We start from the raw sequence: 72,089 nt of genomic DNA, 5'->3' as shown, positions 1-72,089 counted from the left end.
GACAATCGCGTGCCCAAATGTCATTCCTCAACAATATGGAAGGGTTTACAATGCTCACTGCATTTCCAGCTCTTCAGTTCCTGTCGTTAGTTACACTTATTAAAAAAGGTTTCCTTTCCTTTCCACGGATGAAGATTCAGTACAGATTGTCTTAACGATGAACAATGAGCCAAAACTGAGGGAAGTGTTCAGAAGGGATTATCAGAAATCTAATCTGGAAAGGGATATATTAACAAAACAATGAGCAAATTGTTTTATCCTGAATTAAATTAAATTATAAATGTAATTAAAAGTATATTGAAAGAAAAGAGTGATCATGGAAATATTCAGTCCTTGCTCATCATTTTAATGCTGTTACTTCCTTATCTATCTTAATCAAAGACTCTTTGGATAAAATATACCGATCAGCCAAAACATTATGACCTGATGAGCCAAAATATTATGACCACCTGCCTAATATGCTGTTGGTCCTCCGTGTGCAGCCCCATACGCAACAGGGTGTGATGCACTGTGTATTGTGACACATTCCTCCTGTGACCACCATTAAAATTTTCTGTGACTTGTGCCACAGTAGACCTTCGGACCAGATGGGATAGCATTCGTTGCCCTCGCACATCGATGAGCCTTGGGCGCCCAGCACCCTGTCGCCGGTTTGTGGTTTGTCCCTCCTCAGACCACTGTCGGTAGGTACTCACCACTGCTGACTGGGAGCACCCCACAAGCCTTGCCGCTTCAGAGATGCTCTGACCCAGTCTGACCATAACAATTTGGCCCTTGTCAAAGTCGCTCAAGTCTTTACTCCTGCTGATTTCACTTGCATCCAACACATCAACTTCAAGAACTGACTGTTCATTTGCTGCCTAATATATCCCACCCCTTGACAGGTGCCGTTGTAACAAGATAATCAATGTTATTCACTTTGCCTGTCAGGGGTCATAATGTTTTTGCTGATCGGTATATGTTCCCACTGCTTTTGATATTGCAGAAAAAAGACATTCAAATGTTTCTTCTATACTTATAAATATATTATCATTTTTCAAAAATAATTTCAATGTTGAAATGTTCAGTGAAATGCAATGCTTCATTATTGCATTCATCAAGATTGCTACCTATTCATTTAATCTCCTTTGAAAATTTTTTTTTTTCAAAAGAATTAAACTCAACTCCAAGGTATCCACTTGACTTTACACAACAACCAAACAAGCCCAATAGCTTGTAATTCAAGAACTAGCATGGAAGGTTGAATATTATTCCTTGGACCATTTGTTACAGCCCCACACATTTATTCTTTAATAATCAATCGCGATATTAACCTATTTACAGAACTGCAAAACCACAAAAACGGAAGAAATTCAGGGAATATATTAAGAATACTTACACTGATATATCATTGCTTTACTCCAGACCTTTGAACTCTGCATAGTTCATATTAAATGCTTGTGACCTCGTAACTTGCAAGAAAGGAAAGCATTTTAGTGAGCATTTTTACATTATAATTTGTGCTGTAGAGTAATTCCTCCATAGGGAGCATATTAAATTAATGTTTGCATCATAAAAGAGGCTTACAGTCTGGAACAGGCATGTATTTTGATTCCCCGGCCATGGGCGCATTCTAAAATGGAGCCAGATGCATCACCGCGGTTACTGGCGATGTCGGGCCTTGTTTGAGGGGGTAATGGAGTGACATGTTTTGAGGGTGATAATGAAGTATAGGGATCTCAGGTTTTTAGCCTGGCCAGTACTGAATTAGGTCAACCTCTGCAGAGCCTGGATGCTGCAATTAGTTCAGTGCAAGTTGAAAATGCAACCTTTTCATACCTCGTTTACATAAGGTCACAAGTAAAGAATAGACAGCCGAGCTTGGCTTGGAGGTTGGCTGTCATTCTAAAGCCAGACCATGCACCTCAAAGAAAAAAAAAGAGACTGATGTCCAGAACTCATAATACAAAATCTGCAATTGCATTGTGCGTGTAATTTAGTGTTGGACTAGAGCGCGGACTGAATGTCTGAGGCAGATCGCAGGTGGACCTTTCAGCAAGCCAAACATATAGCCACACTTCAAGAGATAAAACTGCAGTTAATTCCTTCCATTGAACAAAGAGCATTCTGCAACAAATGTGTCACTTTAATCCCAAGATCATTTTATTTGTAAGAGCCTTATCCACACAAAGCCACCCACCAGAATGATAATGAAGGGGAATGGACAGCTTTTATCTGCAATAAAATTCAAGAAGGCATTTCATAGTCTGCCAAAAATTATTAATTATTCCCTTTTTAAAATTATTGGATTGTGATTGTATTGGAGGTTATTAATGCTAGGGCTCACCAATTCCCATTTAGACATACTATATCATCATTAGGTACTCCTGTTTAACTACCGCCATAGAAGGTACAGCACTGAAACAGGCCATTCAGCCCAACTCTGCTGTGTCAAGTTTTATACTTCAAGTAATACTTCACAATACTTCACATTATGTTACTTCATCATAGTTTAGTTTAATTTAGTTTAGTTTAGTTTAGTTAAGTTTAGAGTTACAGCGTACAAACAGGCCCTTCGGCCCACCGAGTCCAGGCTGACCCATCTACTAGTTCTATCCTAAACACTCGGGGCGAGTTACAGAAGCCGATTAATCTACAAATCTGCACGTCTTTGGAGTGTGGGAGGAAACTGGAGCTCCCGGAGAAAAACCACACAGTCACAGGGAGAACGTATAAACTCCATACAGACAGCTCCTGAAGTCAGGATCGAACCCGAGTCTCTGGCGCTGTAAGGCAGCAGCTCTACTGCTGTGCCACTGTGCCGCCCTTATAAATATCCTTTTATTCTTTTGTGCACTTTCCCATCTTTCTCCAAAAGACGTCTATGTTAATCACTTCACATGATTTGGGTACAGGATGATGCAGCTCCAGATGGTGTTTAATTTTTCTGACACAGATGTATTAGATGCAGTTATTTCAATAGACGTGCTCTGGTGCAGCAGATTTTGTGAAATATCAACATTGCATTTGTTTTCCTATGGAATATTTACAGGTCAGGTGCAACATGAATTATGCACATGTTCACAGAGAAATACTCTGGAGTTAACACACAGAAACAGGTCATTCAACCAAACCAGCCTAGGACAGAGTTCATTCTTCATATAAGGAGTAGTACATTTTGAAATTAAAGATACGGAAACTAAATCTAGCCGGACATTTTCTTGTGGCTGGGTTCAAGAACATAAATGCAAAGATGTAATTGGCCTTAGACGAAATCATAACTAGGCTACAGTTCAGGTACTGTACATATTAGGAAGGATCTGAAAACAATGAAATAAATGTAACATAAATTCACTTCAACATCATTCGAGGTGAATGTTGCCAGGGTATAAGGTGATTTGAGTAGTTAAGGCATGTTTTGTAGACAGAAAAAGTAAATTGTGAATGTATTGAGGCCAGGGAGTCACCTTCAATCTCGCTCTGATAATCCACTATCTAATCTTCCAACAGTTTGGCCTCTGGCTTATTGGGTGTTGCTTCCCACATCCCTTGACACTCACTGAGTTTTTGCTTCCAGCACTCCCTTCAAACTCACCATGCTCCCATGCTCCTTGAAGTTCACCAGGGCCCCATTTCCCACATTACTATTACATTCCCTGGGTCCCATTTCCTACGTCCCCTTGATACTGACTGTGTCCCATTTCTTGCATTCCCTTTAAGCTCACAGGTGCCCAGATTCCTGCGCTCCCTTGAAACTCACTAGCTTTTATTTCCCATGTTACCTTTCAACTAACCGGTGCCCTGTTTCAATTGCTCCTTTTGAACACATCAGGGTCTAATTTCCTGCTCTGCCTTGAAATTCACCAGCACCCTGTTTCCCACATTCCCTTGAAACTTACTGTGCCTTTTGTTTCTCATGGTCCTCTCAGCTCACAGAGGCATTGTTACCCACCATTGCCTTTAAATTTACACTCCTTTGAAACTCAGCAGGCCCCTGTTTCCAAAACTCTCTTCATCTCAATGTGGTCTTCCTTCCCACGATCACTTGAAATTCACTAGTCCCCTGTTTAAAGTCATAGATGCTTAGAGTTGTCTAGCATGAAAATGGGCCCTTCAAACTGGCACATCATATTGACCATCACGCCTATCTATAATAATTCCCCTTACCTGCATTAATTCCATATCCCTCTAAACTGAAGATTCTGACCCGAAATGTTACCTATCCGTGCCCTCCTGAGATGTTGCCTCACCCGTTGAGGTACTCCAGCACTCTGTGTTTTTCATTATAAACCAGCATCTGCAGTTTCTTGTTTCCGTACCTCCTCTGAACCCACGTTTTGATTTGTACTCTATCAGCATTCCTCTTGCTTTTCATCATCATCTCCTTTGTCATTTAAACTCTCCTGTCTTCCCTGACCAAACTTGTTCTTCCCTCCCTCATCTATCCCTGCCATTGTACTTCCTTAAAATTGACCAGTTTCATAAATTATTTTCAAGTTTTGGTCAAAGTTATCAGTTAGGTTTCCTGATGCAGGCTGGAGCACCTGAGTTTGTCCAGCACTCTTTGTTTTCACATAAGGGTAGGGGTATGGTGAACAAATGGAACAAGCTGACTGAGTAAATGTAAAGGGAATGAAGAGAGTGAAATAATATTTATTCAGAATGATTATAAATGGAGTGAAAGGAGAATGTGAATTGGCAATAAAGAGATCGAATAAAGCAAGAAAGAAAATCAATTGCAGTCTAATGCATTGATAATTTGGTTCTACTGACAGAATATTTGCACCATTTTCCTCTTCAAGTTGGATATCCAGCAGAAAAGATTACATATCCTCTCCTTCAAATCAACTCTGAGCCATTTACCTGGGCTAAGGGGAATTCAAAAGCACAAGCAACAATCTGGCACCATTCATGGCATTCCCAAAGAGACTGACAGTGAAAAGGTAGAAAACTGCAGCAGTTCTGCCATAAAAATACTGCAGCAGGACCACATATAATAAGCTTCATGCAAGACAAAGGCATCACCAGGAGAGTTTTGTTATAGTAGTGGAGGGTGAGGGAGCATATAGATTTCCTCCTTCATTATAAAGACTCTTGCAAATTCCCCATGGGCTTACTGCCTCCACCACAGAGCAGCACAGCAGGGAGTGGATTGGAGGGAAATAAGGCAGATCAGGTTCAGAGTTTAGAGTTTAGAGATGCAGCGTGGAAACAGGCCCAATAGCACAACGCCCAGCGATCCCCGTACATTAGCACTATCCTACACACCAGGGACTATTTACAATCTTTACCAAAGCAAATTAACCTATTAACCTGTATCTTTTTGAAGTGTGGGAGGAAACCGGAGCACCCGGAGAAAACCCACGCGGTCACGGGGAGAACGAACAAATTCCGCACAGACAAGCACCCGCGGTCAGGATTGAACCAGTGTTGCGCCAGTGTTGCACCACCGTGCCACCCCAGGTCTCCTCCTATCACTGGCATTGGATGGAAAGCGGACAGTGGTGGGTCCTGGTGTGGGTAAGAGGACAACACGAAGCAATATAATCCTCATAACCTCAAATTTCCATTCATTCTGTTCAATTGTGGAAGAAATTCCCGTCATTCAGGTTTCAATTTCTTTTGTTGGGGATTATAAGATGCTTCTAAAATCTTAAATATCCCGGTGAAGTGTCTTGTGCATATGTCTATCTTTCAATATTCAAAGAAAATATAGATTTCTCAATAATATTTCTTGCAGAATTTGAGTAGTGAAGTCTGTTGTATCTTCACTACTGTAGTGATGATGTGCCATCTTCAGGGGGTACACTGAATCACACCCAATGGCTACATGTTAGAAAATATAAATTGTGTTTCAAATCGACAATTTACAAGGACTTGAATGGTGCAAAGACTTAAATCCCAAGATTTAACTTTTTGAACCAGAATTTGATCTCAGATAGTCCCAAGAAGAGCATTTCTTCTCTGTTTGTGGCAAGCTAAATGTAACTGTAATAGTGTTACGGATTCATACCACCAATCTGCTGGCAATTCCATTCAGAAGTCCAAGAAGATTCCTGATAAAAAATAAAAACATCAGATAACTGCAGCTCAGGATGCAGCTGCTGAATGATACCCAGCCTTAGATCGAGCGAATACTTGTGTCCTTGTGGAGGGATCTTTACTCTGAAGGATCCCAGACCTGAAACATTAACTGTCTTTCCACAGATTTTCGAACATCTTCTGTTTGTTTTACCCCATATCTAATCTTACAACTGTGTTTGAAGGAATAGTGGTAAGGAGATACCATCTACTTTTTGGCATAGTGCACAACCCTATACATGACTTTGATGTACGATATTGCCTGACCTGTTAAGTTACTCCAACACTTTTGTCTAACTTCGGAAAAAACAATGATACACATCCACCACCGATTTCCCAGTGGTCTAGCACTTCCTTTAATCCAGACACTATTGCGAGAACACACTTGAAATCCCCTCCGGAAGTTCCCATGAAAATGTAGGGCCTAGGCCTGGTGTGACAGCTAATTCCGACCTCATCGGAACTTCCATGGCCGATCAGTGGGTCAAAGTTGTCCCCCGTGGCCAGGGCTCTGGAACTCCGGCCCAGCCGGAACTGGCAGATCCGTTCCCATAGCCAACTTCAGAGGATGACTTTGCAGCCCAGTATCTCGGCCCCTTGATGGCCTCGGCGGGCCGTTGCGATACCATTCGATTCTTCTCGGAGACCGTGATCTCTGTTGGTCCGTCAACACAGATCATCCAGAAAGGCTCTGGAACCAAGGGTGCTGGAAAATTGGTGGTGGACCTGTAACGCAATAGATATGCTTTACCTAGATTTTCAAATAACCTTCAAAAAAAGTACACCATAATAGACAATAAGGTTGGCAAATCTGAAATCAGGAGTCAAACAGCAGCTTGGGGGCAGCATTCATTTGCTGGTGTTCATGGTGGACCTAAAGCACAGATTGAGTAGAAAGGGTCGCAAGTCTTATTCCACAGGAATCATCAACACCATTTTTAAATTTGCTGTTGTGAACAAATTAAGTGAGAGTAAATAACCTGAGGACATTAATCAATTTATTAGAACAGGCAAATCACCTGGCTAATGAAGTATGACACAGATAAATATGAGGTAATATATTTTAAAGGAAGCCTGCTAAAGATATTTACTATTTGTAAGGATTTGTCGAGGCCATATAGAAAAGAAAACAAAACTCTGGAGTCTATTTCTAAAATAGAATCTGAAAGCAAGAAAGGTGTGCTAAACTTCGACTAAACCTTGATTAGACTTCACTTATTTTACTGCAAACATTTCTAGTTCTGTATTATGGGAAGAATATCAAGGCAGTGGAGAAGGTGGTAAAAAGATTTATGAGGATGATACTGGAAATGCAAGAGTATATATCTGTAAAGGATAAACAGGGTTAATCTCTGTCCCTTCAAGAAAAGCGAACAGAGGAGTAATCTAATAGAGGTTCTGAAAAGCTATGAAAGCCATTAAAGTGAATGCAGAAAGAATGTTCCCACTTGTGTGAAAAAGCAAAACTCGAGGCTTCAATATAGTACATTAAGCTTAAGCTATTGGTACAAGATAGAGTAGTTTACAGATAGTGTGGAGACATATTGCTGAAAAACTCAACAGCATTCAATGGCAATAATGTTTCAGATTTAGCTGCAAAAATGCAATATTGGAGTCAGAGAGTAATAGATAAATAGAGCTATACAGCAAGGGGAACACGCCCTGTGGCACTTTCTGTCTATGCCGATCAAGTTGGCCGTTTGGGCTAGTCTTATTTGCCTGCATTTGGCCCATTGCCCTCTAAACCCTTCCTATCCATATATCTGTCCAAATGTCTTTCAAAAGTCGTAATTGTATCAACTTCTCTCGCTTCCACTGGCAGCCCATTCCAGATACTCACTACTCTCTGAGTGAACAAGCTGCTCCTCTTAAATCTCTCCTCTCTCGCATTCAAGCCTATGCCCTCTACTTTTAGAATATTCTACCCTGGAAAAATAAAACGGTGTATTCTCTTTATCCAAGCCCCTCTTGATCTTGTGCACCTCAACAAGGTCAACCCTCAGTCTCCTACACTAAAGAAAAAAGTTCCAGCCTATCCAAACTTTCCCTATAATTCAAGCCCGCAAGCCCAGGCAACATCCTGGTGAACCTCTTCTGCACCCTTTTCAACTTAATGGCCTTCCTGTGGCTGGTTGACCAGAACTTCACACAATACTCCTAGTGTGATCTTACCAATGACTTGTACAACTGCATCATGATGCCCCAGCATTTGTAATCAATAAACTTCTCAATGAGGGCAAGCATGCCAAATGTTTCCTTCGCCACACTGTCCACCTGCCTTGTCAATTTTCTGGGAATTGCGCTTCTGTTCTCCCCGATCTCTTTGTTTGGCAATGCTCTCCAAGGCTCTACTATTCACCTATTTGATAATAAATTGTAAGGATATGATAGTCATTGGCATGTATGCAAATACCACCTTCACAATATTAGCAGAGTAGAAGACACAGTGGCACAGCAGTAGAGTTGACTTAAGACTCTGGAGACACAGATTCAATCCTGACTATTGGTGCCGTCTGTACAGAGTTTGTATGTTCTCCCTGTGGGTTTTCGCTGGGTACTCCGGTTTCCTCCCACATTCCAAAGATGTTCAAAGACGCATATGGGGTGATCACTGGTCAGCATGGCCTTTGTGGACCAAAGGGCCTGTTTCCATGCTCTATCTCTAAAGTCTAAATACCATGAGGATACAACTTTCCCTATTAAAGGAGAGATGAATATATGAGGGGATAAAGGGAATTGAGGGCTACATGAAAATATTTAACTGAGGAAAGATGGTGAAGCCTAAACAGCAACATGGGCTGGTTGGGTTCATTAACCTTTTATGCTTTATCCTGTGGATTAAATCAGTCAGTATCTGATATGGTTTTGACCCCAAAATAAACATTTGGAGTTCAATACATCACCCATATCCCCTTCCTAACTTAACACAAATGAACACCCATTCAACTCAGGGAGCTCGAACCTCCGGGGTGCTATTTAATAGCCTTATCAATTACTTTCCCATTAGTTGCCTATTTTTTTTACGCATTCACAGTTCTTTTAAGATGTTCTAAGTCTACAAGGAATAGTGTGAATCTTCCTGAAGGATATTATCTGGTTGCAAGCTTTGCATTAAACCAGTCATCCCAAGAGTCACGGGGTAACAGGGACTTATTCCCCAGGAGTACAGCATAAGTAGGTGGAGGCTGCATCCAGCCAGTTTGTTAAGGAAACAGTGTGACATCTATACTTCAGTAAAGACATCCTCATTGAAATCTATCACCAGCTCCAGCCACGACTCCACTCTCAGAGTAGGGTGGGCTGAAGGGCCTGTTTCTATGCTGTATCTCTAAACTAAACTAAACGAAAACAAAACACTGCTGCCTAATTAAATTGTCATTCTTGCCTCTATTTATGTGCAACTTTATTTTTCGTGAAAGAGGGATGTGTTCCAGTGAATGTTGTGCATTTGGATAATATGCCTGCCATGGTTGAATAGCTGAGAGTGTGTGCAGCCAGATTTGCAGCACAACATGGGGATGACATGAAACTATGAAGGCTACAAATCAATGCAACTGATAAAGATGGGTGTGGGAGGCAGCAATGCTACATTACGTGGTGTTCAAGTCACTTCTGCTGTCAGTAGCGCGTGGCAATTGAAGATCGATTACTGGATCAAGACCAAAATTTGTGACATCTCTGTAACTTTGTGAAAGGCTGGACTCAGGCCCTTGTCAAGTCAGTTTGTTGCTTTGACCACAAAAATGTTTCTGCTCTCTCCGACGTCAGAAAGTTTCTCAGACTCCTGCCCACGTCTCCTGCTTTACACCTTCTACACGGCATTAAGTTAATCTCTTAGCCTCTCCCTCCCATGAACATGAACATGCTGATGGCCAGGTTCTGCGAGGATATTTGGTAAAATGCCAACATTACCGAGGTAACTTCAGCTGCTTTGGGATTTTGCACATGTACACGTGAACACAGAAGTCCCAAAGATGCTGTCAGCGCTTTGCCATTGTTCAGCTGTTTCCTCATCGAGCGGGAAATTGGACTAATGCCTAGAAATTGCATCACATATAATACCTGCATTGTATCTGAAATAAACAGACTAAATCCAGCGTACATTTACCCTCGCAACATTCTGCGCAAAATAATGGACATTAGAAAATTGAACTAGACACTCTCATAAATTATTCACATTAGCATGTATGATATTTTTCCGGTATTGAAAGACCTCATTAATCATACAATGCTTATTGCTGTTCTAATTGCCAAAATTTGCAGCGTTGGGGTGCAATATAGGTCTGTCACTGAATAGTGGCAGGACAACTAGGAGCTGCTTCTACTGCAATTTAAACGACATGCTGCTGATATCAGGAGACTTGACTGGGCAGTTTCAGCACTGACTGCAGGCTGCTCAGACCCTTCCATAGTCCTCAGAATGTGCTGCAACTGTGAGGAATGTTTCATAATTTATCTGCAGTGATCACACAAAACAATCCGTTGCTGGACTTAGACACAAAATGCTGGAATATTTCAGCATCTCTGGAGAAAAGGAATAGGTAACGTTTCGGGTCGGGTCTCTGCTTGAGATGGGTCTCGACACGAAATGTCACCTATTCCTTTTCTTCAGAGATGCTGCCTGACCAGCTGAGCTACTCCAGTATTTGTGTCTATCTTCAGTGTAAACCAGCGTCTGTAGTACCTTTGTGTAGGAAGGAACTGCAGATGCTGGTTTAAACCGAAGATAGACACAAAAAACTCAGCGGGACAGGCAGCATCTCTTGAGGGAAGGAATGAGTGACAGAAGGGTCTCGACCCGAAACGTCACCCATTACTTCTCTGCAGAGATGCTGCCTGTCCCGCTGAATTATTCCAGCATTTTGTGTCTATCTGTAGTTCCTTTGTCCGTTTTTGTCTGTTCCTTCTTGCCGTGCTCATTAGCCACCATGGGTTCGGATCAATGACTTGAGGGCAGGAAACAAAGGTATGTGCATCTGCAAATAGTCTACTCCCACAGAGTGCAGGGCCACAACATTTGCCCTGGGCCTGATAATAAGCATATTTGCAGAGCTTGATTATCCAGGCCTGTTTTCACAGCCAAGTGCAGATTGCTGTGGGAAGGCCTTCAAACATGTTCTAGGGCCAGGACTGATCTCTTTATGAAGGTCAATATTTATTTTATTTCCCAACTGGATCTTTCAAAGCACCAATAGTAATTTAGTAGGAGTAAAAGCAGGAGCACACCTCTTAATTTGCTGTTAATCATAATTTCAGAGAGGTTACTCACGCAGTGCACTGAGGCAAAGATGAGCGCATTTACTTTGTTTTCAGTAAGAAATAGTGGCATCTTGGGAAGTATTTCCATATTTCCTAATGACGTAGAAAGAAGCCATTTAACCCATCGAGTCATGGAGTCATACATTGTGGAAACAGGCCCTTCGGCCCAACATTCCCGCACCGACCAGCGTGTCCCATCTACACTAGATCCACTTGCCTGCATTTGGAACATAGCCCTCTAAACCTGTCCTATCCATGTACCGGTCTAACTGTTTCTTAAACGTTGCGATAGTCCCTGCCTCAGCTACCTCCTCCAGCAGCTCGATCCATACACACACCACCCTTTGCGTGAAAAAGTTACCCCTCAAATTCCTTGTAAATCTTGTCTGCACCCTTTGCAACTTAACAACATATTTCCTGTAACATGGTGCCCAGAACAGAACGCAATAGGTTAAACACAGTCTCACCAACGTCTTATACAACGGCAACATGACCTCCCACCTTCATACTCAATACAATGAGGTCAATGTGCCCAAAGCCTTTTTGACCACCCCATCTATCCGTGATGTCACCTTCAAGAAATTCTGTACCTGCACTCCTAGATCCCTCTGCTCTACAACACTTCCCAGAGCCCTGCCATTCACTGTGTAGGTCCCTCCCATGTTAGACTTCCCAAAATGTAACAACTCACATTTCTCTGTATCAACCATTCTTCAGTCCACCTGGCCAACCCATCAAGATCATGCTGCAATTTTTGACAAGCACCCTGCCATCTCACAGAACAATCCCATTCCCCCTCTAATTTTCCTTGCAATCTATTGTGTCCACATTCCCCACAACACATAACTCACCTGCTGGTTTGTGGCAGGTCATAATAGCCAATTAACCAACCAACCCACAAATCTTTAAGATCTAAGAGGTAATTAGAGCTTTAGTTTACATATACAACATGGAAATAGGCCATATGGCCCACTGAGTCCATGCTGACCATTGGTCATCTGCTCACACTAGCTCCATGTTATCCCACTTTCTCATCAACTGCCTAACACATTAGAGTATTCAAAGTGTTCAGTAGTTTTCAGGAGTATTCAGAGTTTGCCTTTGTGATCACGAGGAAAATGTGCAAACTCCAAACTGTTATCTCTGGAGGTTATGATTGAACTAGAGTACCTGGCATAGTGAGGGACTAGTTAGACTTTAGACTTTAGAGATACAGCTCAGAAACAAGCCCTTCGGCCCACTGAGTCTGCACTGACCAGCAATCACTCCGTACACTACCACTATCCTACACACTAGGGACAATTTGCAATTTTACCAAAGCCAATTAACCTACAAACCTGTACGTCTGTAGGGTGTGGGAGAAAACCGGAGCTCCCGGTGAAAACCCGCACGGTCACAGGGAGAATGTACAAACTCCGTACAGACAGCACCTGTAGTCAGGATCGAACCTGGGTCTCTGGCGCTGTAAGGCAGCACTGCTGTGCCATGGTGCCACCTTATCCTATTAACTGCATCGCTTTGTCATTATTGCTGGCTTTCCACATGCAAACTATACTCACAGGCTTTGCCCTGTACAGACAGGGTTTCCACACCATCAATGGGCACCACCAAGAAATGTCCTCATGGTGAAGCACAAGAAGTATTTATCTACCAGAAGACTAGGCTGCCAAGCATTTTCCATGGCCGGTGCGGCCTGGAGGCAGTGATCCTGAATTGCAAGCGCTATTCCACATCCCTGCATCCTGTCCCCACCTCCCAATCTATGGTTACTGAATGCTTTTACAACAGGAACCACAAGTGATTCCAGTGCCTAGGAAAACCCAGAGCCTGAAGGATGTGAAGCTCAGTTGATGAAGAGCTGAATAATGAGGAGCAGGAAGATGATAGAAGCTGAGGGAACAGCCAAGGAAGGAGGCACTCCTTGATCGAGAGTTACTTTTTATAAGGAGTTGGCTGTATTATTGTCCACAGGCCAGACAAAGTTACCACCTCCATCCTCCAATCCTTAATATCAACATTGCTCACCAGTTGAGAGAGTACAAGTAACATTTAATAATCCTTCACATTCTTCTTTGCAGGTCCACCTACACTGATCATAATACATTAGTGAATTAATTTCTAATTCAATTGTTGAAATGGCTCAGATAACTGTTTACTGCTCACCCTGACAGTTCTTGCATTATTGCATCCATACTCAAATGAATAGGGATTATCACACCTGTCAGCGGCAGCTGGAGGCACCTTCTGCCAGGATCGTATTATTGGCACTAACTGGTCTCCTGACCCATTCCAGCACACAGGAACTCCCACCTGACATTTAACACACAGATGAGAATGCCAGACCTCTTCCATTAACTCGAAGGAGCCTTCCCTGCAACATCGTGTGTTGGAAAGAACTGCAGATGCTGGTTTAAATCAAAGGTAACATAAAATGCTGGAGTAACTCAGCGGGACAGGCAGCACCTCTGGAGACAAGGAATGGGTGACGTTTCGGGGCGAGACCCTTCTTCAGACTGAAGAAGGGTCTTGACCCGAAACGTCATCCATTCCTTCTCTCCAGAGATGCTGCCTGTCCCGCTGAGTTACTCCAGCATTTTATGTCTACCTTCTCTGCAACATCTCTCCCTTCCATGACAGCTACAGTGTTGCTGATGTCTACTGCACGAGGACCATGGCTGTAAGAGCAAGCACCCTTATCCCTAACCAATCTGGAGAAGGGTCTCCACCCGAAACGTCACCCATTCCTTCGCTTGAGAGACGCTGCCTGTCCCGCTGAGTTACTCCAGCTTTTTGTGTCTTTCTGCAGTTCCTTCCTTTACATCCTTCTTTGCTCGGTGCCTGTCAAATTATCCTAAACTCCATTCAATTGGATGTGGTCCCATTGGGAATTGAGCATGCCTTTTCTCAGCCCATGTTGTTGGATCTAAACCAATCTAAAGCTGTAAGATGGGGTTAGACCCAATTATACTTTCAAACATTCAATCCCTTGTTCATGATTTGTTTCAGAAAAAAAATTAACCAGTGTTGGCATTGTAACCAGTGTAAGTTTAGAACACAAAAAGATAGTGAAATCCAATTTATCGGGTTCTGTATTTATATTTCATGCTCACAAGCAAGATATATTTCTGCAACAAGCAAGAGGATGTGTAATTAACCTTTCTCCCCAATTTTAATGGCACCGGTTTACAAATTGTCTGATGCCACGTTCAACAGAGAATATTCCCATTTGAAAACTCATCACTCCTTTTACAGCACATTTTTGAGATAAACCAAGCACATCGGGCAAATATTTGACTGGTTCTTAATTGAAAAATATTATTAAAAACTTTATTTAAATATTTTTCAAAATCAATGAAAGATTTTCCATTTAGAGTATTTTAAAACCATTTAAAAATGTTTAAAAAGTGTAGGAAGAAACTACAGATGCTGGTGTACACTGAAGATAGACACAAAATGCCGGAGTAACTCAGCGGATCAGGCAGCATCTCTGTTGAAAAGGAGTAGGTGATGTTTCGTAAGAAAGGTCTCGACATGAAACGTCACAAATTCCTTTTCTCCAGAGATCAGCTTGACCCGCTGAATTACTCTGCATTTTCTGCCTATTAAAGATGTTAAAAACTGTTTACTGTGTTTTACAGACTTTTAGCCAATTTTAAAGTTTTTTCAAATCTTTTACAATATGAAATGCTTTCCAATGTCTCAAAAGCATTCTAAGCATTTTAAGGGTTTTTTTTTTTACAGTCGTTAACAGCTCCAGCCAGGCCAAAGAGCATGGTATAGCTTCACACACAATGCTGCATTTGCTTTTTTTGGCTGCCAAAGCTTGTTTCAACACTTTTACATGGTTTCTCTACAGGTTGGGTCTGCACTGACATGTAAGGTCCCGCCACCAGGAATTTCTCACACAAATTCTTGGAGTAACTGCTGCCAGGTTTGAATACTGCTCAGAGGTCACTGGCTGGTGGTGTACATGCCCCATTGTTGACCGCATATGCTGCCCCAATAAACATGCAGCCATTTAATGCTTGAGCATAGAAAAACATACCGATGTGCTCAAATGTCCGATACATTAAAAGCTGATGATGGACCAAAATATGGAGTTGGCTGTACATGGGGACATATAAATCACCCTTGAAAGTCAGATTTCCAGCCAAACGAAACAAAATTTGTCTCGCAAATCCATGGGAACAATACAAATAAATATTCAAATATATGCATTTGTTTCAACAGTGGCAATTAAAAATAATGACCATCAAGTATCGTGACTCTGGCAATAAATATGCCACTATTTCACATCTTTCCAACCGTATAAACCCATAAATAGCTTATTTAGAATGTAGGAAATGATTTTTTTAATATAATTTAATAGGGTCATTATTTGTTTAAACTAGTCAAAATTACAAGCAATGGTGTTAAAAAAAAAGACAAATCACTCTCTCCCTTGCTCACATTCATCCCCAGCTTCCAAGCATTCAGTGCCCACACAAACCTATCCAATATTTCAATTTTGTAATAATTAATATGCTTTACCATTTAATAATAATAATAATAATGCATTACATTTATATATCACATGCACTGACATACAGTCAAACACTTTGCATGCTATCTTGTCAGATCATACGGTGCATGAATACAATCACACCATTCACTAGTATAACAGGTAATGCAGTGATACAAATACCAGAGTGCAGAATATAAGTGTTTACAGTATTACAATGTTAGAGTTTTCAGAGAAAGTTCAGTTACAAAAATGTGCAAGGGACACAATGAGGTAGAAACAAGGAACTGCTTTGCTGGTTTACACAAAAGGACACCAAATGCTGGAATAACTCGCTGGGTCAGGCAGAATCTCTGGAGAACATAGATAGGTGATGTGTAGGAAGAAACTGCAGATACTGGTTTAAACTGAAGATAGACATAAAATGCTGGAGTAACTTAGCAGGACAGGCAGCATCTCTGGAGAGAAGGAATGGGTGACACTTCAGGTCGGGACTCGTCCTTATACAGATCCCAACCTGACACATCACTTATCCATGTTCCCCAGAGATCCTGCCTGACCCTCTGAGTTGCTTCAGTACTTTGTGTCGACAATGAGGTAGGTTGGGAGATGGGGACTGCAGACTTATCTTATAAGAGGACTGTTCAGTAAGCAGTAAAGAATAAGTTGTTCCTGAATTTGGTTGTACATGCTTTCAATCTTTTCTATCTTCTGCCCAACGGGAAAGGGCAGAAGAGGGAATGGCCGGAGTGTAAATGGTTCTTGGTTTTATATATAGTTAAATATGGTTGAGATCTTTGAGTTTCTCACTCTAACACATTCACCAAGAATCTCTTTGGGACAGACTTCAGCTCAACTATACATTGGAATGTCAAATCACTTAGTCACTCAACCAACTCAGCACAGCAACATTTTTGTCTCGTTTAACCAGGTGAAGCTAAGATCTTCAAATTGGCTGAAACTGGATATGAGCACTGGATCTTATTCACTTTAAAACATCCTTGCAAAGCAGCAACCAGCATATCTTATTCAGGAATTGTTTTCTAGTGAAGTAGTGAGAATTTAATCCAATATGTAGTTCCAATATTTGCACTCCAGACCCTGAAGATCTTGTTTGCATTAGAGAGGGATTATTGTGCAATGGAATTCACTTTCATCTTTCCCCCAACAGCACAATGTCTGAGTTATAGCTTCTCAGCTTTACGAAGCTGGCATTTCACACCTTGCTCTTTGGAACTGGATCAATTTATCTAGGACATGAAATCAGGTTTAAATATCTTTAGTTAATTTATTCAATAAACTACAAAGGATCTGAGCGGCAGTTCACTTTACAATGTTTGAAGCATTGTCGAAAATCCTCCTGCAAATCATTATTTTAAATAACACTGATGATTCATGAACAAACATAATTATTCTGCACAACCAATTGCTCACAAAGAGCAATGAGGTAAATAACAAGTTAATATGTTGAAATGTCACTGGCTGTCAGAGGTATTTTGACCAGAGAAGGACTCTGCTTTGGTTATTTTATTGAACATCAGTGTGAACAGATAGATGGAATGTCAGTTTAACCAGCTATCTGAAAAGCAGTACTGCCTCGGTACAGAATCTTCTTATTACTACGACAAATTTCATTTTAGATTACATATTAGTCTTAGCTCAAGGTCACATTAGGTTTTCTGACCCAAAGGCAAGACATCTACCAACTGTGTCAAGCTAACGTGCAGTTTAATAAACTGGAAGGCATTCATGCATTAAAGGTTAGTTCAATGTCACTTTGGACCTTGGCAAGCCGAAATAACAGTTCTGATTGTAACTCAGTGGTTCCACAGTGTTTACCAGAACATGAAGTTACGTCTGTTTATTTTCTCTTTATGAGAAATATTATTACTTTTCAGAAGACAGCACAGATATCCCCAAAGAATAGACTATACGGCAGATGAACCATTACAATTACTTAACTACAACGCATGGAATCTGAAAACATTCATTAACCTCTATGTGCAATAAATTAAGATCTTATTTTGATTTATTTGCTTCTTTCCCCTGTGTTTCTTTGTGCTCATTGTTTTTGAAGTATTGTGTGGCAACAATAACAACATTTAAGAGTCATAGAGTTATATAGTGAAACTGGCCCTTCAACCCAACTGGTCCATGTCAAACAACATACCCTGTCTGATCTAATCCTATTTCCCCATGTGTGGCCCATATCTAAACTTTTCTTATTAATGTACCAGTCAAAGTTTCTGTTAAATATTGTTATTGTATCTGCCTCAATAACTTCCTCTGCCAACTTGTTCCAGATACCCACCACTCTCTGTGTGAAAATGTTGCCCCTCAGGGTGCTATTAAATCTTTCCTCTGTCACCTTGCCCTCTATCTAGTTCTTGAATTCCTTACTCTCAAAATTAAACTCTGTGCATCATTCAATCTATTCTCCTCATGATTTTATACACCTCTATAAGATTCCCACTCTTTCTCCTGCGCTCCAGGAAATAAAGTGCTCCACCTGGCCCTACACCTCAGGCCCTCGAGTCTTGGCAACATCCCCGTAAATCTCTTCTGCACTCATTTCACCTTAACGTCTTCTTTCTTATAGAAGGGTGACCAAAACTGAACAGAATACCCCAATGCAGCTTCACCAACATCTTGTGCAACTGTAACATAACGTCCCAACTTTTATACACAGCTCTCTGACTGATGAAGACCAGCATGCCAAAAATCTTCTTCACCATGCTATCTATCTGCGATGCAACTATCAGGGCGTTATGTACTCGTACTCCAAGGTCCATCTGCCCTGCAACACTACCCAGGCCCTTACCGTTCTCTGTGAAAGTCCTGCCTTGGTTTGACTTCCCAAAATGCAACAACTCACACTTATTGCATTATATCCCATTAGCCATTCTGCAGATCACAACCAGCTAATCACTATTCTGCTGCAATTCCTGACCACCATACTCACAACCACCTATTTTAGTGCAAATTTACAGATCATGCCTTATGCATTCTAATCCGGATCATTCATACAGATGACAAACATTAATGCACCCAGCACCAATCCAGGAGGCATGCCCCGAATCACAAGCGTCCAGTCCAAGAAACTACCACCAATCTCTGCTTCCTGCTGTGAAGTTAATTCTGCATTCAATTGGCTAGGTATTTCTGGAGATCGACACAAAAAGCTGGAGTGACTCAACGGGACAGGTAGCATCTCTGGAGAGAAGGAATGGGTGACATTTCGGGTCGAGACCCTTCTTCAGACTCATGGGTATTTCTGGATCCCACGTGATCTAACCTTCCAGAGCATCCTACCATCCAGAACCTTACCAAAGGCCTAGCTGAAGTATATGCACTATAGCTATAATGCCCAGAAGCACACTTCTATCCATGTCATCTGTCTTACCCATCGGATCCCCAGCATTGAAATAAATGCAATGTAATCCAAACATTTTTCCATGCTCCCTGCTGAGCTCCTGCCTATCTTGTTTACTGTATTTTTAATGGATCCTGATCGTCAGTCTCAGTCAGACAAGTGATAGCTTCAAGTTAGCAAGTTCACTGAGCGTTACTACTGTAATTATTCCAATCCCTTAACAGAAATCCCAGTTATCCAAAGGCAAGAGCTTCCACAGGGAAAATTCAAACCCCAATGACATGGACAGAATGATACAAATTGTAGATTAACTGTATTATTCACAAAGTACCTTCAATGTGTGACTGGGAGGCAAAAATCTTTATCGGGAATCTTTAGTAAAATGATGTGGATAATGCATTTGCTGTTTTTTTTACCTCCCAAACTGTTCCCCTTACTCCTTTTACCTAAAGGTGTCAGTTCATATGGGAAGGGTGGCGCCACAAGTGTCTGTGGCCTTTTAGCACTTTGTCCAAGTCCCTATTCTTTATATCTGAACCAAGACAATGAGAATGAAATGACCTGCTCCTTTCAGCACTCTTCTATCTAGACACAAGCATGGCAGGTATGCACTTAGTGAGATAGAGATAGGTGATGGATGAGCAAAAGGACATCAGGTATGTGTCATCAGCACTAAAAAAAGATTAACTGGAATTGTTTTGCATGTTTTGCATGATGAGAGAAGTGTTTAATTTCTTTATTTCCTATCAGCCAAAATGGTAATACTCATTGATAACTAGATTACCTATATTTAATAGTTCAGGAAATCAAATATTGGAAACAGTCACTGTCAAATATTCAGTGTATAAATCAGTCTGCCAAAGAGAGTATAAATGTCAATTGATTATCAGTATTAACTGGATTAGAACTTGATTTTCTGGCCTGCACCAATTGCTGTTAAATAGTTATTCACAAAATGCTGGAGTAACTCAGCAGGTCAGGCAGCATCTCAGGAGAGAAGGAATGGGCGACGTTTCGGGTCGAGACCCTTCTTCAGACTGATCTAGTGATTCAGACTGGTCGTAGTACAGTGGATGAACAAGTGTGACCTTCCAATAGATAAGACAGCGGGAGGCTTTGTGTTAACTTCAACTGCTTGGTGGAGCATGTGGGAAGTGGGTTCGTACAAATAAGAGGAAGAAGATACTCAAGGAACTGAAGATAGAAACATAGAAACATAGAATAGGTGCAGGAGTAGGCCATTCAGCACCCCGTTCCTGCTTTTTCCCCATATCCCTTGATTCTGTTAGCCCCAAAAGCTAAATCTAACTCTCTTTTGAAAACATCCAGTGAATTGGCCTCCACTGCCTTCTGTGGCAGAGAATTCCACAGATTCGCAACTCTCTGGGTGAAAACGTTTTTAAAACATGAGATGCTGTTCCACCAATTTGCGTTTAGCCTCACTCTGACAATGTAGGAGACCAAGGACAGAAAGGTCTGTGCAGGAATGGGAAGGAGAATTAAAGCGTGCAGCAACCGGGAGATCAGGTTGGTTCACATGGGCTGAGCGAAGGTGTTCTACGAAATGATCGCCCAGTCTGCGTTTGGTCTCGCCGATGTATAAGAGTCCACATCTTGAACAACGGATACAGTAGACGAGGTTGGAGGAGATGTAAGTGAACCTCTGCCTAACCTGAAAGGACTGTTGAGGTCCCTGGACAGGGTCGAGGGAGGAGGTATAGTGACAGTGTTGGATCTTCTACGGTTGCAGGGAAAGGTACCCGGGGAGGGGGTGGTTTGGGTAGGAAGGGATGAGTTAACCAGGGAGTTGCTGAGGGAACAGTCTCTGCAGAAGGCAGAAAGGGGTGGAGATGGGAAAGTGTGGCTAGTGGTGGGATCCTGTTGGAGGTGACGGAAACATTGGAGGATTATGTGTTGTATGTGATGGCTGATGTGGTGGAAGGTAAGGACTAGGGGGACTCTATCTCTGTTGTGACTAGGGGGAGGGAGAGCAAGGGCGGAGCTGCGGGGTACCGAGGAGACACGAGTGAGGGCCTCATTTATGATGGGAGAGGGGAACCCCTGTTCCCTAAAGAATGAGGACATCTCAGATGTTCTATTACGGAACACCACATCTTGGGCGCAGATGCGGTGTTGACGGAGGAATTGGGAGTAGGGGATGGAGTCTTTGCAGGAAGCAGGGTGGGAAGAAGTTTTGTCGAGATAGTTGAGGGAGTCAGTGTTTAGCTTGACTCCTGGCGATCATCCCGCACACTAGCACTATCCTACACACTAGGGACAATTTACAATCTTTACCAAACCCAATCAACCTACAAACCTGTACGTCTTTGGAGAATGGGCGGAAACAGGGAGAACATTCAAGCTCCACACAAACAGCACCCGTGGTCAGGATTGAACCTGGAACTCGTGGCACTGTAAGGCAGCAACTCTACCGCTGCACCGCCGTGCTGTCCTTGCCATGCCATGCCGTGTCATGCCGCATTCTTCACTATTTACCAAGGCGTCAGGTCGAGTTGAGTTTACTGTCAGATGCGCAAGTGCAGCGAGCTGCAGGTACAATTAACAACCTGCTTGCAGGAGCATCACAGGCACATAGACTCAGGCAAGCACACAAAAGCCACAAGTGAAAGTTAACTACTTCTTTATTTGCAATACCTTGTCAGACGAGGACAACAGCCAAGCAAGAGACTGTTCTACAGACTCAAAGCATGAAGCATTTTGATATCATTGTTGCTAGCATAAATGTAAGGTCAATCACGTGCACATGCTTGCAGGGTTATGATAATTCAGCACTCTGTAATTTTCCCCTCAAAAACAAGACATGCAGTTGTTCAAGTTGTTAACTTTGTGGGCCACTTGAACCAGACATGTTTAGCCCTGTGCAGAAGTGGGCAGCCTGATTGGATTAAATGTTCGATTCCCACAGAATGAAGTGCTGCCCGTGTTCATGACAAAATGGATGAACAGCACAGTTCTTCGCACAATTCCCACACTCGCTCAGACAACAGTGAGTGCCAAACAGCAGCATTTCCAGTGATCCCAACACCTGCTAGTAATGATCTCAACAAGTAAAAACTTAGAGTCACAGTGCTCACGGTAGGCACGAGTAATACAATTGTTACGTGTAGGAAGGAACTCCAGATGCTGGTTTAAACCAAAGATAGACACAAAATGCTGGTGTAACTCCCGGAGTAACTCAGCGGGATAGCAGCATCTCTGGAGAGGAGGAATGGTTGACCTTTTGGGTCAAGACCCTTCTTCAGACTGTTAAGGGAAAGAGAAATGAGAGATATTGACGGCGATATAGAGAGTTATAGAACAAATGAATGAAAGATATGCAACAAGTAACGATGATAAAGAAAACAGGTCATTGTTAGCTGTTTGCTAGGTGAGAACGAGAAACTGATGCTACTTGGGTGGGGGAGGGATAGAGGGAGAGGAATTGCAGGTTACGAAGGTTAGGAAGATCAATATTTATACCACTGGGCTGTAAGCTGCCCAAGCGAAATATGAGATACTGTTCCTCCAATTTGCGTTTAGCTTCACTCTGGCAATGGAAGAGCCTAGGGCAGAAAGGTCAGTGTGGGAATGGGAAGGGGAAATTAAAGCTTTTGGCAACCAGGAGATCAGGTCGGTCCTTTTGTTACATTGCTTTGAGGCTGGAGTTTTGGCTGGACAGGTGGTGGGATGGTTGTACAGACTGGATGGAAACTTTCCTTTCTCGCTAAAAAAGATCAACCGATAAATCCAAAATCCAATTTTCTGCTCAGCTGAAGCTGGCTGTAACATTTACTGATATCCAAGAGATACGCATACAATCTATTCCAATTCCTATAAGAAGTACCAAACTAGTGATCATTTAATTAGGCATGTGCTGCTAAGCAGAGCCATAAGTGTGTAATTCAAAGGGTTGTCTCCTGGCTTTGGGTGTAAAGTTAGAGACTTATGGAAATAATCTTACATCTAATATATGGCCTTCAGACATCACCACTCATAGTTTCCTCAGGATGCTCTTGATCACCTACCAAATCGCAAAACTACAAAGAATACGGCAGGAAGTCAATCATTTCCTGTAGAGTCTTTGCCTCGAGATGCTGGATATTTACAAGCAATTTTCAATCTATAACAGCTTTCCCCCGTAAAAATTAACTTCTAACCAACCTTAGGATGTGCCTTTTTCGGTTTCTTCCCCAAAGTAGTGAATCGCATGAGGCTTAACAAAATTAGTTAAATACAGCTCCGTCTTAACATGAGCTGTAGTCCATATGCAAGGGAATCCAAAATCATGAGAAAGTCAAAAGTGAAATCGTTGGTTAAATATTGCAAATTAAGGGGCATCACGGTGGCGCAGCGGTAGAGTTGCTGCCTTACAGCACAAGAGTCCTGGGTTCGATCCTGACCACGTGTGTTGTCTGAACAGAGTTTGTATATTCTGCTGCGTGGGTTTTCTCCGGGATCTCCAATTTCCTTTTACACTCCAAAGATGTACAGGTCTGTTGTTTAATTGGCTTAGTAAAATTGTAAATTGTTCCTAGTGTGTGTAGGATAGTGTACGTGTACGGGGATCGGTGGTCGGCGCGGTCACGGTGGGCCGAGGGGCCTGTTTTCGCGCTGTATCTCTAAACTAAAATGGGAAATTAAAATGACCAGAATGTGTTCACTATAGAGAGTTGAATATAGAACAAACCTTTCTTTTGAATCTTACGTTTATCTTGCTATTAAAAATAAGAACATTACAACATTTATTTATTAGTGAAATCGCTGTACTGTTCCAAGTCTTTTTCGAAAGATATTGTCAAGAAAAGGAAAATACTGCGGCAGGTCTCAGAACGGTCCAGCCCAGAATGAGATGAGCGGGTGGCGTGACAATACCTACTGTGATTCAGGAACAGAGATGCTGCACACATTGCTCATTAGTGCAGACCCCTACACTCTAATGACTGGATTTGATTAGATACCATGCAAAACAACGCTTTTCACTATACCTTAGTACACGTGACAATAAGAGATCTGACAAAAAGAAAAAAAGGTAGAAATGTGCAACAAATTCTTCAGTCTCACATAAAAAATCTATTAAGATTTCGGCTGGAGTACATTCAGGAGGGTGGGGCTCTGATATTTAGAATATTTTTTAACCATGAGTTGTTGGTCAAAATTACGCCTTCCAGTTGCAAGGAAATACCACTTATTTACCTTTTGCTTTCTCAGTTGTGGCACGGCGGTAGAATTGCTGCCTTACAGCGCCAGAGACCCGGGTTCGATCCTAACTACGGGTGCTGTCTGTACGGAGTTTGTACGTTCTTCCCGTGACCTGCGTGTGTTTTCCTTGGGTGCTCCGGTTTCCTCCCATGCTATCCAGTCATCCTCCCACACACCAAAGACGTACAGGTATGTAGGTTGATTGGCTTGGTATACATGTAAATTGCCCCTAGCATGTGTATGATAGTGTTTGTGTGCAGCGATCGCTGGTCGGTGCGGACTCGATGGGCCGAAGGGCCTGTTTCCTCGCTGTATCTCTAAAGTAAACCGGACTAAACAGTGACCATTTCACTCATGACCTTGTCAAAAGAGCAATCAGCAAAGGTGCACCTGAACGGCAACATGAGGCACAACGGGTTGTCTAATGTATCTTGTCAGCTGTGCTGTGTTAGCCAGTCATTTATACTCCCCTGCAAGCAACAGAGCAGAGCGTGAAATCAGTATTGACAATGCTTTCAATCTCACTCAGTCACAGATCAGCAAAATGGAGCCTTGCTTTTAACAAGCTAATCACGCTAACACCAGCCCATCAACCTTTGAGTTCTTTTGTACTTAACAATGTGACATATTGTTTAGTGGAGGTCAGTTGAAAGCTGTACTTCATTAAGGGGTGCCTCTGGAGGTTGAATAATTCGAAGAAGATCAATACCTTCCTATCCTCACACCAGCAATTTTCCTTCCTGGAAATGTGCTGCAATTATACATGCTTTTTTGAGGTTATACTAACCAGTTCAAGGTACAGTAATCACTGCACTTAGATTCACACTATTTATTTCCATTTTTAGGCCCCTGTTCGTGAAGGTTTTGAACCCTGCTGGGAATGACACACTGAGCGACAACCATAATAACCACTATTGTAAGAAATTTATTGTAAGAAATTCAAATTAAAATTGTTAAGAATTTCAACCTTAAAGTCCTTCTCCAAACGTTTAAATCCTCCTGTGGTTACACCATTCACCACTGCGGCAACAGCACTCCACCCCAATCATTCCACCCGTTCTACAAACCTGGTTCTGGAAGGTTTTTGTGTCACAGAAAGTCAGAGACACTACGCAAAAACTGTCCATTAGGCCCGTCGAGTCTGTGCCAATCACCAACCATCCACTTTTCCACTAATCCTACCCTATTTTATTTAGATGAGTTTAGAAAGACAGTGTAGAAACAGGCCCTTCGGCCCACCGAGTCCATGACAAGCCTCAATCACGACCATTCCCCCCACATTCCCATTATGTCCTATTTCCTTTCCCCCACCCCCAATTTCTACCACTTATAGACACAGTAGGGGCAATTTAGAGTGGTTAATTCACTTGCAATCTGCATATCTTTGGGACGTGGGTGGAAAACTGGAGCACCCCAAGGTAATCCAATGTGCAAACTCCACAGTCAGGACTGAACCCTTGTTAGTGGAGCTATGATGCTTCTTTGAGTACCAGGATTTTTTTTCTTCACATCATTCTGGCAGCCTTTAGATATTCTCAGGTACCAGAATTCCCCTTATAAAACATTTGCCTCTCTACTCTTCCTTTAAGACAATCTATAATGCACAGCGATTTCACCAACCTTTAGTTCATTCTCCCTTGTCCTTGCTGTTTAAGATTCATTATACTGTACTTCCATGAAATGCTTTAAGATATTTTTGTACTTTAAAAATACCATACAAAATACAATTAGTTCGGGTTGTAAGAACAATGGTAACAGTACGTTGTGACACCTATTAACACGCTGCTGTTAGCTGTATCGAGGCCATTTCGACAATAGCCTGAAGCCTTATTACATCAACCCTGACAGGAGATAGACACAAAAAGCTGGAGTAACTCAGCGGGTCAGACAGCATCTCTGGAGAAAAGGAATAGGTGATGTTTTGGGTCGAGGCAGTATCCTCTCTACCTTACTTGCAGAGGTTTGATAGAGCATTTTGTGACATATCAAATCTCCTCAATCTTCTAAGTTAAGTAGAGGCATTGATTTAGTATAGTTTAGTTTTAGTTTAGTTTTTTCTTGTCACATGTACCAAGGTAGAGCAAAAAGCTTTTTGTTGCATGCTATCCAGTCATCGAAGGGACTATTCATTACTAAAACCAAGCCGGCCACAGTGTACAGATACAGGATAAAGGGTATAATATTTAGTCGAAGATAAAGTCCAGCAAAGTCCGATTAAAGATAGATCAAAGGTCCCCACTGAGGTAGATGGGAGGTCAGGACCGCTCTCTAGCTGGTTGCCTTATAACAGCTGTGAGAAAGCTGTCCTTGAATCTGGAGTTGTGTTTTCTCAAACTTCTGTACCTCTTGCCTAATGGGAGAGGGGAGAAGGAGTAACCGGGGTGAGACTAGAACTTGATCATGCTGGTGCCTTACCTTACCGAGGCAGCGTGAAGTGTAGATGGAGTCAACGGAAGGGGCGTGGGTTTCCATGACGGTCTGGGCTACGTCCACAACTCACTGTGATTTCTTGCGGATTCCTGCTCTTCGTCGATGAGCTTTTCTTGTGATTGCATCAATGTACTGGGCCCAGGGCAGATCCTAAGAGATATGCAAGCACAGGAAATAGAAGCTGCTTACTGTCCCCACATGCCACCCAGCAATGAACACAGCTTCATGGATCCTAGGCTTTCCCTTTCTGACGTCACCAATCAGCTCCTTGGTCTTGCTCATGTTGAGAGCGAGATTGTAGTTCTGTCCCCATTCAATCAGATCAGCAAACTCGCTCCTGCATCTCGGTGTGGAGTTTGCACGTCCTCCCTGTGACCACGTGGGCTTCCTCAGGGTGAAACATAGAAACAGGGGAAATAGGTGCAGGAGTAGGCCATTCGGCCCTTCGAGCAAGCACTGCCATTCAATATGATCATAGCTGATCATCCAGAATCAGTACCCCGTTCCTGCTTTCTCCCCGTATCTCTTGATTCTGTTAGCCCTAAGAGCTATATCCAATTTTGTGCTCCACTGCTCCAATGCTCCGGTATACTCCCACAACTCAACGACATGCTGGTTTGTAGGTTAATCCCTACCCCTGGTGGGTAGGGAGTGGATGTGAAAGTGGCATAACATAGAACTAGTGTGACACACGCTTCAGTGTGAACTCCGTGGGTTAAAGGGCCTATTTCCACACTGTATATCCAAATTAAATGAACTACTCGGAATTTTTATTACCTATTATTCAACAATGGTGGTATCGTCGGAGAATTTACAGGTAGCGATGGGGCTGTGTCTGGCTACAACTGTCATGGGTATAAGTGAGATTAGAGCAGGTTGCTTCAAGTATATGGTGAGTCCTGGGCATCAATTTCTTTCATCTTAATCCTCTTATTTCAAGCACACCTTCAAGGAATAGTTTTCCATTGCAATATTCCCTGTAGGCAACCGGTCTGCTATTTTCTGCTCAGTAAGCAGCAATAAGACAAATCAGTTGACAAATTCATTTGTGATTGCATTCTGGTTTGTTGACTATTTAAAGGATTTTTTTAATGTTCACCCCAGCATTCAGATTAGCATCTCTTTCATCGTTAATTCTCCCTTTTGTACGAAGATGGACCATCAGATTCACATAAGATATGCCTGGAAGAGGGTTGAATCCATAAACTTGACATGGATTTGAGTGTGCTACATACTTAGCGTCAACGGAGAGGCAGGAAGAGGCCTTCTGATCTCCGAAAGTGTCTCATGCTGTCTGGACTGAACAGATACGAACTAATGGCATTAGAGACTGTATAATCCATGGGAGGAACATCCATTCTAGCTGTTCACTGGAATCAGCAGAAGGGAGATTAAAAGAATAAAGCTGTGCTGAATTGTCTGATAAGGTGTGTGCTGTCTGAATGTACAAAGAACATGTTAGGTCTGGATTTATTTATCTCCAATAAGAGATGTGAAAACTCCAGCGCTGACACATCCTTGATCTACAGAGGTGAACTTGAATGTGCAATGATGGTCTCAGCCTCCAGTACTGCCCATTCTAAAACAGTAGCTGACACTGACTATTTCATCAAGCATTTACTACCGATTATTTACTATCAGTGCATGTTATTTGCTATTTCATTGCACTAGCAAGTTTGAATTTAAAACAAAGAGCAGTTTGTTATTTAACATGAATTTTTATTCCATCCACAGGGTGACACGGTGGCCCAAGGGGTAGAGTTGTTGCCTTGCAGCGCCAGAGGCCTGGGTTCAATCCTGACTACGGGTGCTGCCTGTACGGAGTTTGTACGTTCTCCCCGTGACTGTGTTAATTGGCTTCAGTAAAGATTGTAAATTGTCCCTAGTGTGTAGGATAGTGCTAGTGTATGGGGATCGCTGGTTGGTGCAGACTCGGAGGGATCAAAGGGCCTGTTTCTGTGCTGTATCTCTAAACTAAACTGGTGCTGGAATGCAACAACTACCGCTGCGCCACCGTGCCGCTCGTAGTGCACAGTTTCCAGACGCACTGCAATACGGGGTCGATGCGTGGAGTGGACGGAGCAAGCCCCCTATTCTTTCTCTCTCTTCCAAATATTCATTTAATATATGGTCCCTAAATAAGGGACGTATCAGATATTAAACTGATAGGAACAGATACTATGTGTAGGAAGGAAATGCAGATGCTGGTTTAAACCGAAGATAGACACAAAATGCTGGAGAAACTCAGCGGGACAGGCAGCATCTAGGGAGAGAAGGAATGGGTGATATTTCGGGTCATTTATGAGCTCATTCAGTTTAATCCTTCCCTCATTCCAGGAAACAATCGGGTGTGGAAGGGTCTCGATCCAAAGCGTCCCCCATTCCTTCTCTCCAGAGATGCTTCCTGTCCCACTGAGTTTCTCCAGCATTTTGTGTCTATCTTAGGAACAGATACTGCACTAGTTTGTGCTACACACAGGTTTTAAAAAAAATTATTATTTTTTAAATTTATTTATTTTCCGGTCAATACAATACAACAGATTGATCATACAGTTGTGAAAGTTAAACAGTGCAAAATCATTGTATCAAAAATAAAATAATATAATCACACATGATATTTTCTGACCGAAAAAAAAGGTGTAGGCAGAAGCCAAAGCTTATTGTGCCTACCCTTAATACTTAACAAAATATAATTAAAACAAAACACAACATCATAAGTCAGAAGCAGATAAACAAAACATAGAAAGAAACACAAATATAGTCAAGAACCATCATTTCTAACATGTTAGTCATTTCTCAATGCTGATCACATATTTTGTATCTTTCAAATATAATACTTTTGAACATTTTCTGAATTCAAGCTCAATCACATATACTACCGTGCCAGTTTTCAATGGTAATCCCTCGTTGTGCGACCATGACGTAAACATTCTTAAATGATCTATTTTAGAATCCCATACATTTTAATGAGATCGCACTTCATTCTTCTAAGCTCTAGAGAAAATGAGCTCATTCAGTTCTCATTCCAGGAAACAATCGGGTGCATCTTCATTGCACCCATCCCAAAGACAAGTAGATCCTTATTGAATTGATTAATTGAATAAGTTTATTGGCCAAGTATGTACACATAAAAGGAATGTACCTTGGTGCTCCGCTCGCAAGTAACAACACGAACATACAGTAAACAATTAAGAATAAAGCATAAAACATTAAAAGATTCTGGCAGGCAGGTTTGCTAGTGCTACACGTGTGGGTTTAAACTAAGTAGTGGGGGGGGGGGGGGGGGTTGACAAATTGGGAATATGAAGATGGAGTTAAAGGGGAAGCGAATACAGGAGAAATTGCAAAGGACTCTCGAATAAATGGGAAGGAAAGTTCTAGATGGGATAAGAGAGTAAGGTCAGGACCAATAGTGACCGGTGTGAGAGGGGAGGGGAATACCAAAGTTAAAGTGTTACATTTAAATGCACGAAGTATAAAAAATAAAGTGGATAAGCTTGAGGCTCAGTTAGACATTGGCAAGTATTATGTTGTGGGAATTACAGAGACATGGCTACAAGGCTGGGAACTGAATATTCAGGGGTACACAATGAATAGAAAAGACAGACAGGTGGGCAGAGGGGGTGGGGTCGCTCTGTTGGTAAGGAATGATATTCACTCCCTTGCAAGGGGTGACATAGAATTAGGAGATGTAGATTCAGTATGGATAGAAATGAGGAATTGCAAGGGTAAAAAGACCCTAATGGGAGTTATCTACAGGCCCCGAAACAGTAGCCTCGACATAGGGTGCAAGTTGAATCAAGAGCTAAAATTGGCATGTCGCAAATGTAATGCTACGGTGGTTATGGGAGATTTCAACATGCAGGTAGACTGGGAAATCAGGTTGGTACTGGACTCCAGGAAAGGGTTTGTGGAGTGCCTCTGAGATGGATTCTTAGAACAGCTTGTACTGGAGCCTACCAGGGAGAAGGCAATTCTAGATTTAGTGTTGTGTAATGAACCTGATCTGATAAGGGAACTCAAGGTAAAAGAGCCATTAGGAAGTAGTGATCACAATATGATAAGTTTTACTCTACAAATTGAGAGGGAGCAGGAAAATTGGAAGTGTCAGTATTACAGTATAGCAAAGGGGATTACATACTCATGATTCTGTAATCCCCTTCCAGATTTGACTGGAAGGGGGCCCTAGCAGGGAAGACGGTGGAACAGCAATGGCAGGTTATTCTGGGAATAATGCAAAAGTTGCAGAATCAATTTATCCCAAAGAGGAGGAAAGATTCTAAGGGGAGTAAGAGGCACTCGTGGCTGACAAGGGAAGTCAAGGACAGCATAAAAATAAAAGAGAAGAAGTATAACATAGCAAAGAAGAGTGGGAAGCCAGAGGATTGGGAGTCTTTTAAAGAGCAACAGAAGATAACTAAAAGGGCAATAGGGGGAGAAAAGATGAGGTACGAGGGTAAGCTAGCCAATAATATAAAAGCTTTTTTAGGTATGTGAAGAGTAGAAAAATAGTAAAAGCAAATGTGGGTCCCTTGAGGACAGAAGCAGGGAAATCTATTTTGGGGAACAAGGAAATGGCAGACGAGTTGAACCGATACTTTGGATCTGTCTTCACTAAGGAAGATACAAACAATCTCCCAGATGTTCTAGTGGCCAGAGATCCTAGGGTGACGGAGGAACTGAAGGAAATTCACATTAGGCAGGAAATGGTGTTGGGTAGACTGATGGGACTGAAGGCTGATAAATCCCCAGGGCCTGATGTTCTGCATCCCAGGGTACTTAAGGAGGTGGCTCTAGAAATCGTGGACGCATTGGTGATCATTTTCCAATGTTCTATAGATTCAGGATCAGTTCCTGTGGATTGGAGGGCAGCTAATGTTATCCCACTTTTTAAGAAAGTAGGGAGAGAGAAAACGCGAAATTATAGACCAGTTAGTCTGACATCAGTGGTGGGGAAGATGCTGGAGTCAATTATAAAAGACGAAATTGCGGAGCATTTGGATAGCAGTAACAGGATCGTTCCGAGTCAGCATGGATTTACAAAGGAGAAATCATGCTTGACTAATCATCTGGAATTTTTTGAGGATGTAACTAGGAAAATGGACAGGGGAGAGCCGGTGGATGTAGTGTACCTTGACTTTCAGAAAGCCTTCGACAAGGTTCCACATAGGAGATTAGTGGGCAAAATTAAAGCACATGGTATTGGGGGTAGGGTTATCGACATCGATAGAAAATTGGTTGGCAGACAGAAAGCAAAGAGCGGGGATAAATGGGTCCCTTTCAGAAAGGCAGGCAGTGACTAGTGGGGTACCGCAAGGCTTGGTGCTGGGACCGCAGCTATTTACAATATACATTAATGACTTAGATGAAGGGATTAAAAGTACCATTAGCAAATTTGCTGATGATACAAAGCTAAGTGGCAGTGTGAACTGTGAGGAAGATGCTATGAGGTTGCAGAGTGACTTGGACAGGTTGTGTGAGTGGGCAGATGCATGGCAGATGCAGTTTAGTGTGGATAAGTGTGAGGTTATCCACTTTGGTGGTAAGAATAGGAAGGCAGATTATTATCTGAATGGTGTCGTTAGGAAAAGGAGACGTACAAAGAGATCTGGGTGTCCTCGTGCATCAGTCACTGAAAGGAAGCATGCAGGTACAGCAGGCAGTGAAGAAAGCCAATGGAATGTTGGTAACAAGAGGAGTTGAGTATAGGAGCAAAGAGGTCCTTTCTGCAGTTGTACAGGGCCCTAGTGAGATCGCACCTGGAGTACTGTGTGCAGTTTTGGTCTCCAAATTTGAGGAAGGATATTCTTGCTATTGAGGGCGTGCAGCGTAGGTTTACTAGGTTAATTCCCGGAACGGTGCGACTGTCATATATTGAAACAATGGAGCGACTAGGCTTGTATACACTGAATTTAGAAGGATGAGAGGGGATTAAGGGGTTGGACACGTTAGAGGTAGGAAACATGTTCCCAATATTGGGAGAGTCCAGAATCAGGGGTCACAGTTTAAGAATAAGGGGTAGGCCATTTAGAACGGAGATGAGGAAAAACGTTTTCAGTCAGAGAGTTGTAAATCTGTGGAATTCTCTGCCTCAGAAGGCATTGGAGGCCAATTCTCTGAATGCATTCAAGAGAGAGCTAGATAGAGCTCTTAAGGATAGCGGAGTCAGGGGGTATGGGGAGAAGGCAGGAACGGGGTACTGATAGTGAATGATCAGCCATGATCACATTGAATGGTGGTGGCTCGAAGGTCATTGAATGGTGGTGCTGGCTCGAAGGGCCGAATGGCCTCCTCCTGCACCTTTTGTCTATTGTCTATTAAGAATAAAACATTATAGTTTAAACATGTAAATGAAATAAGCCAGAGCAAAAGGAGGCTTCAGACTTTTGGTTATTGAGTATAGTTACTACTTGCGGGTTGAGCAGCATCTGTTGGGTGTAAGGAATTTTCGAGACACTGCATCAGGATTAAGAGGGAAAATAGCTTGTGCAAAGAGAAGAGGGGGAGGGGTGAGATATTGAGGGGTAGATGCCAGGTGGACTGAGGGTGGATAAAGAATGATGGGCAGAGGGAGAGATATGAGGAAAGGGGTGGGGTTGGGAGACAGAGGCAGGTGGATGACAGTTGGAAGCAGACCTGTACAAAAATGGGAAAGTGGTTGTCTCCTGTCAGGCAGTATCCTGTTGGTGAAAATTCAGTGTTAATTCCCAAAGCCTTACAAAGTGCCCAATTGAAATCTTGGCATTGACAACTGTTATTGATGTCGAATAATAATGTTGGTTTGAAACGATGTGCCGGAGAGTTGAGCAAAACGGAGAGAGAAAATCAATTCCTGTTATTTGTTGGTCTCTGAAGATTGTGCGAAAAACAGGAGTCTGCAGTATGTCCTTAAACTTCAATTTTACTTTCAACTTTCCTTGGGTTCAACTGCAGCAATTTTACAATGGAATGATAGTTAAATATATATCTGGCCATGTGCAAATTAATTGACCCAGGAAACTTGCATGTATCCTAAAGCTGGTGCTTGGTGTGACTTGATGGTTCAATTGCAGTGTAAGTATGGGAGACATATCTTGCATTGAGATCTCTTAAGTGTCATCATTATAAAGTCCAAGAAGTGCAACTTAATTCATATTATTGCCATCTATTTTGGTTTTATTGTAATATGACCATTTGCCTGGGTATTATCATTTATAGTTAAGCAGTAAAGTGCAGATTAATTTAGAATACAGAGAAATAAGGCTGGTTGGGCTACAAGATTTTTTCTGCGATACAAACTGAGAAGATAAGGGAGCAAAACCTAAGACTCTTTAGTGCCCAAAGGAATTTCAATCTTTCATGATGGGAGGTAAAACAAAAGTGTGAGTTATCTCAAATCACTCTTGCACATGAAACAGCAACTTTACATAAACAGCCTAAATAGTTTATGGTGAAATCAAGAAGGAGCTGATAAAAATGGCGCATAAAAGCAGAATATAAAATGCAGAATCATTTTGCTTTATATCTCTTCAAGTCAAAGTAAGTTGGTGTGCAGTCCGAGTTCATGTTAAATGGTATAAATAGCAAACAGATGCAAATGGAGTGAAGCATTCCTCTGAACCTAAATTTGGGTCTGTGTGTTGAAAGGATTGATGTTAAATCAAACTGACTGTGTACGCAATGGTGCGTAAAACTTCAAGTTGATTATATTCTAATACTTTACATTCTTGTGCCTTTTACTCCTTTTATTCATGCCATGCTTGCTTTTAATAAGATGTCTGCTGTTTTTGGTATCTTCAAGCAAAGCCATAAGCACTTCAACTTTTGCTAGCTGAAGTCTTTCTGCCTTAGGTTTATTTATGCCATGGTCATTAGCTCATGGTTGACTTGCAGATTCAAACAAGTCAGATGAAAGATACCAAATGAGTGTGGGCATTGAGATTATATTGTTTTGCCCACTGGCAGTTTTTACAAAAAAAATCAAGTAAGTGTGATCTTACATGCCACATGCAAGCTCTTCTCTTCCAGTACAAGCATGCCTCTTTAACCTGACAACCGCAGATCAGGAAAAGGAATGGGACTAGCAGAGGTAAGTGAGTCAATGTGAGATGTGATGTTTCAATAAAGAACAAAACTAGCCTGGAGCTAAAACACTTGTCTGTGAAATTGGACATCATGAGATGGCTGACAAGAGAGGGTTCAGTTGGAGTCCAAGGATAAAAGTTTAAAGCAGATTGATGAACAATAACTGGATTTTGCCATCAGACGAAATGAAGGTCAGTTGATCGTTAATGGAATTACACCATTCAGACATAACCTGCAGCATCATCAACAAAAAGATAGTGCAGGGCTACATATGACCTCTTGCTGAAAATTCAGAAAAATAGCTCTTTTTCATTATTTCAGATTCTCTAAAAGCATGAAATGTGTTCTTCAGTGGGATGCAGTGTGGAAACACTCACACAGTACAACTTTAATAATAATCATTTCACAACGTTTTCCACTAAGAAACCATGTAACCGTGTAAAACACAAAGTGTTGGATTAACTCCGTGGGTTAGGCAGCAACTGTGGAGGGAATGGTCAAACGACTTTAGGTCGGGACCCCTCTTTAGTCTGGAGACTGGACTCGAGTCTGAAGAAGGGACCGGATCTGAAACGTCGTCTGTCCATTCCTTCTACAAATGTTGCCCGACTGGCTAAGCTACTCCAGCACCTTGTGTTTTGCTCAAGATTCCAGCATCTGCAATTATGTGTGAAACCATGTAACTGGTTTGACTGTGTAATTTGAGGAAGGATATTCTTGCTATTGAGGGCGTGCAGCGTAGGTTCACTAGGTTAATTCCTAGAATGGCGGGACTGTCGTATGTTGAAAGGCTGGAGCAATTAGGCTTGTATACACTGGAATTTAGAAGGATGAGGGGGGATCTTATTGAGACATATAAGATAATTAGGGGATTGGACACATTAGAGGCAGGAAACATGTTCCCAATGTTGGGGGAGTCCAGAACAAGGGGCCACAGTTTAAGAATAAGGGGTAGGCCATATAGAACGGAGATGAGGAAGAACTTTTTCAGTCAGAGAGTGGTGAAGGTGTGGAATTCTCTGCCTCAGAAGGCAGTGGAGGCCAGTTCGTTGGATGCTTTCAAGAGAGAGCTGGATAGAGCTCTGAAGGATAGCGGAGTGAGGGGGTATGGGGAGAAGGCAGGAACGGGGTATTGATTGAGAGTGATCAGCCATGATCGCATTGAATGGCGGTGCTGGCTCGAAGGGCTGAATGGCCTACTCCTGCACCTATTGTCTATTGTCTATTGTCTATTGTAAGTTTTATTATTAGGTTGTAGAGCAAGTCATATATTTTCCTGAATGAATTAACCAACAAGTTTCAAAGTCTTTTAAGCCATAACATTGTTGATGTACCTTTGAGTTCTTTCATGCAGTAATGTGATGGGGCCATTTTGCCCTCATGCCCAAATGTGAATAAAGGATGGTAGTGAAGTATATATCCCACTCCTTCTATCCAGAGATGCTGCCTGTCCTGCTGAGTTACTCCAGCATAGTGTGCCTATCTTTGGTGTAAACCAGCATCCACAGTTCCTTCCTACACTATGTATCCTAGAGAACAGAAATCTAATTTTCTATTACCACAATAACTTGCCTTTGAAGTAGAAAAGTACGTTTAAACTTTAAAATACTTTGTGAAATGTTACCGTAAAATCAGAATAATGAAGACCAGTAGCAATAATTATGATGAGTGAAGGGATAGAGTTTTGAATGTGGATGGATATCTTGTAATTATGAGAGGGAAGAATGTGATAGTGGATGTTAGTGTCTTTACACAGAAACCATTGTGAAGTGAAAGCATTACTTTAAGTAGTGAAGCTTGTGAAAGTGCAATGACATACTATATTTTTTTGAGAAGTGCCATCTCTGCTTCTTACTGTTCTCTATGATATGAATATATAAAATTATGAGAGGCATAGACAGAGCAGAGAGTCAGAACCTTTTTGCCGAGGATGGAAATATCAAATACGAGAAGCATAGTTTTAAGGTGAGAAGGGAAAGTTTGATGGAGAAGTGTGGGGCGAGTTTGTTTATTCAGAGGGTATTGAGTGCCTGGAATAAGCGACCAGAGGTGGTGGTTGAGGCACATATGATAGTGGCATTTAAGAGACATTTAGATATGCAGGGAATGAAGGGATATGGATAACGTGCAGGCAGATAAGAGTTGATCTTGGCATCATGTTTGGCACAGATATTATAGGCCAAAGGGTCTGTTCTTGATTTATTCACAAAATGCTGGAGTAACTCAGCAGGTCAGGCAGCATCTCGGGAGAGAAGGAATGGGTGACGTTTCGGGTCGAGACCCTTCTTCAGACTTGAGCTGTATTGTTTTATGTTCTATGATATATACTAACATGGTTGTGCATGAATTAAGACTCCATTCTAATGCCAAGTTATTTCCATCCACATGACAAAAATAACATTGGCTTCCAGATTGGTGAAAGGAAGATCCAGAAGTGTGAGACGTCCATTTTGTATGTCTCTGAAGTATTCATGAGGTGAGTTAGTAGGGCTTCCTTTCTATCTGCCTATGCACAGTCAAATATAAAGCTAGGATGTAACTTGGACCTCAGACAATTTAGACTGATTGAAAGATGCTTTAAGTAATTTAAAAGAAACTAAATCACTTGAGGCATTACTTAAGTAATTCAGCAAAACCATTTATTTATTGCTTCCTTCACTGCTGGGCAATGTTCTTGAGCTGCTAGCGTTCAGACCAAAGTCTGTAGTCTCTTTATTGCTCTGGTTTATTTTCACCCACATGCTTAGACCGTAATGTTGTATCCTTATTGTTTTGATGTGGTTATGCCTTATTCTTAATTGTTAACTGTATGTTTGTGTTGTCATTTGTGAGCGGAGCATCAAGGCACATTCCTTGTATATGCATACTTGGCCAATAAACTTATTCATTCATTCATTCATTCATTCATTCATTCATTCGTTCATTCATTCATTTAGAGTGTTTTTAAAAATAACAGCATTGCTACACAGAGGTTTCCTGAGGGAACATCAGCCACTTGCGTAATTTCAACACTGGAACCATACCAGAGGTGAGCAAAAAAAACATTTACGTGAAAATTAAATGGCGGAGTAGACTTGATGGGATGAATGGTCTATTTCTGCTGCTAGAATTTATGAACATAAAAATGTGTAACTAACTCCCTTTGCTTATGAACGGCCTAACTTTCTGGCATAACAACAACTTCAATAACCATATCCTGGAAAATGAAGGCAGCAATGCAAAAGGTGCCGGAAACAACTCTTGCACAAAACTGGAGAATTAAGAGCTGTTCAACAACTGACTCTCTACTTTCTCTCTCATGAAAATGAATGCAGAAGGAATTCAAGAAGTATGTGGAAGCTCGGGAGAATCATTGAATAGTGAAAATCACATTAAGCTGATTAAGATGAACTCTGTCCCATTTACTGCCTCAGGAGGTCAAATTCCTCGTAGACCACCAGGTGGCGTCGACGATGGCTGCCTCGCCAACAGTCTGTCTCATCTATTTCCTTCTTTGTTGTTTTTAGTCTGTTGTTAAATGTATGTTTTAGTGTATCTATAGCTTTGTGTTATGTGGGGGGGGGGGGAATTTTTTTTCTCTTTCTTCGACGGAGATGTGACTTTTTCCTTATCGTATCGCCATCCGCACGGCGGCCTAACATCATGGAGCTGGCGGTCCCTTTGCCAGGGATCGACCTCGGGAGCTCCAACTGCGGGAACCTGCGGACTTAACATCGTGAAGCTCATGGTCCCTTGGTTAGGGACGGCTTCGGGAGCTCCAACTGCAGGAGTTTCGCTGGAGCTTCGATCACCCAGACGTGGGAGCTATCATCTCCGGCTGCGGGAACTTCAATCGCCCCGATTGCGGACGGTTCAACTCCCCCGACTGCGGGAGAAAAGTAGGAAAGAAGATAAGACTTTATTGCCTTCCATCACAGTGAGGAATGTGGAGGAGCTTCTGTGAAGGATGTTTATGTAAATTGTTTATGTGGTTGCATGTTTTGTTGCTTTTTTGGTATGACTGTATAGCAAATCAAATTGCTCGTATGATGTACATACTTGTTTTGTTTTCATACTTGACGAATAAAATCAATTACAATTGCAATGGAGACCACTGATGCGTTTAAAACACTACCATCCTCACCATCTTTTTCCAGCATCCAGAGTTCAAATGCATGAGTTCTTTACAAAACTGTTTTTGCTGCTCATTCATGTGGACATGACATAATCAGACAACAGTTACGGGCCAACAAGGCAACATGAAATTGATCTCATGAGCATCAATTAGATCAGACTTTGTTCATAAATGCAGATGCTTAGCTTACCGATGACCTACTTCATGCATTTCAGAGGACATAACATTCTTTCCTATTGAATGAAAAACTCCTTCCAAATTATAAATGAGGAAAAGATGTGGGTAATTATGAATAACGTGTTTTCTTTTGTACTTCCATTTATTTTGCTTCTGAATAACTATTTCCACGGATGGGATTCAGTTTTTAATTGAGTCCATCAAGTACAATGTTGACAATGTAATGAAGGTGTCCTCTGGAAAACAAGTTAGAATTGGCATCAGATCACAAAATCAGGTTGCTGTTAATCTGGCTTGGTTAGTCGACCTTAAAGAAATGTTGGCTGCTGGAAGGTATCTGAGCAACTGCACATCGCCGGTTGGGGATACGGAGTATTGTAGCACATTGTTAGTGCAAAGGCTACAGCCACACTGCACATTACCTACAGTTCAGCTACTATTGATCTAAGAAACTAGTACATTCCCACCTGATTATTATCTGCAAGACCAAGTGATCATTTTGCTGAACACCTTTGCTTCAGTCTGCCTTGGCCTACAAGATCTCCCGGTTGCCAAACACTTTAACTCCCCTTCCCATTCCTATACTGACCTTTCTGTCCTGGGCCTCCCCCACTGTCGGAGGGAAGCCAAATGCAAATTGGAGAAACAGCACCTCATATTTCGCTAGGGCAGCTTTACAACCCAGCGGTATGAATATTGATTTATCTAACTTCCCTTGCATCCCCTCTCTCTCCATCCTCTCCCCACCCTAGTCATCGTACTAGTTTCACTGTCATCCCGCTGAGTTTCACTGTTTGTATCACTCGTTATCACCTTTCCCACAGCCAACAACGGACCATAGTGGGCTCTGCCTTTCATTGATCATCGTTGCTGGCTCTGATTTGTTCTTTTGTATATCTTTCATCCATTTTTCTTATGTAACTTTTCATATCTCTCGTTTCCCTCTCCCCAGTCTGAAGAAGAGCCTCGACCCGAAACATCACCTTTCCTTTTCTCCAGAGATGCTGCCTGACCCGCTGAGTAACTCCAGCTTTTTATGTCTATCTCTGGTTATTACTTCATTTTGATTAACATACTTAACCTGAGAACAGGCGGGGTTCCAATCTATTGTTCTCCTTCAGAACTATACTGGAGCACTAACATTATTACGTCCCAATTCTTTCAAACCAGTGATTAAGCTCATGTTCTCCACAAACTAGTACAAACGTATAACACACATGAATATTGGGTATAGAGGGTACTGTCATGATTCTTCTGCTTTAAGCTGCACCATACTAGCTCTTGATAGACAAGGCCATTCTCTCTAACAAGTGATAACCAGATCATTTGCATGCTACCCACTTTTCATGCCATATCCCTAAAACTAACAACTGAAGTTTATAAGGATGATAATTGATTAAACCATTAGTATTCTATAGGAACATTTGTGAGTTTTGAAAGGAGGTGCTCTTCAATATAATTCCATCAAACTACCTCAAATTCTAATAATAAATTATTAATGATTTCCTCAGATGATGATGAAGGAACACAGCACCTCACAGCACCAGAGACCCGGGTTCGATCCTGACCTCGAGTACCGTCTGTCTCGACTGTGTATGGGGTTTGTACATTCTCCCTGTGACCGTGTGGATTTCCTCCGAGTGCTCCAGTTTCCTCCCACATCTTAAAGACTTGCCCGTGCAGGTTTATACTTTAATTGGCCCTTTGTAAAGATTGCCCCCCAGGTGTGAAGGGAGTGTATGAGAAAGTGGACTAACATCGAACTAGTGTGTGAACGGGTGATTGATGGTCAGCACGGACTCAATGGGCTGAAGGGCCTGTTTCCACGCTGTATCCCTAAACTAATCTAAACTAAACTAAACTAAACTAAACTAAACTAAACGAAGGAAGATAAATCAATTGTCATGGCTTGCATGTGCTCATCTCATGGTCCAGATCTCATGTATCAATGATGGATGGAGAAAATGACAAAGATTCTTTATCCTTCGGTGTGACAAATCTTCTTTTGTAGAGGGCATGGCTCAGTCTTTTTCAATCCTTCACTGTGAAATCACTCCTAGGGAGTAGATACTAACTATCAGTGCAGAAAATTATTTTTAATGAGTTTTATTGCAATGATAACTCCTCAGGGGAATAATTAATTGAAGAACGGTCTAAAGGTTCCTGAATCAGCTTTTGGGAGAGGATGAAACAACAGCAAATCTTGCAACAAGGTGGGAGTGTGCAATTATTCAACGTGTTTCTCATCTCATCGACCTTCTCGGTCCAACCTTGCTGTGGCTAATTGTCCCTTAAGTTAATAGCATTTCTGACATTTATTAATTTTTTCCTCCCAAATCAAATATTATTATTGTTTAAAGCAGGTGAGTGATTCACTGTACATAGCTCACAGTCTAATTTATTGTCCTGAAATCATTTTTGCAGGTGTTATAAAACAATACTAATACAGTAATGGCAATGAACTTCAAGATGACCAAAGTGAAATGTTCAATATTATGAAGATTGTTGGTACTTGGTAAAACACGACGCAAAATGCTGGAGTAACTCAATGGGTCAGGCAGCATCTCTGAGGACATGGATAGGTAATGTTTCGGGTCTGGATTAGTTTAGTTTAGACATACAGAGAGGAGGCAGGCCCTTCAGCCCACAGAGTCGGTGTTGGCCACCGATCCCCATACACTAGCACTATCCTACACACTAGGGACAATTTACAATTTTCACCCAACCCAATTAACCTACAAACCTGTACATCTTTGGAGTGTGGGAGGAAACCGGAGCAGCCTGAGAAAACCCACACGGGTCACAGGGAGAATGTATAAACTCCGTACAGACAGCACCCGTAGTCAGGATCGAACCCAGGTCTCTGGCGCTATAAGGCAATAACTCAACCGCTGTGCCACTGGGCTGCCCTCTTCAGACTGATTGTGTGCAGGAGGGGGACAAAACTGGAAGAGAAGAGAAAGGGTTGCAGGTCCACTCTGCTTGGCAAGATTAGCTGGGACCTAAACTGATCACCAGCCAGTGTAGCAGAGCTTATGAAGTTGATTCAGGCAAACTATTCAGTGTGACTATTCGGGTAAAGGCAAAAATAGAGCAAGATGAGAGGAAGAAGGAAAGACCATTTAGTCAAAGTGTGAAAGAGTTGTGACAATATAAAATGATGTAAAGGGACAATTTTGGCTGCTTGGCTGTTTGGTTCGATTTATGCTTATAACTGGGCAGTTGAGATTGATTGATAAATACATATTTTTGTACTTCCATCATCGTTCCTATTCTCTGAATCTAACTGCTTTGCCATTAGCAGCGTTGTTTTCAGCTGTTAAAGTATTGTTATTAGTGTTGGTTTATTATTGTTAAGTATACCGAGATACACTTACGTGAGTACTATAGGTAATTCAAACGTGAAAACAAATGGTGCAAAAGAGAGTCAAGTCAAGTCGTCTACTTTATTTGCCACATACATATACAAGATGTGCAGTGAAATGAAAGTGGCAATGCCTGGGGATTGTGCTAAAACTACAAACAGAATATATATATTTTTTAAAGACACAACACAAAAAATCAATTAATATAAGAGTTAACATTCCTGATGGCCTGTGGGAAGAAACTCCATCTCATCCTCTCTGTTTTCACAGCGTGACAGCGGAGGCGTTTGCCTGACCGTAGCAGCTGGAACAGTCCGTTGCTGGGGTGGTAGGGGTCCCTCATAATGTTGCTGGCTCTGGATCTGCACCTCCTGATGTATAGGCCCTGCAGGGGGGCGAGTGTAGTTCCCATAGTGCGTTCAGCCGAAAGCACTACTCTCCGTAGAGCCTTCCTGTCCTGGGCAGAGCTGTTCCCAAACCAGGTTGAGATGTCGCTGGACAAGGTGCTTTCTACAGCCACAGAGGAGAAGCACTGAAGGATCCTCAGACAGACTCTGAATTTCCTCAGCTGTCTGAGGTGGTAAAGGCGCTGCCTTGCCTTACTCACCAGTGCGGCAATGTGTGTTGTCCATGTCAGATCCGCTGTGATGTGGACTCCCAGGTATTTAAAGCTGCTCACCCTATCCACAGTAATCCCATTTATCTCCAGTGACGTGTACGTCCTCGGATGTTGAGCCCTTCTAAAGTCCACAATCAGCTGCTTAGTTTTTGTGACATTCAAGAGGAGGCTGCTGTCCTGACACCAGAGTGCCAGATCAGCCACCTCCTCCCGGTAGGCCTTCTCATCGTTGTTGGAGATCCGGCCCACCACCACAGTGTCATCAGCAAACTTGATGATGGAGTTGGAGCTGAACCTGGCCACACAGTCATATGTGTACAAGGAGAACAGTAGGGGGCTAAGGACGCAACCCTGGGGGGATCCTGTGTTCAGGGTGAGGGGGTTAGATGTATGTCTCCCCATCCTGGCGGTGAGAAAGTCCAGGACCCAGGCACACAGGGGAGTGTTAAGCCCCAGTTTCAGCAGCTTCTCAGCAACTCTGGCGGGGACTATTGTATTGAAAGCTGAACTAAAATCAATGAACAGCATCCTCACATAGCCCCGCTTCTGGCTGTCAAGATGAGAGAGAGCGGTGTGCAGAACCTGGGAGACCGCATCATCCGTGGATCTGTTTGTATGCAAACTGCAGCGGGTCCATATTGCGAGGGAGGAAGGCACAGATGTGGATCTTGATCAGCCTCTCGAAGCATTTCATGACCATCGAGGTGAGGGCCACCGGTTGGTAGTCATTCAAACAAGCTGGAGAGGCATTCTTTGGCACTGGTACAATGATGGATCTTTTGCAGCATGCAGGGACCACGGACTTGGCCAAGGAGAGGTTAAATATTGTGGTGAGCACTGGAGCAAGCTGAGTAGCACAAGACTTTAGTACTTGCATAGATATACCACCTGGGCCTACAGCTTCCTCGTGTTAACATGCGTCAGAGCCCTCCTCACATCGTGCTCGGACACCGAGAATGTGTGCACATCCCCCGCGGTGGATTCCCAGCGGTGGATCCCCCTCCAGCCTCGCTAGCCAGCACACTGGCGGTGTTGTTTTTAGACGGCGAGCTGGGGGTAATGTTGCCCGTCTCGAATCGAAGGAGTTCAAGTCATCAGCTAGGGAGGTGCCGGCACTTCCAGTTGAGGGGGGGCTGCACCGGTAGTTAGTTATAGTCCGTAACCCCTGCCAAAGGCGCCTGGTGTCCTGCTACTCCATCTGTGACTCTATCCTGTCCCTGTACCTCCTTTTTGCATCCTTCACCACCATTCGCAGTCGGTGGGACTCTACCTTGTAGTCGTCCATATTGCCGGATGCCAGGCCGGCGTTGTAAGCAGCGGTGCGAGCATTCAAGGCAACGTGAATAGACCTGTCCACCCAGGGTTTTTGTTTAGGAAAGATACTGACCCTTACTGTGGGGACTATGTTATCGGCTATTGTTGCAATGAAGTCTGTAACCGCTTCCGCGAACTCACTGACGTCTCTGGAACTTGCTTGGAACATATTCCAGTCGACATCGCTCAGTGCATCTTGCAGCATGGCCTCTGAATGGTCAGACCACCTCTTTACATCCCTCGTCACTGCCGTTTCCCGTACTATCCGTTGTTTGTACTCCGGCAGCAGGAAAATGGCAGCGAGGTGAGATTTTCCAAAAGGAGGGAGAGAAACGGCCTTATAGCCTTTCCTGAACGGCGTGTAGCAGTGGTCCAAAGTTCTTTCCCCCCTGGTGACACACGTGATGTGTTGGCAGAAGTTAGGCATGACCTTTTTTGAGATTTGCCCTATTAAAATCTCCAGCCACCAGCACAGCCGCATCAGGGTTCTTGTTTTGGTGTTGACACAACACATCGTGTAGGGCCGATAGTGCCATGTTGGTGCCCGCATGCGGTGGAATATAGACGGCTGTGATGATCACCGAGCTGAACTCCCGGCGAAGGTAAAATGGATGGCATGAGATAGTCAGATGCTCCAGGTCTGGCGAGCAGGAACGAGAAATAGTCTTAATATTCCTAGGGTTACACCAGTTATTGTTGGTCATGAAGCAAACTCCTCCACCCTTGGATTTCCCGGATTCTTCCGTTCTGTCCGCACGGAAAACAGTGAAGGACTCGGTTGGGCAGGTCACCTAATCCGGCACCAGCGGGGTCAGCCATGTCTCGTTCAGACAGAAGATGTTGCAGTCTCTTATGGCCCGCTGGAATCCGATCATCGCCCTGAGGTCATCCAGCTTGTTCTCCAGGGACTGGATGTTCGCCAGAAGGATGCTGGGCAGAGGTGGACGGAAGGCTTGGGCTCTCAGCTTATTCCCAATCCACCCCCGCTTTCCTCGATGTTTTCTCCGACTTTTTCTCGGTGCCGAGCTCCCATTGTTGTTGCCGCGGCGCGCTCCTTTGATCTCTGTCGGCCACGTTGGATTGGTGAGTACAGTGTCTAATAAGTCTTCGGTTACGCTAAAGTTTAGTTTTACGAGAGTTTTCCGGTCGCACGTTATTAGTGCTAGTGTGTTAGTACTTAAAAATAATTTAAAATGAACATACAAGTTTAAAAAAACGCAGTTTCGGCGGAGTTACCATGATGGCGACTGGACTCAGCCGCGCCATCTTGTGAAGAATATGTTACAGCTACAGAGAAAATGCAGATTTTAAAAGTGCAAGGGCCGCAACAGGAGATTCGGAGATTAGGAACAGTTTAATTTAGTTTAGTTTAGTTTATTTTAGAGATACAGGTCCTTTGGCCCACTGAGTCTGCACTGACCAGTGATCTCTGCACATTAACATTTCTCGACACACACTCGGGACAATTTACACTTATACCCAGCCAATTCACCTGTAGATCTTTGGAGTGTGGGAGGAAACCGGAGATCTTGGAAAAAACCCACGCGGTCATGGGGAGAACGCACAAACTCCGTACAGACAGCATCCGTTGTCGGGATCGAACCCGGGTCTCTGGCACTGCAAGCGCTGTGAGGCAGCAACTCTACCGCTGCGCCACCGTGCAGCCCCTACGTCTTTAATTTATGAGAGGACTGTGTTGGGCCTTGTTTATTTTTATATTCCAAAGATGGAATGGCAATGGAAATTAGAGTCATAGAGTCATACAACATAAAAACCGGTTCTTCAGCCCAATTTGCCCACACTGACAAAGATTCCCCATCTACACTCATCCCGCTTGCCCATGTGCACCCCATTTCCCTCTAAACCTTTCCTCACCATTTACCTGTCCAAATATCTTTTACTGTAAATGTTGTTATTGTACCTGTCCCAACTTTCTCCTCTGGCAGGTTGTTCCACATGCCCACCACCCTCTGTGTGAAAAAGTTGCCCCTCAGGTTCCTATTTAATCTTTCCCCTCTCACCTTAAACCCATGTCCTCTGGTTCTTGATTCCCCTACTCTGGGTAAAAGACTCCGTGCTTTCACATTATCTATTCCCCCCATGATTGTTCCTGCTAATGTTGCTGGGTGTAATGTGCTTTTCCTATGCAGTAAAAAATAGTGGAAAATTAACTATGAATTTGGTGTCAAATCAATTACAGAAACTGACCAAAGATATAATATAAGACTTATATTACTTTATATTCGTCAGTAGTTTTATTGAGATAGATTGCAAAATCCCTGTGCACTATGCTAGATCTTTACAAAACAATTTAACATCACCCGAGGCTTGAAATTTCATATGGATTCCATCAATCTTCTATAATAACTTGGGCAGTAGACAAGAAGATATAGCCATTTTCATCATTTCCTTCATAAAGTTATTGCCAAAGTTAGTGGAAAACCAACAAAATCTGTATCTTAATGTGAGAAATATCAGTTTGTCACACAAGTTCAGTCAGCAAAGATATATATATGCAGTGTGAGAAACATCAGTGAATTCATTTATATGGTGTGAGTGCAATTATGTACTTCCTTATTCAAAGAGATGTTTGATTAATGCCTTTTTAAAAGACTCAATTCAAATGCAACTTCCAAATTACTGTAGCACTTCTTTGCCAGAAGGAAAAACACACATTGTGGATGTCCTTAAGTTCCTCTCTGATGGTACGTGGCACTTCGCCGATGGACTTGGTATCAATGAGATATACCTGTAGCAGTAGACAATGTAATTCCAATTGCCACTGCTGTATCACCTTTAGCGCCCTTTAGCTGACTAATGATCCATCCTTCCCCATTTCACAGGAAGGACACGTTACTGCCCCACACTTCCCAAAGCTTACAATAAACCTCTTTTGAAATTTAAAAAAAGACTAGATGATCGAGTCAAAAGAAGCAGCTGATTCAATGGATCTCGGCCTTGCCAACTACTATGGCAACCATCAATTTAAATTCAATTAATGAAGGAGATTAACCCATCTACAGATGAATTCTAAGTCTACCTTCACAGAAGCACACACTGTGAGATGTCAGTTATTGAAATGCCAAACTTCCAGTGAAATATATAATACAGTACAAAATGCAATAAGAATTAACATGAGTGAATGGGGTTTGAATAGTGTCTTTTTCTGACGTCAGGATGTCTCAAAGTGCTTTCTATTAAATGAACCATAGAATGACTGTGTATGTAGGAAACGCAAACAGCAGGGTCTCTTGAACAATCATGTGATAATCATTAAATAACCTTGTGTTTACATGCTGGACAAGATTTAAATATTGGCGAGAAAATGTTTCTTCAGTTTTCTACAACATAATGCCATAGGTTATTTTTACATCCATTGGAGGAGACAGACAGTTTATCCCAGTGGAATTGAAACTTCGTATGAGCTGCACTAGTTCAACCTCACTTTGATGTCTCTTCACAAAAAGGCAGCTTTAAGAGCACCGCATTGCACAAGAATGTTAGTTTAGGATGTTCACTGCATGAGCAGGACATTAACCTAGTTTACAATGAAACATAGAAACATAGAAAATAGGTGCAGGAGTAGGCCATTTGGCCCTTCGAGCCTGCACCGCCATTCAATATAATCATGGCTGATCATCCAACTCAGCTTCACGTGTGGCGGCGCCTAACGGCTGCGGCTCGCAGGCAGTCTGTTTGTCCTTTGTCCTTTTTTGTTTGTGTGTTGGTGTTGGGGTGCTTTGTTTTGGTTGTGTATGTGTGGGGGGGGGGGCGTGTATGTGTGAGGGGGGGTGTATGTGGGGGGGGGAATCTTTCTTTTTTTAGGTCTCTTCCTCGGGGCCTTCCATCGCCCGGTGCGGCTCGGCCATGGGACTGAACAGTGCCCGGTGCAGCTCGGCCGCAGGGCCTTCCATCGCCCGGTGCGGCGCGGCAACGGGAACGAACAGCGCCCGGTGCGGCCGCGGGGCCTTCTATCGCCCGGTGCGGCTCGGCCGCGGGACTGAACAGTGGCCGGTGCGGCGCGGCCGCGGGGCCTTCTATCGCCCGGTGCGGCTCGGCCGTGGGGCCTTCTATCGCCCGGTGCGGCTTGGCCGCGGGGCCTTCCATCGCCCGGTACGGCTCGGCCGCGGGGCCTTCTATCGCCCGGTGCGGCTCGGCCGCGGGGCCTTCTATCGCCCGGTGCGGCTCGGCCGCGGGGTCTTCTATCGCCCGGTGCGGCGCGGCCGCGGGACTGAACAGCGCCCGGCGCGGCTCGGCCGTGGGACTTTCCATCGCCCGGTGCGGCTCGGCCGCGTGGACTTTCCATCTCCTTGCGGGGGCTGTGCGGGTCGGTCGCCTCGGTAGGGGTCGAGTTGTCTGTACGTGGGAGGGGCATGGGGGAAGAGAGAGGGGAAGTTTTTGGCCTCCATCACAGTGAGGGGGTGTTTGGAGTCACTGTGATGGATGTTTGTGTTGGGGTTGTGTCTTGTGTTTTTGTACTGCTGGCTAAGTAATCTCGTTCTGAACGAATGACAAATAAAGCTATTTTGGATTTGGATTTTTGGATTTTGGATCCTGTCCTTCTCTCCATACCCCCTGATCCCTTTAGCCACAAGGGGCCACATCTAACTCCCTCTTAAATATAGCCAATGAACTGGCCTCAACTACCTTCTGTGGCAGAGAATTCCACAGATTCACCACTCTTTGTGTGAAAAAAACTTTCTCATCTGGTCCTAAAAGACTTCCCCTTATCCTTAAACTGTGACCCCTTGTTCTGGACTTCCCCAACATCGGGAACAATCTTCCTGCATCTAGCCTGTCCAACCCCTTAAGAATTTTGTACGTTTCTATAAGATCCCCCCTCAATCTTCTAAATTCCAGCGAGTACAAGCCGAGTCTATCCAGTCTTTCTTCATATGAAAGTCCTGCCATCCCAGGAATCAATCTGGTGAACCTTCTCTGTACTCCCTCTATGGCAAGAATGTCTTTCCTCATGAAGAGAACTACCCAGTGAACTACAGATGACAGACAAACTAACTCACCTTCCACAGTAACAATAAGAAAATAACAAATGCCAAGATTGTGTTAGTTTGAAAGAATAGTATTTCACTACAATAATGCGCCATTTTATGTTAGTTTTGAGGACTTGGATAGTAACAATTTAGGGCGGCACACTGGTGCAGCGGTGGCATTGTGGCCTTACAGTGCCAGAGACCTGGGTTCAATCCTGAATACAGTGATGTCTATATGGAGTTTTACATTCTTCCCATGACTAGATGGGTTTCCTTCAAATCCTATAAATCTTTATTTCAATTTCTCCATTTAGGTTTATCCATCTACAAAGCTGGGTGGTAGTGTGAACTGTGAGGAAGATGTTATGAGGTTGCAGGGTGACTTGGACAGGTTGTGTGAGTGGGCGGATGCATGGCAGATGCAGTTTAATGTGGATAAGTGTGAGGTTATCCACTTTGGTGGTAAGAATAGGAAGGCAGAGTATTATCTGAATGGTGTCAAGTTAGGAAAAGGGAACGTACAACGAGATCTGGGTGTCCTAGTGCATCAGTCACTGAAAGGAAGCATGCAGGTACAGCAGGCCGTGAAGAAAGCCAATGGAATGTTGGCCTTCATAACAAGAGGAGTTGAGTATAGGAGCAAAGAGATCCTTCTGCAGTTGTACAGGGCCCTAGTGAGACCGCACCTGGAGTACTGTGTGCAGATTTGGTCTCCAAATTTGAGGAAGGTATATTCTTGCTATTGAGGGCGTGCAGCGTAGGTTTACTAGGTTAATTCCCGGAATGGTGGAAGACTGGAGCGACTATCATATATCATATCATATCATATATATACAGCCGGAAACAGGCCTTTTCGGCCCACCAAGTCCGTGCCGCCCAGCGATCCCCGTACATTAACACTATCCTACACACACTAGGGACAATTTTTACATTTACCCAGCCAATTAACCTAGGCTTGTATACACTGGAATTTAGAAGGATGAGAGGAGATCTTATCGAAACGTATAAGATTATTAAGGGGTTGGACACTTTAGAGGCAGGAAACATGTTCCCAATGTTGGGGGAGTCCAGAACAAGGGGCCACAGTTTAAGGATAAGGGGTAGGCCATTTAGAACTGAGATGAGGAAAAACTTTTTCAGTCAGAGAGTTGTGAATCTGTGGAATTCTCTGCCTCAGAAGGCAGTGGAGGCCAATTATCTGAATGCATTTAAGAGAGAGCTAGATAGAGCTCTTAAGGATAGCGGAGTCAGTGGGTATGGGGAGAAGGCAGGAACGGGGTACTGATTGAGAATGCTCAGCCATGATCACATTGAATGGTGGTGCTGGCTCAAAGGGCCGAATGGCCTCCTCCTGCACCTATTGTCTAATGTGGGACTTAGCTGCGCACGGCTCGGTCGCGGGGCCTTCCATCGCCCGGCTCGGCCGCGAGACGTCTCAGCGCCCAGTGCGACTCGGCCGCGGGGACTTCCATCCCCTTGCGGGGACTGTGCGGGTCGGTCGGGGACGAGCTGTCTGTCCGTGGGCGTGGGGAAGAGAGTGGAAGTTTTGTTGCCTCCATCACAGTGAGGGGGTGTTTGGAGTCACTGTGATGGATGTTTGTGTTGGGGTCATGTGTCTTGTGTTCTTTTTTTTGTGTGACTGCTATGTAGTTTCGTTCGGTACCTTGGTACCGAATGACAAATAAAGCTCTGTTGAACTGTTGAACTGTTGAAATGGTTCCAATCTAGTCAAAATCAAGTGCTCCAAGTGTAACTGCCTTTTTTTACTGCAGTTCTTAAAACAGTGGAGCATACCACTTTTATGCAATAACTCCAACTATTCTTGAGAACCTACAAGAAAGAGAAGTATTATAGACTGTTGAGAAAATTAGGAAGAGCAAAAATGATGTAGAATTGTTTTTGCCAACTAAATCTTGACCTGAAGCACCGCTTCACTGCCAAGCGGAGGCAAGTAGAGACATTGCCCATTCTCTGATCTCTCATCCCTCACTCTCTATAGAAATCAGTGCGTGTTGGGAGGGTCTGATGCAGTCAGTGTTGTGCCTCGGTCTATAACAATGATGTGAAATGCCTTCCAGTGCCTCGTTTTTCAACTTAGTCCTGGTTCCAGTGTTCCCATATGGAATTTATATCAGTTACAATCAATTCTTCAAATATGCTGGCTTCAATACATTTTACATTTTATTTCCTGAAGCACTGACTGCTCTGCTCCCATCAAAGTAAATCAGCGTCAACATTCTCTCGCTTTCCGAGGATGCTGGCAAATACCCCGCAGCTTTCTCTTCCAGCAGCGGGTCAGTGCTGCCAGTTCTGGAAAGACACGGAGGAAAGTTGAAGCGTTAACATACCCTTGATGTGTCATTGCCAATCTATCACTGGGTGGAACCGCATTCAAGACATCATAGTCTTTACCAGTTGCTCTAAGCTGCTGCTCTACTAACGCGAGGTAAATACTCCATTCAAACGCATTAAGAACTAGATTTCATTATTTGTAAACTTACACTTGTAAATTGGAACCAATGTGCAGAAAGCGGGCAGTAAAAGGTCCAATTTCACGTGAGTCATTCTGCGTTGGGTGTGTACTGCAATCTACTTTGGAAGGTAGTCAGATCTATAGTAGTGAGAGTATATCTATGGTAGTCAGAGCTATACCCAAACCAGGTTTGTAGTCCCGAGATATGAAATGGGAGTATCCTATGCAGTCTGTGAGGCTAATATATATCTATTTCAGGAACACACCCTTATTTGAAGGGACTGCCCACCTTCACAACAGGAGTAGTTTCCAGCCACTACTGACCCTTCTCCACGCATTCTCTCACGTCCAGGTTCACTATTGCTCTTGTGCCATCAGACAAACTTCACCCTCTTCCAATTATAGACACAATGTGTTGGAGTAGCTCAGCGGGTCAGGCGACATCTCAGGAGTAAAAGGGCGTTTCAGGTCGAGACCCTTCTTCAGTCTCATCCTTTTCCTTCTCCATCTTTTGTCACCAGAGATGCTGCCTGACCCGTTGAGTTACTCCAGCACTTTGTGCTTATCTTTGGTATAAACCAGTATCTTCAGTACTTTCTTTCCTCATTTTGCTTCACCGTCTATCAGATCAGCACGTTGCCTCTTACAGAGCAACTGGAAGTGCCAGTCATACCTCGATGATTTCATAGGATCTATTTCTTCTTGTTCATCTTTTCCGGCATAACGATTAATATTACCCATTAACAAAGTCAGGCACAATCAGCTTTCATGACTTCAGGTTTTAAAATGGCACCCAAGGATTTCAGCGTCTCAGCACCTAAAAACATTTGGCTCAAGATTCTTCTCGCAATTATTTTATTTTGATATTCAGTTTTAAATGGAACTTTAGATAGACATGTTAAGTATTTGTATGCTGGGAACCCCAGCGTAATGTCAAGGCTCTAATCATTAATTTCGGTGGAATTTAACACCTAATACAAAACAGATGGAAGGGAATCATTTCCTTTTATCCAGAATAGCACGTACAGAAGCTGACAGCAACACTTACATTTAATGTAATCGACTGCCAGACGGGAATCAAAAATGCTCCTTTCAATCTTCTCATTTGAAACAGAAAAGGCTGCATGAACTCGCCCAGTCCATCCGTATCTGTGAGTTAATAATAATAACAATAATAATATAATAATAATATGCCTTTATTGTCATTGTACGAACAGTACAACATTGCGAGTCAGGGACCCTTGCTTGGAAATACTTTCCCGTTTGCCATGCCGATTACAGATCATCTGCCCCTTTACATTATGCCCTTCCCCGGGGATATTTTCTTCTGGTTTAGTGGAACTGAATTTTTGGTCAACCCACGTAAAAGGAGGTAATCAACAACCAATGGTCCCAGTGAACAGAACATGGAACATGAAATAATACAGCACAGGAATAGGCCCTTCAGCCCAAAATGTCCATGCCCAACAGGGAAAGTCATCATAAGGGTCCTCCTCAGTCACCTCCTCCCAGTGGCTAAAAAGCTGCCACTGTTTGGTTTCTGTCCAAATAGAGGTCGGATGAACTTGATTTTCTGCAGCGCAACAACTAAAAGAGAAGCACAGGGAGCAGCAACAATATGTGGCCTTTTTATTAATCTCACTGAAGCCTTTGACTTCAATTGAGAACTATGGAACTCCAACTTCAACCATGGAAGAACAGAGGAAGCTACAAAAACAGATGTAATGAAAGTTGTATCAAAATATCCGACTTTCAAAAGAGATTTGGACAGATACCTGAAAATGACGGTGAAAAGGGGCCGAATACAGGCAAATAGCATTAGCCCAGAACTTGGTCAGCATGGACCAAGGTGGTCTTTGAAGGGCCTGTTTCCAGGTTGTACAGCTCTGTGACTCTATGACCCTGAATGTGGAACACATTCCTCAAATCTGCTTCTCATAGAAATAGATCTCCATCTTATTTCTGATTTGATGGTATGGAAACCATGATCCTAACAATGAGTTTACAACAGAGCCAATCACAGTGAACACTGATGTCAAGCAGGGTTGCATCATTACCCTGACATTTCTTCCATCTTTCTCACAACAGTGCAGCATCTTGCCTCCGACAAAAGTTTGCACATGAGTGCACGCCAGACTTCAGAACTAATGGGAAACTAGACAACCTGCAGCAACTACACTCGACAACCAAGGCATCCTGAACTTCAGTAGTCAGCATGCAGGTGGTGCATGTGTTTGAGATTGAACTCCAAGCAGTCATTGACTTGTTCACTGAAGGAGATGAGAACATGAGCCTTACTCTCAATGTCTGCAAAACTATTATCTTCCACCAAATTGGCACATCACTCCCACCCCCTGCACCATTCTCCTTTGACCATAACAGTTCATAGTGAGACCATGGAAAATATAGGCCTCCTCTCACATGTTGAGCCATCTGAAGGCAGACATTAAGAATGAAACTCATCATTTAACTTTATTGCAACAGGGCCTTTTGTCAATTGAGTGAAAAGCTGTTAAAGATCATGACCTCAGATGCTTCTCAAAGGCCAGAGTCCAGCAGACATCCCCGTCCTTGTATACGTTCCTGAGACTTAGACTACTTCCGGTAGATGCTTCAGGACACTGGAAATGCTGTCTCTACAAAATCCTTCAAATTGACTGAAAGGATAAGCAGATCAATGTCAATGTCAATGTCAATGTCCTAAAAAGGAGCTGTAGGTGCTGGTTTATACCATCAGTGGACACAAAATGCTGGAGTAACGCAATGGGTCAAGCAGCATCTCTGGAGAAAATGAATAGGTGAAGTTTCGGGTCGGGACCTTTCTTCAGACTTCTTCAGACAATGTCAATGTCCTCTTGCAAGTTATCATCGCCAGCACTGCGGCTGTTGTTACACTCAGTCAGGTCTATTTTTGTTCAGACACCCAACATTGGATTCTCGAAACAGACCACCTCTCTAGAATTTCGTACAAGAGCGGGTGGCACAATGGTTGCAGTGGTAGAGTTGCTGCGTTACAGCGCCAGAGACCTGGGTTCGATCCTGACCACGGGTGCTGTCTCTACGGAGTTTGTACGCTCTCCCTGTGACCTGTGTGGGTTTTCTCCGGGTGCTCCGGTTTCCTCCCATATTCCAAAGACGTACACGTTTGTAGGTTAATTAGCTTCGGTAAAATTGTAAATGCTCCCCCGTGTGTGTAGGATAGTGGTAATGTGCAGGGATCGCTGGTCGGCATGGTCTCAGTGGGCTGAATGGCCTGTTTCCACTCTAAACTAAACTAAACTAAACACTTCCCCTCTTTTCTAACCAAAACATTGGGATGTGTGGACTAAGGGATGGAGAACTGATCATTTTAACCCAAGCCTCCATCACTAAACTAATCTAAGCTAAAGAGATCACCAGGCAGATACAACAAAAGGTTTAAAGATATGATCAAAGCCTCCTGGAGAATATGAAACATGGAACATTCCCGATGATACTGAGAATCTCAGGTCCGTGTGTGGAAGCTACAGAGGTTCTCCACGTAAACAACAGAAGGAAAGCAGCATCTCACAAATCTAAGCAGGCATCTGCTGCCCTATCTGTGGATAGATCAGACGTTCCTACACTCACTTCATCAGTCATCAGAAAACCCAGCGGGCCAGAGTGGAAGCAAGTCATCTCTCATCCCCAGGCACTGCCAAGGAGAAAGAAAAGGCCTTGACGACTGACTGTCAAATGTAGGAAGTCACTCAAAAAGCACAAAATAAGTCTTTCAAATGCAAGGTCAGAAGCAGCATTAGTGTTCCTTCAGGTCCAAAAAAAACCTTCCCTCGCCAATTTACAACCCTCTGAAGTTCCCAGTCATTGCTGAATATCCTACACTTTCTGATTGGCCTAATTTTGTTTCATTTGTTTGCAGCATATGGATATTGGTAGCAAAAGCAGCGTTCGCTAACAATTCCTTTGTCAGCTCTTGTGGAGGGGAAACGGTCCCGACCTGAACGTCACCCATCCATATTCTCCAGAGATGCTGCCAGACCTGCTGAGTTACTCCAGCACTTTGTGTCCTTTTTTTTTGTAAACCAGCATCTGCACTTCCTTGTTTCTATTTATTAACTGATATTATGTGGTGGTGTTGTGGGTGTGGGGTGGGGGGGGGGGGGGGGGGGGGGGGTTGTGGATGGGGGGGGGGGATGTGTGCTGGGTGGGTAAGTGGAAAATACTCTGACTTCTGCTGGCTCACAACAATGTAGGTGCTGGGTTTCCCAGCTGGCCAAGTTTACTTTACAATGGAGATAACATTTTAAGCCCTTTAAAACATCAGCAGCCTATCTCCTGGTGATGAGTTGGTCACCTATCCACAGCCCCATTTCATAAAAGTCTGAAGAAGGGTCTCGACCCAAATCGTCACCTATTCCTTATCTCCAGAGATGTTGTCCCGCTGAGTTACTCCAGCATTTTGTGTCTAACCCACTTCATAAAATCTGGAAATTGCCAAGGTTAAAGCAGTTTTGTGTTTCGGCTTTGAGAATTTTAGAGACGTTATATCCCACCTGACCTGGACCCACCATATTGCAGAGTAAAGATCCCTGCTAATTGTCCCAGCAAATGAAAACTATGAAGCATTTCATCTCACTCAGTCTTTCTGCAATCTAAAGACCATCAACGTATGAACTTGCTGAAAGCTAACCATGGTTTCCTGATTACCACGCCCTGGCTCCATTCTTTTCCACCTTGGCGTGTCACGCACCCCCAGCCTCAACTCTTTACGGGGCTTTCTAGATAAATAAATGAATAAGTTCCACATGTCAAATTTGCTGGGAGCATATATTCAGATAAGGTGAGACTCATCCTCAGGATTTCATGGTGATTTGTGAAGACTGGAGTTGTGTGAGCCTCCGGCAAGCTGAGAATCAGATGCACATGTTGTTTTGAAGCCCCAACTTTCAGGGAACATTACGTAAATAAAAGAACGCTACATTTATTTTTTTCCCCAGCATCGAGCACTCTTATCGCCAAGCACAGCTCCCACTGGGGGCGAGCTCTGTTACCCACCTCAAGTCTATAATCAAACCTAAACTCACTGCATTCTGGTGATCTTCAAGCTCACACTCAATACTTATCACCGTGATGGGGGTGGGGGGGGTGGGGGGGATGGGGGGGGTGGGGGGGATGGGGGGGTGGGATACAAAGGAGGAGCCAGCTTGGGGGACCGCTGTGAAGAGGGGGAAAGGGGAGAGAACAAAGGAGGAGCCAGCGTGGATACTTTGTAACTTTGTCTGCACCTTTTATGTGCCGACTATTTGCATACCTTGGGTATGCAAGCAAAGAATTTCACTGTGCCAAAATTGCAATCACAGCATAGACTGAAGAATTCTAAGGAGACGTTAAAAGGGGTAATCAGGGCATTAAGTAAGTACTTACAGGAAGGAACTGCAAATGCTGGTTTATGCTGAAAAAATGCTGGAGTAACTCACTGGGTCAGGCAGCATCTCTGGAGGAGACAAACGTTTTGGGTTGAGACTGAACAAGAGTCTCGACCCAACTCGTCATATATTCCTTTTCTCCATTAAATAAGTACAGTATCTATCGAATTGCTCAAAAATTTGGACTTCAATTCAAAGCATAATTTGTTAATTACACTCACAAACTAAGACTGATGTCTCAACACTGTTTATTCTTCCAGTTTCCTTCACACTTCCTCTGCAGCTGTAACACTGTAACAGTGTGACACTATTTTGCACACTTTTTAATTTGCTGTATTTGCACTACCTGTTGGACTGTGTATGACTTCATTGGACTCGCATATGATATGATTTGACTGTATAGCGCATCATCAAAGTCAATGCATGTGACAATAAAACGCAAGTACCAATACCAAACCTGGCAAACGATATGTGTAGGAAGGAACTGCTGATTACCATGGGCATTCAGAACATAGAATACAGTGCACCAGTGATGATGTGATACAAGTTCTAAATAATATACCTGCACCTCACTCTATACTTCTTTTATCAATCCATCAATAAGCTAAGTGGATGCCATTGATCTAACCTCGCAGATGCCAAAGACTTACCACATGTATGCAGCTAACCCATCCCAGTAATGTCTCATCTCTCAATACATGCAGTCTTCTCCAGCCCGAGAAATCTCAGACATGTCTACCCATGTTTTTTTGAGGAGGTGACAAGTAAAATGGATGAAGGGGAGCCAGTGGATGTAGTGTATCTAGACTTTCAGAAAGCCTTTGACAAGGTCCCGCACGGCAGATTGGCGACTAAAATTAGAGCACATGGTATTGGGGGTAGGGTGTTAACATGGATAGAAAATTGGTTGGCAGACAGGAAGCAAAGAGTAGGACTAAACGGGTCCTTTTCAGAATGGCAGGCAGTGGCGAGTGGAGTGCCGCAAGGCTCGGTGTTGGGGCCACATCTGTTTACCATATATATTAATGATTTGGAAGAGGGAATTAGAAGCAACACAAGCAAGTTTGTGGATGACACAAAGCTGGGTGGCAGTGTAAACTGTGAAGAGGATGTTAGGAGGTTGCAGGGTGACCTGGACAGGTTGAGTGAGTGGGCAGATGCATGGCAGATGCGGTATAATATAGATAAATGTGAGGTTATCCACTTTGGCGGCAGAAACAAGGAGGCAGATTATTATCTCAATGGAGTTAGGTTAGGTAAGGGGGAGGTCCAGTGAGACCTGGGTGTCCTTGTACACAAGTCACTGAAAGTTGGCAGTGAAAAAAGCTAATGGAATGTTGGCCTTCATAACAAGAGGATTTCAGTATAGGAGTAAAGAGGTTCTTCTGCACTTGTATAGGGCCTTGGTAAGACCACATCTGGAGTATTGTATACAGTTTTAGTCTCCTAATTTGAGGAAGGACATCCTTGTAATTGAGGCAGTGCAGCATAGGTTCACGAGATTGATCCCTGGGATGGCGGGACTGACATATGAGGAAAGATTGAAAAGACTAGGCTTGTATTCACTGGAGTTTAGAAGGATGAGAGGGGATCTTATAGAAACATATAAAATTATAAAAGGACTGGACAAGCTAGATGCTGGAAAAATGTTCCCTATGTTGGGTGAGTTCAGAACCAGGGGCCACAGTCTTAGAATAAAGGGGAGGCCATTTAAAACTGAGGTGAGACAAAACTTTTTCACCCAGAGAGTTGTAAATTTGTGGAATTCTCTGCCACAGAGGGCAGTGGAAGCCAAATCACTGGATGGATTTAAGAGAGAGTTAGATAGAGTTCAAGGTGCTAGTGGAATCAAGGGATATGGGGAGAAGGCAGGCACGGGGTATTGATTGGGGACGATCAGCCATGATCACAATGAATGGCGGTGCTGGCTCGAAGGGCCGAATGGCCTCCTCCTGCACCTATTTTCTATGTTTCTATGTTCATCCAATCCAGCCTATTGCGCATCCCTAAATGTAATCACTAAATTACGGTCGGCAGTGCCTTCAGCTGCCAAGGCCCCAAGCTCAAGTATTCCCCTTTGCAATGTTTCTTACCCCTCCCTCGCTTTCCTTCTCCACAAGACTAAAAACATTGGGACAGCTGCCTAATATCTCCGGCTGTGGCTTGGATTTGTTTTTTTCTTTTCGGTTTCAATACACTTCCTTAAACTGGGCTAAATGCAGGCAGGTGGGACCAGTGTAGATGGGATATGTTGGTCAGAGTGGGCAAGTTCAGCCGAAGGGCCTGTTTGCACACTGTATGACTCTATGACTATGTCATGGGGGTTTGGTGTTACATAAAATATGGAATCTGTTGTTTTGTTGTTGTTGTCTTTCATTTTTAGCAAGGACTTTTGGCGGCATGGTGGCGCAGTGGTAGAGTTGCTGCCTTGCAGCTTCCAGGTTCGATCCTGACTATGGGTACTGTCTGTATGGAGTTTGTACGTTCTCCCAGTGACCTGCGTGGGTTTTCTCCGAGATATTCAGTTTCCTCTCACACTCCAACGACATGCAGGTTTGTAGGTTAATTGGCTTGGTATAAATGTAAATTGTCCCTAGTGTGTGTAGGATGGTGTTAATGTGTGGGGATCGCCGTCGTGGGCGGACCCGGTGGGCAGAAGGGCCCATTTCCGCGCTGTATCTCTAAACTAAACTACACTAAACTAAAGACCAGCAGATTTCAGCGTATCTGCTGATCAAACAAGTGTTCCAGGAATTTACAAACTATTTTGGTGAGTCCATAGGACCCAAAGACATAGGAGCAGAAGTGGGCCATTCGGCCCATCAGGTCTATTCTGCCATTCAATCATGGCTGATCTATTTATCCCTCTCAATCCCATTCTCCTGCTTTCTCCATGTGACATTTGACGTCCTCCTAATTAAGAACCTATAAATCTCTGCCTTTAAAATACCCAAAGTCTGGGCCTCCACAGCTGTCTGTGGCAGTGAATTTGACGGAAATGTTCTGCATCAAGTATCCATCCCTTGCCTCATTTTAACCAAAATTAAATTTGAATCACTGGGCCTCAGGGAATGCAGACACATTGCGATCTTCCTTAGTAATGTTTGTGTAATTCCCTTCTTCAATTAAAAGCAGAACTTTGATTTCTAACAATAAGGTTGCAGGGAGTTGGAAGGACTGTTTACTTGTGATTTAGATCAAATAAGCAAAGTTGGCATTGGTAATCGTCCGTTGCTGGTTGCCTACAGGAAAGCCATTATCCAAGGCCAATACAAGAAATAAAGGACAAATATTAATTTTCCAAAATTGTATTGTGATATTTTATTTTAATGTTAAGAGGATGGCCACAGGAGACACTGCAGACAATGACTGATGCATACAGGAATTGTTCACACACCTGACTGAATAAAGTGAATCCTATTAAGGTAATTTATGTCAGGCTTGTCTCAGTGTATTGTGTCAAGGTTTTCAGATGTAATTGCTTACATTTACACTGGCATGGCAGTGTCCCTTACTGCAAGATAATTCCTTCCCATCATTTCACCCAAATGGTTTGTTGTGAATGTTGCAAAGCTCACAAGCCCACAAATTAACACCCGTCTCTCTCTCTCTCTCTCTCTCTCTGCCCATTGTACATTCCAGGCTGAGTGCAAGCAAGCCTGCTTGGCTTCAGTACAGCTCCTGGTGCCAACTCAAACTGGTTGCAAATGATCTTGCTCCTCGGTTGAGGAATAGCATAAAAAATGCAATTAGTGACATCTGCCAGGAGGCAATCGTAAAATATTAAACCTCTTTCTGACACCAGACATGCTGCCTTACCCGCAGAATATTTCTAGCTTTTTCTGATATTTCTATTTCAGATTTCCAGTATCTGTCTGTTCTTTGTAGAGACTTCGAGACCCTTCTTCAGACTGCTTTTTGACCTTTTTTGTTTTTGGGTCTGAAGAAGGGTCCCAACCCAAAACATCACTTATCCTCTTCCCCCAGAGATGCTGGCTAACCCGCTGAGTTACTCCAGCACTTTGTGTCTATCTTTGGCCTAAACCAGCATCTGCAGTTCTTTTTTTCTACATTTCTGCTTTTGGCTTGGTGCTCATCTGTGAGGTCTTGGTCAAAGGGGAGATATGAGGAGGTGTTGAGAGCTCATGCCCAGCCTCAACACACCAGACTGAAGAAGGATCTCGACCCGAAATGTCACGTATCCATGTTCTCCAGAAATGCTGCCTGACTTGTTGAGTTACTCCAGCACTTTGTGGCCTTTTCCATCCTTTGCTTTTTTAATATGGGTGCCATCTTTACTCTCACCATCAGCAGATTCAATGAATTTTAGCACAAGAGCGCAATAATCATTTTTTATTAGGGTGCCAGTTACTCAGGGATGAGGTTGAATTATCAGCCAGTCAGTCAGGCAGTGAATGATTCAGTCAGTCAGACATTCCATGATGGAGTTGAGTTAACATCCAAGCTGTCCATTTCATCTCCTCCCTGTGATAGCGAGTTCCGTGTTTGAAGCATCCTCTGTCTAGAATAGATAAAGAATTTCCTTTGAAATTCCCTGTTGGATTTGTCAGTGCTTATCTTATATTTATGGGTATTACCTTTTATCTCAACACAAAGATTTTGTGTACAAAGTGATGAGAGGAATAGATCGGCTTAGATCGGGAACAGAGTCTCTTCCCCAGAGTTGGGGAATTGAGAACCAGGGGACATAGGTTTAAGGTGAGGGGGGACAGATTTAATAGGAACCTGAGGGGTAACTTTTGAACACGAAAGGTGGTGGGTGTATTGACCAAGCCGCCAGAGAAGGTAGTTGAGGCAGGAACTATCATAACATTTAAGAGACATTTAGACAGGTGCGTGGATATGCTATGTCTAGAGGGATATAGACCAAAATAGGCAGGTAGATGGGACATGTTGGTCGGTGTGGATACTGTACGTTGGGCGAAGGTCCTGTTTCCACACTGTAGGAGTAACATCGATTCATCTCTATTATACTTTTCCATAATCTGAAAGACCTCTATCGAGTTTCCTTCAGTCTTCTCATTTATAGTAAACAGCCTTGCCTCGCTCGGTCATACCTTCAGCATTGATATGGATCATTCATTCAGTCACAGATGCATTACATTAGATCAGTTAGTCACATTATGGCAGAACTACACATCAGGGGTTTAGTTAATCAATCACACAGAGTTTCAGCGAGCCATGCTAAGACTAACTGTATCAAACTGTATCAGTACCAGATTGACATACAGCAATCGTTTCGCCCAAATGTGCATTGCATAGAAGCAAAAGCTAACACCGAGACAAAACAGACATGGATCATTATTGCTTTCTTTGTGTTTTACAGCATGGGTATGGAACCTTAAAACTTCTCAGACGTAGATTACACTTTAATCTAAAATTATAGGCTCAGTAAACCATATGGGGTTTCACCATCATAAATAGTACTGAGATTGTCTCCAATACTCTATTGTGTATGAAATCATGTTTGGATAGGAAGCAATTAGAAATAAACTTTTAGTTTCATTAATGTCCAACTGTGTAATTAACAATTATCCCTCAGACTTGCTCTGCCGTTTAATAAGATAATACCAGATCTGATTGTTGATCATAACTCCCATTCTTGACTTTCATACAGAATTTAAGTCTATCCTTCTTAGCCTCAAATAAACTTATTGCGCCAGCATGCATAGCCCTCCAGAGGAGAGGATTTCAAAGATTTGGAAGGGTCTGTGCGAAGAGGCTGGGAGAAGAAACCTTTCCTCGTGCCAGTCTTAAGTGTGTGCATACTGCTGAGCCTGTGCTCCCGTGGTCTAGCTTCCCCCACTGGATCCTCACAGTGTCTGCTCTGTCCAACACCCTCAAAATCAGAATATAGGTTCGCTCTAACTCAAACATTCCTCGAAAGACCATTCTCACCCCAGTAATCAATCTGGCAAACTTTCCGTGACTTGTGTCCAATGGAAATACATCATTTCTTAAACAAGATTCAAGATTCAAGATGGGTTTATTGTCACATGTACCATAATATACGGTGAACATCGAGTTACCATACGGCCACACCAAGTGAAAAGCAGTAAAACACACAACCACATAGAATAAAATTTAACATAAACATCCACCACAGCGGCTCCCCACATTACTCACTGTGATGGAAAGCAATAAAGTCCAATCTCTCCCTTCTCCGCGGTCGTGGCCATCAAAGCTTCCGCAGCCGCCGATCCGAGGCCCTTGCGTCAGGGTGGTGGAGCTCCCTCGTCGGGATGGTTGAAACTCACCACGGCTTGGAGCCCCGACTCAGTCTCTAACCAGGGACTGCAATGTTTAAACCGGGCTCCAAGATGATAAGGAGACCAAAACTGAACCTATTTAAGTTGTGAATTCACCCAAACCATGTACATTTGCTACAAACCTCCCTATTTTCTATTCCATCCTTCTTGCAATAAAGGTCAAAGCTCTAATTGGCTTCTTAATTGCTTGCTTCATTTAAGTCGTTCACATGAATTGTATGTAGCTGAGACCCAGCATGGATTTACATGGCACCCACTAATCACAATTTGCTCACTCGAAATGAACAATTCACTGTTCCTATTTCCTGTCAGTTAAGTAATCCTCCATCTATGCTAATATAAAATTCTCAGTACCACCAACCCCGATGTTGTGGAATAACCTTTTATGTGGAACCTCTCTGATTGCCTTCTAGAAATCAAAATTCACTGCATCCTTTTATTCATCTGACTAGTTAAATCCTTAAGAATTCTAATGAATTTGTCAAACACAATTACCCTTTCATAAAACTACTTTGACACTGTTATACCATGATATAAATTCAAGTGTCCTTTCACTACTTCAAAAATAATGGACTCCAGCATTTTCCAAACACCAGACTAAAACACCAGGCCAAATTATCCTGCTTTCTCTCCATCTCCATTTGTGAGCAATGTTTTACATTTTTCCAGTACACTTTTCCAGATTCTAGGAATCTCTTAAAAATCATAACCCATGCAATGAGCAATGAGCATGCAAAAGTGGCATGGTAGCACAGCGGTAGAGTTACTGCAATACAGTGCGAGAGACCTGGGTTCGATCCTGACTAAGGCGGTTGTCTGTACAGAGTCTGTACGTTCTCCCCGTGACAACGTGAGTTTTCCCGGGTACTCCGGTTTCCTCCCACACTCCAAAGACGTACAGGTTTGTCGGTTAATTGGCTTCAGTAAAGATTGTGAATTGTCTCTCATGTGTCAGATAGTGTACAGAGATCACTGGTCAGCATGGACTCGGTGGGCTGATGGGTCTGTTTCTGCACAGTATCTCTAAAAAAATCTCTTTAGCCAAATGGTCAGGGTGTTTGGTAGCATTCACTTCCAATATTTTCGTTACTATTTAACCTCTGGTCATAATTATCATTGTATCTTCCTCCCTCCATTTCGCTCTCTTCCTCCACTCCTTTATTTTCTATCTGCAAACTAAAATGCAAAATATGTAGTTAACTTTTCACTATTTCACTTTGCTAATTCCCTTGTCTCAGCTTCCCCGTGATCAATGCTTACTTTAGTAACTCCACTTCTGTTTACATCCTTGTCGAGTTTATTACAATCAGTTTTATATTCATCGTTAGTTTACTTGCACATTCTGGTTTTCCGCTCTTCACCAAAACTTTCGTTATTTTTTGTGGGCTGCCGAAATTTTCTCATTGATTAATCGACGATGTCACTCTTCTCCTCAAAAGGCGCAGTGGAGGATTGACTTCTAAATCTGTCTCCACCTCCCAGGGATCATTAGTGCCTCGGTCTGTGCCAGGAAAATCTGAGTGTCAAACTCGAGCATGGATTCACGCACTTCAGCTCGCGGCATCAATTTGCCCCTGGTTTGGGGGGTAAGTTAACAATCTAACTCAGAGTGACAGCAGGAGTTTCTGGAATGGCAAAGATAAACATCTCACCTGTGAAGGAGGCATCTTTTCCTGTTTAAATCAGTCTAGTAACTGCTGGACAACCCAGAGCTGAGGAAATGGTGCCCTGCACTTAGTTTCTGTTCCACTCTATGCTGTGTGCAGGAATTTAACGGCCTTTTAGAGGCACATTAAACACACACATTATGTGCGTGAGCATTTACTTACACATGCTTAACGGGTTTAATAGAGAAGTGGCATACTCCTGCTGTCCTTAATACTGGAGCATTCCCTTCACTGCCCATCACATGGAGATACTCAATAGGCCGAGCAGAGGAAACTTTAATCTGCAACAGGTCATGTTGTACTTGACTTGGAAGAGATTGATGACACGGTCAAGAGACATTTATCCGACACCTAATCTGCTCCTTATCTGTCTAGAGAGGGTTTAACGTTCCTGAGGTGTGAAATAAATTGGACATTGAAATTATGCTCCTGATATGCATTAAAATTCATTCAAAAAATGTTAAAGCTGAGGAAATAAATTTTTAAAAAGTGAACTGTGCCTGGCTAAAACTAGAAAGAAATGAATCCGCTCATCCCAACCTCAACATCCAGCTCTAATTTTCTACTGCAATATCAGAATCCACTGGTTTTTATTTAGAAAAATTACAAATGGTGAATCTGTGGAATTCATTGTGGAATCTGTGGAGGCCATCATTTGGTATTTTTAAAGCACAGGTTTAAAGTGATTTTAAGACAGATTTTTGATTAATGGTGTGGGGGTTATTGGGAGAAGGCAAGAGAATGGGGTTGAGAGGGAAAGATAGATCAGTCAAGATTGAATAGCGGAGTAGCCCTGATGGGCCGAATAGCCTAATTCTGCTCTTATTTAATTTAGAGATACAGCACGGAAACAGGCCCTTCGGTCCACCGAGTTCACAACGACCAGCGATCCCCGCACATTAACACTATCCTACACACACTAAGGACAATTTACAGATACATCAAGCCAATTAACCTACGTCTTTGGAGTGTGGGAGGAAACTGAATATCTCGGAGAAAACCTATGCGGTCACGGGGAGAACGCCCAAACTCCGTACAGGCAGCACCCGTAGTTGGGGTCGAACCCTAGTCTCCGGTGCTGCAAGCGCTGTAAGGCAGAAACTCTACCGCTGCGCCACCGTGGCCACCCTAATAACTTATGAACATGAAACTTATGAACATGAAATATTGAGAAGATAAATGAAATAAACAAAAATAGAGAGCAGTGCTAATGACTTGATAATTAAACCCTCTGCCAGGGAATCACATTCGAGCCAAGTTTTCAAACCAATACATGAATGGAGACTGCTGACAGGCATCTGAGTTGTAAGCCACAGAGTTCATCAGCTTTAGACTGAATGGAGGCAGCCAACCATGTGGGAGGTCTGGTAAAACTAATCATTATCCAGAAGGATTCTATTTTGAAAAAGGTTACATGCCGTAATTGCATGGAATTGGCAAAATGTTGCTGGAAGCTGGTGGTGCTGCTACATTGGAAGCCTGGAGAAGAACAGTCCAAGTCTTATCATAGCTCTGCAAGGAATCAAGGCAGACAAAAATCCAAGGTCCATTGTATTAACTCTGAGAAGAAATCTGAAGATAAAATAATGCCACAGGCAAAATAGAAAAATAACTACTTTCCTGGATAATAAAGCATAAAAGGGACAACACAAAATCATCGACCTTGTCTGGATTCAAAGAGCTACATTTAAATTGGCTGCATTTGCAGTATTTATTTTATTATCAATACATATGAGGAAACGCTCTGAAAAAAATTTCAATACAACATTATACTGAAAACTTTTCTACTGGATGCTCTTTACCAGTTAATGGCGAAAAATAAAACACAAAAAGAGGTCTGTAATTACAGTTAAGGGAAAATGACTCATGTTAATGGACTGAGATGGGTTTGGCCCCTGAAGTGAAACAGGCCTAACATTCTGTAAATCAACAGGCTTGCTTTTACACTGTGTGCCTCTTCCAAACCTTTTGTACATATCCAAGTTTTGAAGATGGCAGGACATCGCAATTGTTTCTGCTCCTTCATCAACTTTACAATTGCATTATCAAGTTTGCATAGTGCTTTATCAGTCTTCCTACCAAAATAATTCATTTCAGACTTTAATGACTTAAATATCATCTCCTGTGTATTTGCCAATCTTACCAATTTGTCAATGCCTAATGTGTAAATCTTCTCAATATTTAAAGCATTTTGTGTGTCATGTGAAACTTTGGGATTATGCTATCAAAGAACAATAGCTGGAAGACACCTGCGTATACTTTTGCAAATAAACCTCTTCTTCTCATTTTCTGTTCACTCGCCAATTTGGTATTCTTACAATCATTGGCCATTTAATACCTTAGGCTTCAAGGGACAGTGGAAATTGTTCAATTCAAAAAGTAAAGAGGCAATTTGAAGGTAATTCTACATTCATTTCCAGTTAATACGAGACAGAAGGTATGAAGCAAATGGTTTACACCATTCAGCAATAGTCTTCTTAAGCATAGTATCAACAAACCATTAGATATACACCAAAAAACAGATTTAAGATTGTTCCACAGAAAATCTGGAGATTAATTATAAAATATACAAAAATGACTTCATAGTAATCTAGAAAGACAAAATAAAGAGACAACATCCATTGCAAAAATTAATTATAAGACATTCCATCTTCATTAATCCATCTGGAAAGTCACAAGAAAGATCAAGAGCCCTGAAATTGCATTAACATCCATTTTTTAGGCATTACTCCTATAATTTTACCCGGAGTAGAATGTACTGTGATCATTGTCGGGTTAAATGGCCCTCCTCAGGAAATCGTAGCAGACATTTGTCGGCGTGATCTACACTAGCATGAAGTTTTCACACATCTACCAGCACAAACAATCACACAAAGTGCACTTCTAGCCTTATCTACACAAATTGAAGCCCATTGATGTAACCTTCATGGAAAAGCCTTGATGCAATTTGGACCACATTGCATGAGTTTTGCTTTTTTTGCTATTCAGAGGGATACCGCTCAGCGTGTGAGAGTTGACAACTTCAGAATTGTCCGTAAGCTACTCACACTCCTTCCAAAGTTCGCAGAGTGTACTTAATGTCACGGTGACAGTTCTTCTCAGCACTTGACTGCCAAAATCTCACTTAAAAACGTCATAGTACTGAGGATGCTGGCAGCAATCCAAACCTCCATGCCATTGAGCACATGATATAAAGATACAATGGCTCGGTGCTGACTCGAAGGGCAGAATGCACCTATTTTCTCCTGCACCTATTTTTTATGTTTAATGGACATCATGACAGAGAGAGTTGTTTCTCATAATGAGCCTTCATTGTACCCATAGCAAATTAAGTGACCCACTCTAAATTCCATTGTTTACCAATAGCATGAAAAACCATTAATCAGATGGGGAAACCAATTGGTGTTAGTGATTCCTCACATGCTGCGTTACAGGTCGCCTACACTGAATATGTGTAAAACCATGATCCAATTGCTTAAATAACTTACTGCCACTGCGTTCAGTGGTCTGCAGTTCATCCTGACATTCTTTACGATGGTATGACATTTATTTCTGCATTGTTGATTGAGTGGGCATTCGATATGGAACCTCTCCCTTTTGTTCTTTCTAGCAGGTATGCTGTTCCATCCCAACACCCTATCCCACTCCACACACACACACACGCACACACACACACACACACACAGAAATCAATCTACGTTTGCCCAACCTCTCTTCATGGGTAGGAAAAAAAACTGCCGATGCTTGTTTAAATCGAAGGTAGACACAAAATGCTGGAGTAACTCAGCGGATCAGGCAGCATAGAAACATAGAAACAAAGAAAATAGGTGCAGGAGTAGGCCATTCGGCCCTTCGAGCCTGCACCGCCATTCAATATGATCATGGCTGATCATTCAGCTCAGTAGCCTGTACCTGCCTTCTCTCCATACCCCCTGATCCCTTTAGCAAAAAGGGCCACATCTAACTCCCTCTTAAATATAGCCAATGAACTGGCCTCAACTACCTTCTGTGGCAGAGAATTCCACAGACTCACCACTCTCTGGAGAGAAGGAATGGGTGACGTTTCAGGACGAGACCCATCTTCAGACTGATGAGTCTGAGGAAGGGTCTGGACCCGAAACCATTCCTTCTCTCCTGAGATGCTGCCTGACCCGCTAAGTTACTCCAGCATTTTGTGTCTACCCTCTCTTCATTGGTAATACCCTCTAATGCAGGCAGCATTCAGGTAAGTCACTTCTGCACCATCACCAAAGCCTCGGGGGAGAGTGCAGAACCAAAGCCCTAAAAACCTGCAACTTGACTCCCAGCTGACAGAAGCCAAGCATACCATACGCCTCATTTACCATTTTATCCGCTTGTGTTGGCACTTTCAAGGAGTTGTGGACTTGGACACAAGATCCCTCCACAACAACGCTGTTAACAGTCATCCCATTAACTGTGCACTTTTCACTCATATTTGACCTCCCAAAATGCAATACCGCACACTAACTGATCTATAGCCTGCTGTATTCTTTGGCAGTCTTCTTCACTGCCTACAACTCTATTTATTTTTGAGTCCTCTACAAACTTACCAATCAACCCATCTGCATTTTCGTCGAAATCCTTCATACGTATCACAAATAATAGAGGTTATAGTACTGATCCCTGTGGAGCACCACTGGCCACAGACATCCAGCCAGAATAAAATGTCTCCCACCACATTCCAGGCCATGCTTTCTTCTCACAGCTGCCATCAGGCAGGAGGTACAGAAGTCTAAGGTACTACACCACCAGGTTCAGGGACAATTCCCTTCCTACTACCATCAGGTTCTTGAACCGACCTTCACAACCCTATTGCTACCTCAGCAGCAGAACACTATGTACCACCTACTGGAATATTGTGGACGTGTTTTCTAATTATTTTTTGCAGTAATGTATTTTTTTAAGCCTTTTTCTTCTTGCTGTCTTGGATAATTTATATATAATTTACTTTATGTGCATTTTCTGAGTTTACTTGCTATGTTTTGTGCATTGTCTGAGTCTGTGTGCCTGTGATACTGCTCCAAGCACAATTTGTACCCCTGTACTCTCACTGTACTTGTACATATGACAATAAATAGTTGACTTGACTAGACTTAAATAGCGCCATAGAATGGAAAGTTATCTTCTGTCTTCCACTGCCACCCAGTGGGTTGATATGTAATTAACTCCTTAAAAACTAAAGATGGAAACAAAATGCCGGAGTAACTCCACGGATCAGGCAGTACCTCTGGAGAAAATGGATAGGTGATGTTTTGGTTCGGGACCCTTCTTCAGACTGTAGAACTCCCATCAGAGAGAGAAAGAGAACTTCTTCAAAGTAGGCATACCTTGAGGAGTTTTCGCAGTGGAGCAGCCAAAATATAATATTACATTTTATCCTTAAAAGCTAACTTTATCCAACTACTCAATCTTGCACACTGCCTGCAGTTACACCCTGGCCTCTTCCCACACTCACAGTCAGCTTACCTGGTTCAAAAGGTTGTCTAAAACTCCTCTTGGATACCTGGACAGAATAAAATAAAAGCAAAGAAATACTATATTGGAAGCAAAGATGCTGTGGTTGCTGGAATCTTCAGTAAAAAACAAAATGCAGGAGGAACTTAGTGGGTCAAGCAGCATCAGTGGAGGGAAATGGACAAATAGCATTTCCAATCGGCATCCTTCTTCAGTTCAGATCCAAAGCGTCATCCATTCACTTCCTTCCATAGATGCTACCTGACATGCTGAGTTCCTGCAGCACTTGTCCCATTCTCAAAAACCGTTGGAAATCTGAAGTAAATGCAGAAACCGCTGGAGATACTTAGAAAGTAAGACAGTCTATATCTTAACTCCTTTTCTTATTGAAAAAAATGCTAGCTGACAAGAAAAGAATTGCACTACTTATTTTCATTTATATAGTCCCTATCAGAACTTTCTTACCGTAAAGTTACATAGATACATAGACAATAGGTGCCGGAGTAGGCCATTCGGCCCTTTGAGCCAGCACCGCCATTCAATATGATCATGGCTGATCATCCACAATCAGCACCCCGTTCCTGCCTTCTCCCCATACCCCTTGATTCCGCTAGCCCTAAGAGCTCTATCTAACTCTCTTTTGAATGCATCCAGTGAATCGGCCTCCACTGCCTTCTGAGGCAGAGAATTCCACAGATTCACAACTTTCTGTGTGAAAAAGTTTTTCCTCATCTTAGTCCTAAATGGCCTACCCCTTATTCTTAAACTGTGACCCCTGGTTCTGGACTCCCCCAACCTCGAGAACATTTTTTCCTGCATCTAGCCTTCCTTAAGAATGTTATATGTTTCTATAAGATCCCCTCTCATCCTTCTAAACTCCAGTGGATAAAAGCCCAGTCGATCCATTCTTTCATCATATTTGTCAGTCATATGAAGGGGGCAGGGAGGGAGGGAGGGAGGGAGGGAGGGAGGGAGAGAGCGAGGGAGCGAGGGAGCGAGGGAGGGGGGGGGGGCGTGGGTGTGGGGGGTATCTCCACCAGGAGTCAGTTGATAAAGTGCTTTCGGCATAATTAAAGGAGCCCTGGCCTAGGGATTTCTGAAGCCTTTCTGAAATATTCTACCAGGGCTGTCCTGCCAGCTGGCCTGACACTATACAAATTGACTGATTTAGTTTCAGTAGGTAACACAATATAGCATAATGGAAGAACACCCATCAGACTAATTTAAAAACCCATCAGGGAAATAGGAACACAGACTCTGAATGAATAATGTTTTAACTCATTCATGTACAAACCAAATGGTGTGACAACAGT

The 72,089-nt window shown here is 42.9% G+C and overlaps 1 pseudogene; it reads right to left on the bottom strand.

The window, feature by feature from the left end:
* Positions 1-28,844: 28,844 nt before the first annotated feature.
* LOC144600762 (U2 spliceosomal RNA) lies at positions 28,845-29,018 on the bottom strand (annotated as a pseudogene).
* Positions 29,019-72,089: the final 43,071 nt, after the last annotated feature.

This window comes from Rhinoraja longicauda, chromosome 15 (genome assembly GCF_053455715.1).
Source record: "Rhinoraja longicauda isolate Sanriku21f chromosome 15, sRhiLon1.1, whole genome shotgun sequence".
NCBI classification, from domain to species: Eukaryota; Metazoa; Chordata; class Chondrichthyes; order Rajiformes; family Arhynchobatidae; genus Rhinoraja; species Rhinoraja longicauda.
This window is presented reverse-complemented; position numbering and strand designations above follow the sequence as displayed.